A 72,089-nucleotide genomic window follows, 5' to 3' on the forward strand; every position below is an offset into this window, starting at 1 on the left:
TGGCATCTATCAATTCATTCAATTTTTCTTTTTTGTTGCATGTTTAAGTTGGCAAAAAGAGCAAGCAAATCATCCTCATCATCGCTAGAGCTACCCTCATCACTAGATGTTGTATATTTAGTGGAGGCTCTAGATTTTACCTTCTTCTTTTTGTCGTCCTTTGCCATGAGGCACTTATGGCCGACGTTGGGGAAGAGGAGGCCTTTGGTGACGACAATTTTGGCGGCGTCCTCGTCGGAGGAGGAGTCAGTGGTGCTTTCATCGGAATCCCATTCTCGACACACGTGGGCATCGCCGCCCTTCTTCTTGTAGTACTTCTTCTTTTCCTTCTTACCTCTCTTGTCGTCGCCCGTGTCACTAGAAATAGAACATTTTGCTATAAAGTGACCGGGCTTACCACATTTGTAGCACACTTTCTTGGAGCGGGGCTTGTAATCCTTCCCCCTCCTTTGCTTGAGGATTTGGCGAAAGCTTTTGATTATGAGTGTCATTTTCTCGTTGTCGAGCTTGGAGGCGTCGATGGGGATCCTACTTGACGTAGACTCTTCTTTCTTCTCCTCCGTTGCTTTGAATGCGATGGGTTGCACCTCGGGTGTGGAGGTGCTGCCTTGCTCGACGATTTGTTTGGAGCCTTTGATCATCAACTCAAAGCTCACAAACTTTCCTATAACCTCCTCGAGAGACATTAGCTTATATCTAGGATCACCATGAATTAATTGAACTTGTGTAGGATCACGAAAAACAAGTGATCTTAGAATAACCTTGACCATTTCATGGTCATCCCATTTGGTGCTCCCGAGGTTGCGCACTTGGTTCACCAAGGTCTTGAGCCGGTTGTACATTGCTTGTGGCTCCTCTCCTTGGTTGAGGATGAATCGACCGAGCTCCCCCTCGATCTTTTCCCGCTTGGTGATCTTGGTCACCTCATCCCCTTCGTGCGCAGTTTTTAACACGTCCCAAATCTCCTTGGCACTCTTCAACCCTTGCACCTTATTATACTCCTCTCGACATAGAGAGGCAAGGAGTATAGTGGTGGCTTGTGAGTTGAAGTGCCGGATTTGGGCGACCTCGTCCGAGTCATAGCCTTCATCCCCCACGGATGGTACCTGTGCTCCAAACTCAACAATGTCCCAAATGCTAGCGTGGAGTGAAGTTAGGTGATGCCTCATTTTATCACTCAACATATAATAATCTTCACCGTCAAAAATCGGTGGTTTGCCTAATGGGACGGAAAGTAAAGGAGTACATTTAGAAATGTGAGGGTAGCGTAGGGGGATCTTACTAAACTTCTTGCGCTCATGGCGCTTAGAAGTGACATACGGAGTGTCGGAGCCGGAGGTGGATGATGATGAGGAATCGGTCTCGTAGTAGACCACTTTCTTCATCTTCTTTTTCTTGTCGCCGCTCCGATGTGACTTGGCATGTGAAGGGGATCCCTTCATTTTGTTGTCAGACTCTCCCGATGGAGCCTTCCCGTGGCTTGTAGACTTGTCACCACCGGTCACGATCTCCTTCTTACTTTAAGCACAACTACAAGTCGGGGTTAGCGTTAGAAATAAAATCGAGTCCAAAAAGAGAGGCGGAAACAAATCACAAGCAAATGAAGAGATGACACGGTGATTTGTTTTACCGAGGTTCGGTTCTTGCAAATCTAGTCCCCGTTGAGGTGGTCACAAAGACCGGGTCTCTTTCAACCCTTTCCCTCTCTCAAACGGTCACTTGGACCGAGTGAGCTTTCTCCTCAATCAAACGGGTCACTTAGACCCCTCACAAGGACCACCACAACTTGGTGTCTCTTGCTTTGATTACAAGTGTTTGAAGAACAAGAATGGGGAAGAAGAAAGCGATCCAAGAACAAGAGCTTAAAGAACACGAGCAAAACTCTCTCTCTAGTCACTATTTGGTTGGAGTGGATTTGGGACTTGGAGAGGCTTTGATTCTATTGAATTATGTCTTATATTGATTGCACTAGCTCTTGTATTGAATGTGAAGTATGAAAAACTTGGATGCTTGGAGTGGTGGTGGTTGGGGGTATTTATAGCCCCAACCACCAAACCAACCATTAGGGAGGCTGCCTGTCGATGGGCACACTAGACAGTCTGGTGCGCCACCGGACACTGTCCGGTGCGCCAGCCACGTCACTCAACCGTTAGGGTTCTGACGGTTTTGACCATTGGAGCTCTGACAGCTTGGGGCACCGGACAGTCCGGTGTCGCACTGGACATGCACTGTTCACTGTCTGGTGCGCCTTCTAGCGCTGCTCTGACTCTGCGCGAACTGTCTGCGCACTGTAGCGCTTTTGCAGGTGTCCGTTGGAGTCGACCGTTGCGCTGGAGACGTTGCTTCGCTGGCACACCGGACAGTCCGGTGAATTATAGCGGAGCGGCTCTCTAGAAACCCGAAGGTGAAGAGTTCAGCCTGTACGGTCCCTGGGGCACCAGACACTGTCCGGTGCGCCAAACCAGGGTTCTCTTCGGTTTCTTTTGCTCCTTTCTTTTAAACCCTAACTTGGATCTTTTTATTGATTTGTGTTGAACCTTTAGCACCTGTAGAATATATAATCTAGAGCAAACTAGTTAGTCCAATTATTTGTGTTGGGCATTTCAACCACCAAAATAATTTAGGAAAAGGTTTGACCCTATTTCCCTTTTAGGATCACTGTGTTTGTTTTTACTAGGTTGTTTGAGGACTTGTACAGCTGAAATCCGTTAGCTTGTGGATTGTCTGACTGAATTTCAATATAGCTCGACCGACTGAATCCCGATGTAGCTTCGTCGACTGAATCTCACTTGGTGTGAGGACCTTTTGCTAAATAGGAAATTCGACCAATATGACGTGGTGTACCGGTCCATTTTTTTGACAGCATGATGTAGTGCACCCACCTAATGGGTGCCACCAATGGGTGTGTTGTCATGTGTAGTTAATAGTTCCCTGATTTGACGTGGAGTCATGATATGCACATCTGTTAGTCCTTTAATTTGGTTGTCATCCAAACCAACGAAACCTACAAGGGAGCTTTCAAGAGGTATCAACCTATTTTTACCTATTTGTAGATTTTTCACCTATTTGTAGAGACACATTTTTAGACGAGCTATTAACCATTAGGTGTAGTCCAGATTCGACTCACATCTCCTCTCGTGTCATTGTTCTGTGTGACGCAATAGCTGATGTAAATTTGTAGATTAGTCGTAGAAGCATGAGTTGTATTATTTGTTAGGATTAGATCTCATGATAATGGTTTGGAACTTCAACTTTGAGGAAAAAGCTCAAATTCATGGTCGTATTGGTTATTTGTTAGTAACTGCGAGGAACCAGTATTTTGTCATCAACGCACTTTTAAACAGTTGTCTTAAGATGTGAGCATGCCTATATCTTTATGCCCCTTTGTTAGATTGAAGAATTTATGGCAACAACTGATGAATATATTGAAGAGCCTGTTTCAAAACATTCATCCAAGTCTGGAGAAATCCTTTACAAACACAAGGGTAAATGTTTTGATCATTTTGCCCATGGACTTTGTAAAAAATGCTTCAATAAGGTAGATCTCATATACAATGCACACAACACATTAACTGACAAACTAAACTACATTTGCTTTTGACACTTGGTCTGATTGCCTAGTTCACTAAACTATCGGGTGAACTAGAAGGTGTTGCTAACGCTCCAACATTCCAATGAGCTGAAAACAAGACTTGTTAAAAGGGCTGAAGAAGATGCTGCAGTTGAGGAGGCAATATTTTTGGTTCAATGGATGGACACGAGTACCTATTTCTCTACCAATTTTGTCTTATTGACTATGCTTTCACAATATTATTTGCTTCTTGGTATATCGCACCAATCAATTACTTTTATGATCACAGGTACACACAACAGATTTATGGTTTTGTGACTTAAAGTGGTGGCCTTGTTGGTGATACTAATGTAAGGTTGTAATCCTAAGTTCGTTTGCATCTTTGTAACTGGCTAGCTGCTTCAAGTGGACTATTGATTCTTCTCGTTTACATACAAACCTTCCATTCCTCATCTTCTAATTATGTACCATTTTGGTGACATTTTGACATGAATGAAAACGGTATTTGGTTGTTATTAAAAAAATAAAACATGGACCTGCTATGTTTCCTTGATTTCATTTGTGAGGGCTTTTAAGCATGCATTGCACTTTCTTATTATCGGGACCTGCTATTGTATGTTATTTCCAACCTGATAGATTTAATCACTCCTTAAGCGTTGAGAATGGTCCATTGTCTTCATTGTTTTCATGAATTTTTTGGATCCATGCTTTATCGCTATCTGTCAATCAATTCGAAAGTTAAAGTTATATGGCAAGCTTCATACAATTTGAGAAACTTGAGAGTGGTTTAAAAAGACAACCCAACATCAATTCATGAATGCATCATTTCTGTTGTTCTACTTGCCAAGGCTATCAAAGGACATGCTATCTACTAACCTAGAAGTTCAAACAGGGACAATGGATTTGATCTTTCATTTCATGTCACCTGATGCATATATTTGTGCTCTACTTCAAACTTCGGTCGATGGAAATGTCCATGGTTATGCATTATCTATACCACTATATAATCCACCGGTTTAAACTTTGTAAAAACCACCCAACTAAATCACCCAAACCCATGGCCTCCGCTAAATCCTCCAAAGAATTTGCACCCAAACTTAAAACATCATCAAAACTAACAGTTCAGATCACTGGATAACCATCTCTCTATTACTTAAATTTAATGGACAATATTAGTTAGATCATCCCTCATTTCTCCCTCTTCCCCCTCATGGCCCTACAACCTCCTCCCTCGTCCCCACAACCCCTCCCCTTCACTCGCGCTGTCGTCGTCAATCCCTCCTCTCGTCGTCGACTTCTCTCCCTCCCCTCTCCAGGATCGTAGCGTTAGCACCAGCTATATGTTAGTTATGATCAAGGATCATGTTAAAGTTGCACTCGTGTTATACATCTTTAGGAAAAATGATCTGCTTGTCATTTTCTCTACCTGAGTATTGTTACTTTTTGTGAGATCAGTGGGAAATTCAAAGAAAAGCTTGCCATTGGATTTTACACTCTTCTTACTATTCTTCACTATGTTGTAGAGCCAGAGATACTATTTCACCCAGTTTAGTCCCATGTTTTACAACTTGTTTGTATTTGCATGGTCAAATGTTCTTGTATCCTCTCACTGCGCAAGAAGAATAGGTAGCATGTAATTTGACTGCAATCTTGAGAAGAAATGTCAATGTTGAACTTGACATGATTCTGAAACTTTTATTCTGGTTTTGATATTAATAGAGTTTCTGAAGTCACCTCGTGCTCATGATATTGAGAAGCTACCATCATTTATTGAAGAAGCACCAAAATATGTGATATTTTCTACATTGTCACATGGGTATGATTCTATGATACCTAGTCTTAATTCTCTTCCGAGAACTAGAACACGAAGCTCGTGCGGACGCTTCCCTGCGTACAACGGTTGTAACTCATTCTTCACTGCAGGCGCACTGTCGTTCGGCACTAAGGTGTTCAAGGTCACCCTCCATGTAGGCTACGATCAAAGGTATGTAAACTCTGATTCTCCCCTGTTGGCCGGTACGGAGATGCAAATGTGATACAAATGTTAAATGAATTGTGCATGATGGACATGAAGTACAAGGTGGTGATCAATCATGCCACACAGATGAACCTGCGGCAGCCGAGGATGTTATTAGCGGGCTACCCACTAACATCCTGGTCCTCAGGACGTGTTGCATGACGCAATAGCTAATGTAAATTTGGAGAGTAACAATATATTGGTTGTTCGGAAAGAATATATGAGATATTAGGTCTCGTTTTTATGTAATCTTTATGCGCTAACATTTTACTGAATAATTATGCGGCGTCGTAATGCAAGGACATTATACTAGTATATTAATACTAGGTGAGTGCCCGTGCGTTGCAACGGGACCATATAATATCATGATAACTTATATATAAAATAGTCGGTTGCCCATGTGTTGCAACGACACACAATTATGAAATCAGGGCGCTGAATATTTTTCAAAAACTGCAAGAAAACATCTGGGCTTTCACCAAAGTTGTTGAGTGACTCACTGGATACATCATAAACAACCACTGGAAGAACAAACAAGTCTATATTATCTGTATGCTCAAGGCTGCATGTATCACACATGGTTAAACCAACCTTAGTCAATACTCAAACAATGCCTCACATAATGTCATGAAAAGGCAGTGGTGCTTTCAGTCAGCTCAAGAAAACCTGGGGGCGACATTGGCGGCATCGCTGCTCCTTCCTGGGCATCAACCATTTCTAGGATCTTTTTGACGCTTGCCTGCACCTTCCCGTGACCGCCTTCCAATCTGGACTGACCAGCAGTTCAGTTTAGCCGGATGTGGTCCTTGTTTCCGAGACCCATGTTTGATGACTTTGTTTTTGATTGTGCTTTCGCTGATGTTATTGCATTGATAAATACGCCAGATTCCTTGAGGCCACCGATGAATGCCCACAAAGGTTAGGCATAAAAATTTAGCAGCAATAAGAAACAACCCCACCCCCCGAGCTAAAAGCCTATAAGATTGAGATCAGGACTAACCATGGGCACATATATGTGTTAATACATCCTTCCTTAAAAGTTTCAAGTTGGTGTCTCTGTCGGTCCATGCAACATGTTCCTGGTACCTGAAAAAATATAGTCAGGCAAATGTTACCTTTCTTAATTCAGGTAGGATATGGAGGAATAGTACAAATGTATAATGATAGGTGTCGAGGATCAGCATAAATTTATATTAACACATCAACGGAAGGTGGTCGAGGAATATTACAAATTTATATTTATGCAACATGTTCTCCGTTGTTCCACTTAACTACCTATGCATAATGATAGCTAATAACTAATAAGAGCCACATCAGTTTTTTTGGGGGGGGACAAATGTATAGCCGAGAACTTTGGTATAGTGACCATATTGGTCCTTAATCTAAATAAATCGGTGAAATTACAGTAAGGAAGGGGTGCATTCAATAGGCAGTTGTATGGTTCTCTGGCATGTATGGTTGTACTTGTAAAGTGGAGAATGTACCATGCGAAACATTTCTGTGTTTTGTATAAGGCACACAATAGCTACAACCAGTCATCCACTTACAGTTAAAAAATATACTACATGCACACTGTAAAAAATGAAATTGGCTCCACTCGTGACAGTTTCCTGTATCCACATGAAAACAATAGATGATATACAGATACAACAAAAGAAAGAAAAGCTAGCTCACCAAACAGTCAAATTCCAAGATAAAACATTGCTTCACATCTTCTTTAGTTGGTTTGCAGCCACATCTATCCCTTCTTGAGGTTAGGTTTGAGAATTTTTTGTAGGTGTAATGCAGAATTGCAGCCTCCTCCAGTTTGATTTCACAGTACTAAGTACATCAACGCGCTCATCTCGTGCTCCTGGGTGACCAGTGTCAGCTATCAATAAATAGGCAGAGCACAGTATCTCATATGAATGAGAGTGAATTATCGATAACCAAACAAAAATTCTCGGCTAGATGTCAAAGAATTGCACTGATCAACTCATTTCAGTATATTATCAATGGCACACTTCATTCCAAAACTATTGTATGAAGTTTATAGTCACGTATTAGATGATGAATTGCGGTTGTCATCTACCTGCTCTTGGACTATTGTATGAAGCATTTTTTGTACATATGTAGCCATTCCCTTGGCATCACCGCAAACATATAAGTAACCACCATTTGAGATGATGTTCCAAATTTCTATGGCCTGGTAACAAAAAGAAGTAAATCTAGTTGAGCACATCTTCTAGTGGACATTGAATACTCGAAACACTTGAAAAGTGACAGTATATTAAGGAAGGGTGTATGTTGTATCTGACCTTTTCCACCATCTTATGCTGCACATATTCTTTCGTTGGCCCTTCCCGAGAGAATGCAACAATTAGCTCAGAAAGCGCCCCCTCCTCAAGGAAAGTTTGCAACTCATCTTCATATATGTAGTCCTAAAGGGTGGTAATTCAGAACGATTTCCATCAATTTTTGCTGATAAACACAACAATAACACAATCAAATGTGCCCATAACCAGCGACCCTTACCATATTATGGTTCCTGCATCCAAAGAAAAGGATGGAAGTGCCCAATTCTGCCCCAGATTGTTTCAATGCTAACCTTTCCTGCCAGGAGGGAGGGAGTGCAAGAATAAGTTAAACTACTCTCAAGCAGCCTTGCAAATACACACCCATTGGATTCTTGGAAAACAAACCTGCAAGAAGCCTCTAAAAGGAGCCAGCTCTGTCCCAGGACCAATCATGATAATAGGAGTGGACGGATCATCAGGTAACTTGAAATTTGACTGCCTCACAAAGATGGGAGCCCGGCTGCATTCTTCGCTATATTCCAGAAGAATTGTATTATGTCAAGCATATGATCAAATCAAAGAATAACAAATCAGACTATTAGGAACTTCGTTATTGCTGGAAATTCAGGAGCTCAATGACCAAAAAGGAATTTTTACAAGAGCCTACCTTCATCCATGTTGAACAAACTCCTTGGTGGATCCTTCCTGTTGGTGAAGGCCCATAAACTAATGCACATGTTACATGAATTTTTACAAGAGCCATCCTGCTGAGACATAAGTTGTCAAGAGGCCTCTCTAGATTACTAATTTTTATGTTCACAAATATAGCCATTCCTAATAGAAAACGGAAAATCCATTAGCACTAATTGAAGCAACTAACGCAAACATACTATGTTAGATAAGGTATTACCAGCTGTCACTGACCCTCTTGGCGAATTCACATACATAATGATATCCTACTGGAAAGTTAACAAGAATCAAGCACGAGATGGAAGAAAGAAACCATGTTTTGAATATATATCTGAAATGTAGTCGAGTCCCTAGCTAGATAAAATGTCTACATTGGCTAAACCTACAAGTTCAGTAGTTACAATTGTATAACCCATCCAATCACATCTAGTTCAAAGTAATAGATTACCTCCATCCAATCACATCTAGTACCCTTGCGCTGATTAATCCAACCACATAACAAATAGTAAAGTTATGTTTCCATATCAGAAGGTTTCAACTTATAAGGTGAAATAGAAAAGCCTAGCAAAATCCTTATAAACAAAGAAGCAAAATCCTAACTGTTCCTTGTGTAGTACCCTTGCGCTGATTAATCCGACCACAGAATCAACTTATCCTCATCCATTTTGCTAAATTTTAACTGGAAGAAGACAGATCGAATCAATGAAACGAGTATAAACCCTCTGGGGCTCTTACCTATGAAGAGCCACTGGAATCAGAAAAGCTCAGGAGCTCGTTGCACGCCTTCTCTTCGTCGAAAATCAATTTTTGTCGATGTAATCTTTCTGGATCAGAACAATTAGTAAAATTATGTTTCCATAGCAGAAGGTTTCAACTTATAAGGTGAAATAGAAAAAACCTAGCAAAAGCCCAGATGTTTTCTTGCAGTTTTTGAAAAATATAGTTAGCAAAGTTCGACCATGGCTGGCTGGTAATGGTTATGCATGCTCAAGAACTGAGAGGATTTCTGCAGCATTATAAATAAAAGAATACATTATGCAGAGAACAGATCAGGTAATCTTGAATGTATTTCAACATCATTATAAAAGAACACAATATGAATGCAAAGCAGATTTGAGCAGCTACAATTTTTCAGTTAGCAATAAGAACTAAGTAATTGTATTAGCAGCAACAAGGTTCGACCATGGCTGGCTGTTCATGGTTATGCATGCTCAAGAACTGAGAGGATTTCTGCAACATTATAAATAAAAAACACATTATGCAGAGAATAGATCACATACTTTTGAGTGTATTTCAACAGCATTATAAAAGAACACAATATGAACGCAAAGCAGATTTGAGCAGCTACAATTTTTCAGTTAGCAATAGGAACTAAGTAATTGTATTAGCAGCAGCACGGTTCGACCATGGTTGGCTGGTCATGGTTATGCATGCTCAAGAACTGAGAGGATTTCTGCAACATTATAAATAAAAACACATTATGCAGAGAACAGATCACATACTTTTGAGTGTATTTCAACAGCATTATAAAAGAACACAATATGAACGCAAAGCAGATTTGAGCAGCTACAATTTTTCAGTTAGCAATAGGAACTAAGTAATTGTATTAGCAGCAGCACGGTTCGACCATGGTTGGCTGGTCATGGTTATGCATGCTCAAGAACTGAGAGGATTTCTGCAACATTATAAATAAAAACACATTATGCAGAGAACAGATCACATACTTTTGAGTGTATTTCTACAACATTATAAAAGAACACAATATGACCGCAAAGTAGATTTGAGCAGCTATAATTTTTCAGTTAGGAACAGGAACTAACTAATTGTATCAACAACAAGGTTCGACTATGGCTGTGTGGTCATGGTTATGTATGCTCAAGAAATGAGAGGATCTCCCCACCATTATAAATAAAAGAACACAATATACAAAGAATGGATCACATACTTTTGAGTGTATTTCTGCAGCATTATAAAAGAACACAATATGACCGCAAATTAGATTTGAGCGGCTACAATTTTTCAGTTAGGAACAGGAACTAACTAATTGTATCAACAGCAAGGTTCGACCATGGCTGTGTGGTCATGGTTATGCATGCTCAAGAAATGAGAGGATTTCCCTACCATTATAATACCCGAACATATTATGCAGAGAACATATCAGGAACTTTTTAGTGTATTTCTACAGCATTATAAAAGAACACAATATGAATGCAACTTGTCTTTCAGAGAACATTGGATAGGTGGGCACTTTAAAGATTACATTAACTTCCAAAACAATGGAAGCGCAGGAAGATCAATTCATCATTGCGCTTTCCATGGTCAGATCGGTTGGATACTTTATGAAATCCTACAACAACTTGTGGGCAGCAACAACACAGGAACAGGAGATGTATGGCAAAGCTGTACTTTTTAGACTACTGCTCCCAGTGACAGCCGGTAGGAGGCGATTCTTCTACAGGAGCATTATAAAAGAACACAATATAAATGCAAAGCAGATTTGAGCAGCTACAATTTTGCAGATAGCAACATGAACTAACTAATTGTATCAACAACAAGGTTCGACCATTGCACAAGAACTGCTACAACACAAGAGAAATGGTAAACATAATGCAAACTCATCTGGATGAGGGTGAGCGCAGAAAATAGACAGGAAATTGGAAATTTAACAAGCTATGCCACATTTCTAGCATTAGAAATAGACAATGCTATAGGCTTAAGTTCACAGGCCTAGCAAAACTGAAGTGGTTACATATTTAAAAAATTTCCATGCCAAAGCCTCTAAGTCCACAATCATTGTTTGACGCCACGAAGTGCAAAGAACTACTACAAAATAAATGGGAAAGAAACATCATTACGTTGAGATTCATGCATTGCAATTTTTCACCATAAAAACAGTTAATAAAATGATTCAGCACAGTTATGCCCTGCAGGAACAATACAAACAGTTAATAAAACGATGTAAGTTCTCCATTACAGATGACAAAATAAGGCAATATCTGATTTGGAATCTTCATCATATATAAGTCTATATGTGATAGCTAAAAATAGCAGGAAAGCTCAGCTTTGAGCCATTCATCCCACCTTGAAGTTCTGTTTGTATTGATTGGTAGCATGACATATAAGAACCAAGGTAATCTGATATTGTAAGACTATAACCATCTTGAGTACCATGTAGAGCATCGGTGTTTGCCTGAGGGTTCATCAAGCCATCCATGCTAGAATATACCATTTCACCTCTGATTGACAACAGATTGTATTAGTACACAGAAATGAATCAATTTTAACATATGTTGCCAGATGCCTCAGGGGATAAAAAATCATGTCCAGTAAATAATGACAGATAACAAATGCACAGGCTAACAAGGGCAAATATGGGGCTGAGCAGCAGTTTAGCATGGGCCTGAGCAGACTAACAAATGCACAGACTAACATGGGCCTGAGCAGCAGTTTCAAGGACAACGCGAAAGATATTCTCTAGGGATTCATGATGTTCAATGTTTTGACGAGCTTCATGGAGATCAATTTGGCCATGGAATACAAAAATGTGAGCTACCAGCAATAGAACAGACTTGATAGACCTAACTCAAATTCACACAGGAAGAATTAAAGAAGCATATAATAATTGCCATGAACCAATAATAATTAGAATAGATGGAAAGACACCAATCCATCCTCAACACTACTATGATATATTTTCTATAATAAAAATGCATGCTAGCCAGAAATTTGTAATAAGTCTAATCAATGTTCTTAAGGATAAAAATTAATTGCCACTATAGCCCAAAGCCCCAAATTAATTCGATTTGGGGCTTTGGGCTATAGTCCCTGCTTACATTTTGAAGAGATTTGATTATACCTTAAACACCTTTGGCGAGTTCACCCTTGCAGCCTTAATATAGTAGTATAGGTCCTCCGACGTTCTCTGAAGAATAAAAAATTGTTTATTGAAAATAATTGAACTAAGATACTATAGATAATAAATTACTAAATCACTATCAATAGCATTACATTTGCCTTACTTTCCTTTACAGCTAGAAGCATTTCTGTTTCCTTCTTTAACATGTCGAGAAGATCAAAAGCATGCATATAAAAATAAAAATATATACATTAATGCATCAAATGTTATTATGAATGCAAGTATTATGATTTTTGAAATAGAAAGAAACTCAACAATCAGTGTTATATAATGGACAGGAGGGTGGGAGGCAAGGATGGGGCTCGACGACGCGGTCTCGGAGGTGGTGTCGAGGAAGGTCCGGTGTGCGATGGGCTCTGCTACATGTTTCCATCCTTAGGATGATTCTAACCATTCCCCCTATCATCTCCCCCTATTCGTACTTTCTATTCATTTTTTAATATCCCCCTCTTTCATTCATCACCCTATTTCTCCTCTTCTCCAAACATTCTCCCTTTACTTCACCCTATACCAACCACCATACATATAATGCATATTTAAACTCCACTTAAAATTTTTCTATGAATTTCGCAAGCTGCATATCTTTACATGTAGCTACTAATCATGCATTTTACCACCAAGTAATTCAAAGATACTCAAAAATTCACAAATAAATAGGTTCATACAACTTGCCAGTTAGAGATTACACATTGGATTTGACTATGTAGATCGGGGTACTGTAGGATAAATTAGGATACTATCAATCCAAAATCAGAGGGGTTTTTGTTACACTTCATATTGAACTCGACGTGGACATTTGTTTAGCACATGGAAGCAATAATTGAGAGTTTTATCGGCGAGGTCGGAAGTGCTCCTGTCGGATCGACGAGTTGGAGAATGGAGAACGAGCCCAACATGCTTTGTCCTCTTCCAGCTTTACAATGAACATATGTAGTACCACCTTGTGATGCATTCCCTGAAAAGGCAGCTATATGTTGAATGTACCAATTCGAGAGTATGTATTCAGAATTTCAAAGGGCATCCACTCAAAATGCCCCTGATCTGCAAGGCATAAAAATTGAAATAGTTAGCTTGTTTAAATACCTAGCACATTCTGCTACAATAAATTATAGTAAAGTGCGGTAGACACAACTTTTAAGGTGAAAAAACCAGACACCACAATGGCACAATCAAAATGTGATTGGCTAGAAAATGTGTCTATCACAGATGAATTAGGTGCTCAAAAACTGTGGCATCGCCCAAATTATTGGTGTGAAATGATATGGCAAGAGAAAAATATTGCCCAAGAAGTCATATCTTACCTAAAATATTTTTCATACAGACATCTTAATATTTTTTCTAGATAACCACTCAAATCATCAGAATTTGTTGAGCTATGCAAACCCCTCTGGCAGTACATCTTGTAAATATCTACCAACCTCTCCATGGTATAGCACTTCATAGCCTGCTGCAATTTTTTAACAAGAATACACATCAGTCATTTACTATTTAACCATTACTTGGGCTAAACAGAAACATCTTATCGTTGTGCATGACACCACATTTATATATAATGTCAATATTCTTAAAGGTACTGGCAGTTTGTATTTTCACTATATTATTCTTCCCACCTTACGTGCATCACAGTTATTCACCAAATTAATTAAGGACCATCACAACATTATTCTCTAAATTAAGGAACATCACTATGTCGTTAAGAAATTCAGCATTATATTATTGTTGGCATAATTACAGAAAATGAAAAAAAAATTGCCTTCACTGTGACGGTTATGATCAAAGTGCAAGCCTAGAATGACATGACATTTGGCATGGACAATGCTAAGGTGGATCTCCTCCAACTCGGTGATCACCCTCATGACCACAGCCTTGCCATCCACGCAATGGATCCTCACCATCATGTTCTTGGTCGAGAACCGGGCTTCTATCTCCAGCAGCGGATTCCTCGATGGCGATGTCCCCGACGAATCCCATGATGGGGAACCAGCATCCTCACCGAGCCCTACGATGCACGGCTTCTTGACAAGCACCTAGGATTTGATGCCCTGGTCATTACCATTGCCACCGTCTTCAAGCACCTTGAGCTTTTCTTGGAGCTCCTTCACGAATTAATTTTATTTTCGTCAGGAACAGAGAACAAAATAACAGATGATGTAGGTCGCAGTGGATAGTGATAAAGTTGGTTGGATCAGCACCTTCTTGAGGTGGGGGATGACAGTGGAGAGCTCGATGAAGTGCTGATTGATCTTCTCCCGCCGCTTGTTTAATGCTTCCATATATAGCTATGATCCAGCATAAATATATATATATATATATATCATTGTGTTGTTTTTCATATAAAGCAAATCAAACATAAAAAAGATAAACATAATCACAATATTACCTCGTACAAGGTAATACATGGTAATTGACATCTAGATGGACGGTCCATAGTTATTTATGGATCCTGTAGCAAAGCAAAGCCTGAACCGTGATTCAACAAAAACACACACACAAGGAATGGAGGAATTCTGATTCCCCAGCTGAAATAACAGGGCAAAATCCGACAAGTTTTAGAGAACTCACCCATAGCCGATCGGCGACGGCTGGTGAGCGTGCGAACTAAAAATTTTATATGCGTTCAATTCTACTTTTTGTACGCATTCGAATTGAAAAAAATACATGAACACGGTAAGTTGTACCATTGGACGCTTGGAGCTCAACTTTGAGCAGGTTGCAGTCGCAGCCTAGGACTGATGATTCACCCAAATCTGTTTGCAAACCACTGCATGTTTTGTTTACCTGCGAGTGCGACCACGGGTGGCTCATGAAGTCGGTCGTTTTGCGGCCTCACAAAGCAACTGCAGCTGATCACCAGCTCTGCCGCGGGATTCAGACACCTCTGAATTATGCTCCCAAACCTAATCAAGTTCGCTTGGCTGGCCTCATGTTCAGTTGGATTTGCATCGACCGTTGATCACCATTAGGTCTTTATTCTCGTCGTTGCCACGTTCGTTGAGTTCTGTATCAGGAGTGTTCTTTGCGTTCGACTGTCATCAGTTCGTCATGGAAGTTGGTTAGCCACTCGTTGTTGGTGGTGGTGGTGGCGCAACATGGCGGCCCTCCCGCGACGAAGGGGTGGCCTATAAGTTCGTCCACCGTGGCTCTCCTCCTCCAGTCTTTCTCTAGGCACCGCCGCACCCTCCTCTTTCCTCTCCCATAAACCCTAAACCGCCCTATTCCCCACTCAATTTCGCCATGGAAGGCGACGAGGCCTCGGCGCCGCCTCCCCCGCCGTGGATGCAGAACAAGTCGGCTGTGGCCATCAAGGCCTCGTCGGGCCCGCTTTCCGCCGCGGCCCCCCGCCTCTCCGCCTGCTCCCGTGCGCTGCCCTCGTCCCGCGACTTCCACTTCTACAACAACTTCCCGGCATTCAAATCCCCAGTCGGCGCTGCAGCCACCAAGGTCGACGCGTCCCTCGGCGTGCTCGGCGGGGCTTCGATTCTCCCGACGCGGCAGCAGCTGTTCCCCATGGGCGGCGACCTCGACGACGCGCACGACTGGCTCGTCGCCCTCAACAACGACCTGCTCGAGCGGTTCGGCGCCTCCACGGACGAGTTCAAGGCCCTACGGCAGAAGGAGGAGACTTCCTGGCGGAGGGCGGCGCCGCAGGCTGGGGACGGGTTCCAAGTGGATTGCGAGCGTGCGGCTGGTGGCGAACGCGTGCAGGTCTGCGTCGAGGGACGGCGATGCATGGACGGTTTCGGGGCGCAATGGCTTCGGGCTGGTGGGCAGGATCGGAGAGTGGGAATTTTGTGTGAGATCGAATGGCTTAGATCAGAGAAGGATAGAACAGGCGGCTGAGATCGTCCAACGGCAGAACGCAAGGAGGCAGGCTACCCTTGCGTTCTTAATAAGTAGTATAGATTATAAAGCACCAGTTTTTCTCGTTTCCACCATTGTATCTTTTGCAAAAAAACCACTATACTATTTTTAATCTAACCGACGGTGGAAACATCAACTTCAACGACCACGTCCATCAATTTCTACTACTATGTATAAATAAGGTGACATTGTGTATAACTAGGGTTTAAATCTTGGTTGGTGGCTCTACAATCACACTCATATAACCAACAAAAACACATATTTTTATGTTTTATTAAAACAAAGGCATATGACAGATAGTAGTCATATGGCTAGTATCCATATATTTCTGTGATCCGTACCTAAATGGTAGGATTATTTTGCAATCTGTTACCTATTCAGAACTTGTTTTGTTACATCTGGATCGAGAGAGATTGAATGAGATCGCTTCATATATCTCTGATCCATAGCCAAATATGAGTATTTTCCAATCCATAACCCATTATATATTTATATGTCATTAACCCATGCTCTTGTCTTCAACCATGAAACGGTTCTCTTTCCCGTTCCAACTCCCATCCAAACGCCACCATACAGTGCTCCGTTCAGCGCCTACCTTTTCTTCTGCCCGTCCACCGTGCGCGAGGCGCTCTCTCGTGTAGCTACTAGACGACCGCCACCGCCGTCTGGTCTTCGTCGGGTCCTTCGCCGATCAACACCCACCATGTATGTGCATCCGTTCTCTCCCCTTCCTGCTGTGCGAAACTGACCACCGAACCCTAAGTTTGTCTATTTGTATTCGGATCTGATCTAATTAGAAGTTTATATGTATACCTAATAAATTCGATTTTTCCTGTTCTTTTTGCAAAAAGTTATCGGGTGTACATGTGTACACCCATGTCCTACACTGGGTCCGCCCCCGAGCCTTCTGATCCTAACAGGAAACCTGGTTCGTTTTTGCAAACTATTTTTTTTGTATTTTTTCCAGACTCCCTGTTTATGACAGTTCTGGGTTTTGCCTGATAGCTTTTGCTCTGTGTCTGATTTCATAGCAAAAAAGCAGACTCGACAATGGGCTGCGTGGACACACCAAGAGGAGGAGATTTTTTTCAATGCGCTGCGGCAAGTAGGAAAAGTAAGAGGCAGTAAATTCTGGATGCAATGCTCTTCTTCTATTTGTAATCTAATTAGCAAATAATAATCGATTGATGGATAATCCCATATTGTTTTCCCAGAACTTTGACAAGATTACACACCGTGTTCAGAGTAAAAACAAGGATCAGGTATTTATTTCTCAACCAAGATGTTTGGATGAACAAATACACATTAGGTCGTGAGCCTGTGAATTTTAGTTGTGTATGAGTTATCCAAAGGAGTTTATGTTTCTATTGTGATTAGAGTTTATATTTTATATTACTATTAAGATGTTTAATCTTTTCTTGCAACGTTAGCCTACCTTATTAAAGTTTAATTCTGTTGTATATCAATCTAATATAAAATGATTTAATGCTTTATGTGCCATACAGGTCAGGCATTACTATTATCGTCTTGTTCGGCGCATGAAGAAGCTACTGGGTCCTAGGTTCTCACTTGATGCAAAAAACTCCAAGGATACCATTGCTGCTATGCTTCGCTGGTAATTGAATATATTTTATCTCTGTAAATTGCCTGAGAAAATATAGTTCATTGTTGATTTTATTCATGAACCATAGGACCAGAAACTAGTTGATAGGATTGCGGATCCTACCAAGAATGTGGCGTAGGCTGTAGGGAATAGGGGTGAGGCGCAGGTGACCGACGACGATCACGGCGCTGGGGCGCTGTGGCTGGGCTCGGGTGAAGGAGAGCAAGAGAACAGAGGGTGCTACAACACCCACACTACAGTACCGCGCTGCTACAGTACCCGCACTGCTGTTGGATTAGGGCTGCAAGCGCGAGGAGGAAGAAGGGGGTGATGGCTAGGGCTCCCAGCTCCCCGAGGGAAGCCGGCAACAAATAAGTTGCTTCTGCTTGATTCCAAATAGAGGTGTACAAAGTTGTTTTATAGTCCCTCCTCTCATATTATCTTATCTAACTAACTCCTATCTAATAGTTTCCTAACTTATCCTATCTAATAGTTCTAAGAGCTATCTCCTTATCTAATGATAACTTGGCCCTTAAGCCTCCTGATTCTGATCCTAACATCTCTTATAGCTGATGTCGGTCATAACATCTCTCCCCGCCTGTGTAAACAGCTCGTCCTCGAGTTGGAAGTCGAGGTAGAGGTCTCGAAAATTCATCCACCCAAATCAGTCCCTGCCACAACGTCGTGGTCATGAGGACGTGTTGCAACTAAGACGTTGGCCAAGATGTTTTCGTTAATGAAGTCGTCCGATTCCAAGTAGAAAAGGCGTTCACAGACGTGGCCGTGGATGTATGGTTCGTCGCAGTTGTAGCAGAGTCCTTGACGGCGCCACTCTTGCTGTTCGGCAGGGGAAAGACAATGGAACTGGCGAGCAGCCCCCCTGATTTCTGTCGGGACTGGCGCGCCGCCTAGGTGCTGGGGGGGGTGCTGCAGCGGTGCGTCCAGCGGGGCTCGGGTTGGCGCAGGCTGGTCTTGGCACGACGGGGGTTTGGCGCCCGCGCTGTCAGGGCCGGTGGCGATGCAGCTGCAAGGGTCTCAAAGGCCTGGGCTAAGTACATGGTCGACTGGAGGTCTCACGGCTCGTGAAGCTCGACGTCGATGTGAATGTGGTCTGGAGCCTGCCCACGAACAACTTGGCCTTCTGGGGGTGCCGAGAGGTTGCGGGAGTGGCACTACACTGCGTTAAGTGGTCAGCGTAGTCCTGCACCATGGAGGTGAACGGAAGGTGCGCCATCTCAGAGAGGCGTGTACCCCGCATGGTTGGCCCAAAGCGGAGGGAGCACAACTCACGAAAGCGCTCCCATGAGGGCATACCCTCATCCTGCTCAAGGGCATAGTACCATGTTTGGGCTGTGCCTGTGAGGTGGTAGGAGGCCAGCCATGTGCGATCCAAGGCCATTGTTCGCTGTCCTTGGAAGAATGGCTCGCACTGATTGAGCCAGTGGAGGGGATCTGTAGCGCTGTCGTAGGTGGGGAACTCCAGCTTGTAGAAGCGTGGTGGGGCGAGCCCGAGGTTTGGATCCGGAGCGACGCTGTGGGTATGCGTGGCCGGAATGCCGTGGTCACCGGACGACCCATCGTACACCAGGGTGTCGTCCACCCCACCATAGAATACCCTGTTGGTGCTAGGGTTGGGTGGCGTGGATGGGGCTAGGAGCGCCGCCATCGTGAATTGGGGGGCGTGTGTCGGGGCGAGGGCATATGATGGGATGGGCGAGGACGATGGCTGCATGGATAGGAGGTGGATGGGGACAAGGGGTGTTAGGTGGGCGAATCGAGCCTGGAAGGGGGAGCGGGGCCGATGAAGGTGGCGTCGACAATGCATGCAGCGACGACGGAAGGGTGGTATGGGACGTGTGCTCTGCCGGTGGAAAATTGGTGGGGAGGAAAGCGGTGTTGACCGCCACGGAACGACCGAGATCGGCAACCGCCTGGGCTACGACTTCCAGGTTGAGGGTCGGCGCCATCACCGGTGACGCGAGGGCAGGGGCGCAGAGGACACCGGAGACAAGGTGGTGGTGGGTGGAGGGCCTGACATCACCGCTACCAGATTGATAGGATTGCGGATCCTACCGGGAATGTGGCGTAGGGAATAGGGGAGGCGCAGGGGACCAACGATGATCACGACGCTGGGCCTAGGCTCGGCTCGGCTGAAGGAGAGCAAGAGAACAGAGGTGCTACAGTACCCGCGCTGCTGTTGGATTAGGGCTGCAAGCATGAGGAGGAAGGAGGTGGTGGCTAGGGCTCCCAGCTCCCTAAGGGAAGCCGACAACAAATAAGTTGCTTCTGCTTGATTCCAAATAGAGGTGTACAAAGTTGTTTTATAGTCCCTCCTTTCATCTTATCTAACTAACTCCTATCTAATAGTTTCTTATCCTATCCTATCTATAACTCCTATCTAATAGCTTCTAAGAGCTATCTCCTTATCTAATGATAACTTGGCCCTTAAGCCTCCTGATCCTGATCCTGATCCCGACGTCTCTTATAGCTGACGCCAGTCATATAACACTAGTGGTTACTTTGTAATGTTTTCTGAGTTATCTCTTCGGCATATGATGTTTATAGGAATTTGGACATCTTGTCTTTCAGTCTTTCTATTATAGATCATGATGGTAGATTGTATCTGAAGGCTGTGACTACCACTCAATATAGTTCCGTTATGTAGTGGATATCTTGTCATATTTATTGATCTGTTGTGGACCTTTCTATTGATTTTGACGTGCTTGGCTTACTGCCTCACTCTTATGTTACATACTCAATCTAAATTCAATTTCTTGTTGTTTAGCTTCATATAATCGTGCAATGCTTCTGCATTATTTCCTTTGGATTAAGCCACCATCCATTATAACCGTGCTTTCAATTTATTTTAAAAAATCCATTCCAAATTGTACATGAGGTTTCATCTCATATGGCCTCCCTTCTTAGAGAACTATTTTCTTAATAATTCTTAAAAACGGGCAACTTAGCTTTTGTAGAAAGCGAATAAATAATGACAACTTCGTTTAAGGATGTGCTTGCTCGACTGCTGGCAGTTCAATATTAGTTGGTTTTGATGTAGGTGGTCTCTGCTTGAGAAATTTAGCTGCACTGCATCAAAGTTGCATCTCAAACCTCGGAGGTTCAAAACATTTGTAGAAGCACTGGTGAGTTGCTTTGTCCCCATGTTCCTTTTCTCGTTATAAAACGTCGACAGTTTATTTCTTCTTTCTCATGCTATGTGTCTCCTTTTGTTTGCTAGGGGAAACAACTGCTAAAGGACAGAAATAAGTCCAGGAGAAAGCGTTCACGAGTGGATATGTGCCTACCTTCTCCATCTCCAATTATCAGCAAAGCTCCTGGGAATGAGAATCCTCCTGTAAAGTTCCTGTCAGTAGATGCTCAGAATGGTAGCAGAGTAGCATCTCCTAAAGGGTCAATTTTCAAGCAGGTTGCAGAACCGATTTCTAACAAGCCAGGGACAACTAAAGGGGAACTCTCTGCCACAAGAACCGTGAAACAAAAAAGGAAGGCAGGTGGGCACATATTCTCTTTCCCTTTGTTATGACCTAGCCTTGCCTATCTTTTGTCAAAATCTGTGTGGTTAGAGTTTTGGTGAAATTGTTTTTGATTAATTATCATGTAGAGGACCCTCTCTAGTGGTGAATCTTTGTTGCATTAATGTGGATAGCTGGTGAGCTATGTTTTAGGTGGCGCTGTTGCATCTGCTGCATATAAGAAATGGGAGAGAGCAGCCATGGCTGGTGTTTCTTTAGTTGCTGATGCAGCTGAGGAGCTCGAGCGCAACACGATTAACCCAGGCATTTTTTGTAATGTTGATGCAAGAACACTGACTTCATTATCAGAAAGACTTTCTAGCATTGATGGTATGGCTTCTAGCAACTGGATTTTAGTTTTTGTATTTGTGGAACTTTGTTCAACACAGTCGTTGAAGTTAACAGTAGCAAATACAGGTCTATTATCCTGATGTTTTTATTCTGCACTTGCAGGCATTAGCACAAATCATATGAAGGAAGCAGATTCACAGGCACCTGTGAAGCTGAAGCTACAGTTATTTCCAATAAATGAAGCTACTCGGAAGGCATTGGAGAAGGTAAAGCATGGTTTCTTGCTACTAGCAAGCTGCATATGAATCACAATTTTCCTCAGTCGCTGTATTTTTAACTTGTCAGTTATTACTGGTGAATTATTGACCAAGCACTCGGGTTCTTGTTGTTGAATTCATGCATGTTATAGATGAATGATGATGAATAGATTACTTGATTAGTGTCCCTTTGCATTTTGCTCAAACTTTTCTTTGTATCTGGTTTGGGTCTGAGTTGTTTTGTTCTGTTCTCCAATCTTTGAGCAATTTGAACATTACATGGTGCTTTTTCTCCTCTTATCAGGATGACCATAATCCTCATCTAGAGCTCACATTAAGCTCTAGAAAGAAAATATCATCTGTGCTAGAACATCTAAACCGAAAATGGGGTAACTCAAACATCGCATCTGGAGAGCTTATTCTTTTTCCATATTGTGCTAATCAAGAGGATTTGGCTACATATCAGAGGTGGACAACAAGAGATACTGTTGCAGTAGCTGATGTGTTTCTTTCTGTGAATAGCCCGTCTGTTTTCCGTTTAAGGTATATAATTTCTCTAATTGATAGGAAGTCACAACCTTTTTTTTTCGTGAACGCACAGGAGAGCTGCACATCATTAAATTAAGAGAAGAAAACAGTCCAAAATGGACCAAAGTACAATGCTAAAATAGGCAAAACACAAGACCACCAAATCCTGCTACGCACAGAACTGCAGCCTCCTTCTGCGCATGAAAACAGCAGCACGCAAAAGAAGAACAACAGCAAAAGTGCCAGCAGGCCACACACCCACACAACTGCTCCTCACTAAGCACCCAATAGAACCCTTGATCTGAAAATTGCAGCACCAGGACCCAAAGCCTCAAGATGTCTAGCACCGGCAAGCCTCCAGCATTCAAATTCATCCAAAAAACTGATTTTATTCCATGAATGGAAGGTCTGACACCATCAAAAACCACCTTATTACGATGAAGCCATAAACACCAAGCCCCCAAGATGATGATACTGTTAAAGCCTTTTCTTTTGGATTTGTGCACTTGCTTACACACCTCCCACCAGTCAGCAAAAGCAGACTCATTAGAGGCAGGGGAAAGATTAGCCAGTCCCAATGAAGAAAGAATGTAGTATCAAAATTGCCGCGCAAAAATGCAAGTGCGAAGGAAGTCACAACCTAACGAGTCACTTCTAGCGCATAATGCTTGCTAATTGTTGTCAACATTTTGTTGTTCAGGTATGGTTGGGTTTCCCTTGTTGAGCTTGGAGCAGGAGTAAGTGAAATATCTTTAACCCATTTTGAGGATTGCATGATACCAGAAGTCATCCAAGTCAAATCGCCATCAGGAGATAAGGCTTGTGTTCAAAGTGATGGTACTTTCCTCAGTAACTGCATTCATGATCAATATCCTTGTAGTTCGATGTTATTGCATATTGTTAGATGTTGTATTGTGTGCATAATGATGTATTGTGTGATTGTCCCTGTATTGAGCCTAGGCCCACTTACCGCTATTATTAATACATCACCCGACACTGATTTAGGGTTAGAGTTTCAATTTCTATCATGATATCTAGCTAGGTTAGTGTTCCTTCTTCCCCACCCCAACCCCAACCACCACTGTAGCAGTGCCACCGGCGTCGCTCCCGCGCCGACCGCCTTCTCTCCCCTCCCTCCATCTCGTTGCGCGGCTCGGTGCGGCCCCACGTAGCTCCTCCTGCGACTCCTTCCCTCGGCTCGGCTCCGCCTCGCGCCTGCAACCTTTTGAGCTCTGCCTTCTCCAACACCGTCGCCTCCTTTTTCGGTGCGGGCTTCCTCGGCTCAATGGGCGCGCCCATTGCGCCGCCGCGCGGGCGTGCTGGCAGGCCGCCGCCTCGCGGGCGTGTCTTCGTCTTCTTCGCCGCGGGCGACGCATTGCTCGAGCTCGAGGCCTCCGTCGGCGCCTTTCCCCCGGGAACCTGCTGCGCCATGGACGACAACGACTTTCCTCCGTGCCGCGCGGTGCTGTGGACCCGCGCTCCCTGGCCGATGTCGTCGTCGCCTCCCTAGCCGATGCAGCCGCTGCCTCTCTAGCCGATGCAGCCGCTGCCGCAGTTCTCCGGAAGCCGCAACTGTCAGCCGCCACCACCATCTCTGCTCACGATGGCGTGGCGCCCCGCACCCAGCATCTCCACGTGCGGCGGCCTCACTCCCTCTCCAGCGGAGGTGATCTTCACCGAGCTCGCCGCCCCTCCCTCACCGACCCAGGTGGCGCGGTCGCCTCCTCCCTCGGAGACGCAGCCGTCCTCCCCAGCGGCTCCACCACCAGTGGCGCATCCTTCGACACCAGCGGCGCGGCTTGGCTGCCTCCTTCCCCAGCGCTGCGCCGGTCCTGCCCAGCAGCTCCACCGACGCCCCCTCAGTGTTTCCCTCATTGTCACGGCCATTCTCGGCACCGGTGCCCTCGCTGTCGCGCGTCCCAGCCGACATCGCGTCCGTTCTCGGCCCGCACCTCCTCTTGGTCGTGTCGCCCCGCCCCGTTGTCGACACTCTCCATGGTCGGTGTTCCCTCCCTCATGGCCCGCCTCCCATGCAGTGCCTCGTCTGTGCCTCCCTGCGTGCCCGCGCTCTCCTTCCCCAGTATCGCCACCCGTGTCGCCTTGGCTCCCTTCCCCGCCACGTCGACCCCCTACGCCGCCGCGCCGAACCCTACCTCCACCGTGGTTTATGTGCCTCCCTATCGTTTGCGCTTCTCACTTCACACCGGACATCTTCCCCGGGGCACTTTTGTGGCCTTGAATCGGGTCATGAACCCTGTTCTCCGTGATTGCGTCGAGCTCCACCCTTAGGCGGGTCGCCACGCTACTGGGTCATTTGTGTTCCCTAGCGTCACGATTGTCTCCATGATGATCGAGATCTTACCTTCTTCCCCACCCATGATTGTCGTCAGCATGCTCACCACTACCGGCCCTAGCACCCCTTCCTGTGGTTCTATGGGGGTGCCCCCGATGTCTCTCTCATCTTTCCCCATATCATCGCCACCACCACCTCCCACTAATTGGGTTGCTGACTCCGACGTCTCTTTCCACACCATTCGTGACCCCAGAGCGGTCTCTTTACCTCATCCTCCCAGCCCCATCTTCCCTTTCTTCTTCACTATTGGTAATGGACCGACTATGCCTGTCACCTCAGTAGGTGACATGATCCTTCTTGGCCCTTTGTACCTCAACAACATCCTTGTTGCCCTCAACATCTTCCAGAACCTTCTCTCGGCGTCATCTTCTTCGGCGCTCTTCCCCGAGCCGTCCTCTGTCCATAGTGCGCTCGCCGACCCCAACTGGAGTGTGCTACGCAGGAGTACGTGGCCTTACAGGCGAACCACATCTGAGATCTGGTGCCACGACTCTCTGGCACCAATGTGGTCACCGGAAATGGATCTTCAAGCATAAGTTGAAGGCAGATGGCTCTTTGGATCAAAACAGGGCTCGCTGGGTCTTGTGGAGCTTCACCCAGTGTCTCGGGGTGGAGTATGACTGTAACACCCTGTCCATTCCCGGACTGACGGTACTTACTCCTGACAGCTCTCTAGGATCATATATTGTCCCCACAGACCAACACGATTCTTTTGTGCGCACTTTGTCCTCACTCATGCGCACCCGAGAAAACTACCTGACATGGTTTTTAAAGCGGTAAGGCGCTCCAAGGCGTTGGACCACCGCCTAGACGCCTAGGCGGCGCCTAGGCGACGCCTAGGCGAGGTAGGCGGGCAAGGCGCCTAGGCGTCAGACCACCGCCCGGACGCCTAGGCGTCGCCTAGGCGACGCCTTAAAAACAGTGCTACCTGGTCGGTCACCCATCCCAAATTGCTCCAAGCCAAACACACTTAACTTGAAGGTTGTTTCGAGATAGGCTTACGAAAAAGAAGATGCACCTTGTTGATATGAGTACTCTATTAAGTCTTAGGCCAGGATATCACCATCCCCTGGGGCTAGGATATCATAATCCACTCCCTTAGAAGACTGATGTCCTCGTCGGTCAACCCCAATCCATTAACCTTCCCTCTTAGGCACATCTGTGTATCTAGTGTCGTCATATGCCATGCCATGTGACCACTCCGGGCCCACATGCGCCATGCGCCATATACTCGAACCCCTAACTCACACATGCCCGTGAAACTCGCGAGGGTCGGCTCTGATACCACTTGTAACACCCCGTCCATTCCCGGACCGGTGGTACTTACTCCTGACAGCTCTCTAGGATCATATATTGTCTCCACAGACCAACACGAGTCTTTTGTGCGCACTTTGTCCTCACTCATGCGCACCCGAGAAAACTTCCTGGCCGGTCACCCATCCCAAATTGCTCTAAGCCAAGCACGCTTAACTTGAAGGTTGTTTCGATATAGGCCCGAAAAAGAAGATGCACCTTGTTGATGAGTACTCTATTAATTCTATTAAGCCTTGGGCCAGGATATCACCATCCCCTAGGGCCAGAATATCACAATGACGAGACCTTCAACCCCGTGGTGAAGCCTGGTACCATCCAAACTGTTCTGACTCTGGCTCTCTCACGGGCCTAGCCAATGCATCAGCTCGATGTCAAGAATGCCTTCCTCCATGGCACTCCGATGGAAACGGTGTATTGCACTCATTCGGTCGGCTTTATGGACTAGGCGCACCCCGACATGGTCTGCAAGCTCGATCGGTCCCTCTATAGCCTCAAGCAGCCGTCCCGAGCTTGGTACAATCGCTTTTCTCTCACAGGGCTTCGTGTAGGCCATGGCGGACACCTCCCTATTCGTCTTCCGTCGCGGCCTGGACATGGCGTACCTCCTCCTCTACGTCGACGACATCGTCCTCACGACCTCCTCCCACGACCTCCTGCGGCGCATCATTTCCTCCCTCCAGCAGGAGTTCGCGATGAAAGACCTGGGTGAGCTGCACCACTTCTCGGGGATCACCGTGGAGCGTCGGTCCCAGGGCCTGTTTCTGCACCAGCGCCAGTACACCGTCGACATCCTCGAGCACGCTGGCATGGCTGACTGTAAGCCCTGCATGACTCCAATATACACTTAAGGCAAGGCCTCCTCCTCCGATGGTTCCCGGTGGTTGATCCCACTAGCTACCATAGTCTTGCCGGGGCGCTGCAGTACCTCGTCTTCACACGGCTTGACATCGCCTACGCCGTCCAGCATGTGTGCCTCCATATGCATGCCCAGCGGGAGCCTCATCTCACTGCTATGAAGCGGATCCTGTGGTACCTCTAGGGCTCTACCGACTTTGGCCTCCTTCGCCACTTCTCGACCATCGAACTTGTCATCTACACTGACTCCGGGTGGGCTGGTTGTCCCGAGTCTCGACGCGCTGGTCCACTTCTGGCTATGTCGTGTTCCTTGCGACAACCTTGTCTCTTGGTACTCGAAGCGGTAGCCTGTCGTCTCCCGCTCTAGTGCCGAGGCCGAGTACCGCGTTGTGGCTAACGGCGTGGCTGAGGCGGACTGGCTTCGTTAGCTGCTCCAGGAACTTCACAGTCCGCAGACGAGGAGCACACTGGTCTACTGCGACAACATCAGCGCCGTCTATCTCTCCACCAGCCCCATCCAGCATCAGCGCACGAAGCTTGTTGAGCTCGACCTCCACTTCGTGTGTGAGTGTGTCGCCGTCGGAGATGTGCGTTTTCTTCATGCCCCGACTACGTCTCAGTTCGCCGACATCTTCATCAAGGGCCTCCCTACATCGGTGTTTGAAGAGTTTCGGTCCAGTATCAACATTTACCGTGGCTAGAGTTTCGACTGTGTGTGTGTGTGGGGGGGGGGGGTGTTAGATGTATTGTGTGTGTACTAGTGTATTGTGTGTGATTGTCTCTATATTAGCCTAGGCCCACTTACCACTATTATTAATATATCACCTAACCTTGGTTTAGGGTTAGGGTTTCAATTTCTATCGCATATGACACCATCTAGTACAGGCAAGAACTCGGAGCTTCCAGATGAGCCAGCTAATGTGCCCCCCTCTCAGTTTGGCAGCCAAAAGCAAGCTCATGTTCCTATAACTCAAGCTTTTGAGGTTATATTTTCTGTCTCTTGCAGCTTTGTGAAAACTAAATGTTTCTATGGCCGATCTTCCCTTCTCTTATTATAACTTAGTATGCATTTATACATCAGGATGATCAGGGAATGAATTGTGTGGCAATATCTGCAGTAGAGTGGGCAGATACCCTTACAAATATCAGTTTTGGGCACTTACTGACAGAAGCATCTAAAGGCACTCATTTGGACTGCGGAGGAACTAGTGTAAAAAATCCTTTGTTTTTTGAGAATCCATGCAGCTATGACTCGTTTGATGCTGCTGTTGCCCTTCATGCTTCTCGTTATCAAGCATCAGAGCAGTCAGCCCATGCTCCCCATTCAACCATATGGGGAGCAGAAGAGACATGTGATGAGTTCATCTTTAATTTGTCAGCCTCCAGGAAGCAAGAAGGTTCAAACACTCTTAGCAGCTCTCCTGATACTAACAATGGAGTTCATCCCTCAAATTCTGAAGGATTTAAAGGTTTTCTTGAGGTCTGCTGACATCTTTTGGATTCTCCTAGAAGCAAAATAAGTTTATATGTTTGAGGTTTTTTTTACCTTGTTTATTTATGTGTTATCTCATGTATTAGGACTTGGCTGGAGAGGCTGATGCTGATAATCATTATAATAATGATGATGCCAAAGACGAGGAGTTTTATGCCAAATCACCACCTCGAAATGATGAAACTAATGAGTTGAAGGATCAATCTTTAGCTGACATATATTGGGTACTTGAAGAAATCATAATGTTCTTTTGTACTAGCATTATCTTAGCTGAGCTTACCCTTTTTTTATTAATTGGCAGCCTGATTCACTCGGACCACTGGACTTGGACATACCGTCTGTGAGATACGAAGCCGATGACATACTTATAGGGGACAGTCAAAATAGTTGGAACCGTCTAATGGCAAATAGCCTCGACGCATTTCGAAACCTGTCATTCTTCTCAGATAAAAATGACTCTATTCCATCGATCATGTAGAACTGGGGATGTTAGGGCTTCCACGATTTGTTTTGGTAAGGAAGGAACCTCCAATCTGCCATTCCCGGAAGAGGGAGCTTTATATTGCCCAAGTGAGCTGTTTGCTGCTGATACGGGTATCCAACAGATGCGGATTTGATGCATATGAGAGGGGCTCGTGCTGTTGTAAGATAACATAACGGATGTGCTAACCTGTACTCCATGTAAATGTGTTGCCCTTGTACATAAAGCACATACAAGCACTTGGGTACAGGTAAAGCTTCCTGGGGCCGAGTATAAGATAAGTTTGCCTAATGACCATCAAATGATTGTGCACTTCATTCTTCCGGTTTACATCTAATATGTCCACGTGGGTTATCTCAAGGCAATCAGATCGGAGAATTGTGACAATGGAGGACTTCTGTTGAGTAGTTTAGTTACTTTGACACGAAGGATTTCTGTAAGATTCAGTTTTTTTTTACGAGAGCCTTTAGAACATAGGATTGCAAAGGGAAGGATCCAATGTAATCCTTTCTTAGAATATAGGGTTGCAAAGGGTCCAATGCTCTTTCCTATGCCTCACGGAAAGAAATCCTACGTCGAGAGTAAGCACCCTCGCATGCAGGAGGCTTATGTATACCGAGACTTTCGTGTTCTATCATGCACGGTTTTTAGGTGAGATCAATCGATACATACTCTTTACATTCTAGATTGTGCTTCATTTTAGATCTTTTAGACATGTAACTGTTGTTATACATCTCTAGATAAAAGTAAAAAAAAACTTATAGTTCAAATTGAGTAAGTAGCATCTTGTTTTCGGAGTGTCTAGTTTTTATCAAGTATGAAAGTATCTAGGTCACTAATTAGGTCTCGATGGTTAATAACAACACTAGATTATTATAACTAACACTAGTTAGATGTCCATGCTAATGCTATGATAAATCTAAATGTTTATACCTTTTAAGTTTGGAGCTTGGCCAAATGTTTGTGACCATATATTGCAACAGAAGCACACACTTTGCCTTGAACAAAGTCTGGAACCTAAACAAGAGTATCCATCTAGCATTTCGAATATAACAGTGACGACGAATGACGTGAGTGCCCTGACGACGAACAAACGTGAGTGCAATGGTGATGGGAACCCTCATGGATAACAGTGTCAGGTTGTAGAGGAGCGTGAGCTCGAGCACACCACCACTCGATGCCACAAGTTAATCGTCCTATTGTGGGACTGCCATTGCCACGAGCTCCATATATAAAATGGGTTGTTCAGATCATAATAACTAGAACAATGGTGTGCCAAGTCTTTTGCTGCTACGCTCAAAGATTCAAACAATATTGACAAAGCATATATCCTTATTTAATTGCATCATTCTTGATAGACCCACACATGAATAGAAGAGCAGGGAAAAAATATATCAAGCAAGCATATTAAGGATATAGTATTTTTTAGACAAAATACATAATAAGTTTTGTGTAGCAGTTCTAGGCATGCCAAATACAATGGTAATGCATTGAAAGTCTAGGCATGCCTATGGAAATCCAGCAAACAGTACCCATTCTTCACATGTTTGTTGAATACATGTTGTGCCTTCTAATGCGGCTACGATGGTCCCATTGGGGCAAGGTATCACTGATAACTTGTAATCCAAACAGGGGGGGGGGGGAATTCAGCAAACGCAACATATGCATACTTTGGCCATCAGTCCAAAGCACAAGGGTTAAATCGTTCCAGGCTCGAGAGAGTTGACTTACAAATTTTGAAAACAACAAACAGTGGTACCATACTGCTACATTAGCATCTCTTATTCTACCTATCGCCCATGGACAACTCAATTTTGTGGGACACACAAGGCAATTACATGACATATAAGATAATCCAGTTCATGTAAATATCTTCACATGTTTGTGTGAATCACGTACTTAACACAATCAGAAGCACATACTTGGGGTTGGTGCATGAGAACCCCTAGCGATTGAGTCTGCTATCTTTGTTGCAAGAGGGTCCCATGCCTTGCCTTCAGTGTTGCTCCAATGCCAATTCTTGTTTGGATAAATAGTAGTATTTGTTAAAGAATCGTCAGTACCCTTTGTCACTTGATTCCTTGAAACCGCACTCAGCCCTTGACCCAACTATCTGGCCAACAATGGAAGCTGCAATGGAGAATGTCACCGAGTCTTGGCCTTCTGGACATCACAACAGACTTGAAGTTTTAGAACTATGAAGGCACAATTGAAGCTTTAGAACTCTGTACTCACAATTGCAAATTGTTTTGAGTAGTCTAAGAAGGAAAGTTGCCTGACAGCTGGTTGTAAGAAAAATCTCTACAAAAAAGATAAAAGGGAAATGTTGTAGATAAAAGCCTCCTTGCTTTTATTGCATAAATAAAATTGGACCTCGATGACATACAAATTTTAAAGATGAGTTCCAATGTAGAGTTTAGCAGGCTTCCTAAAAGACAATTGTTACCAAGAAATATGGTAGGAAAAAATTCCTAGCATTAGCAACATGAACAATGACTATCTTCAAAATAAAGAAATATTAAAGGCGGTAAAAACTAGACAACAAGTCAAGCTGTTCCTAGTTTTGCAGATCATCCCCTATAGCTATGTGTACAAACATTATATTCACATTGTACATATCACATCTCTGTTTTAAAAAAATCACTCTGTAAGAGAACCTAGTTTGAGCTTTTATTCTTCACATCATTTTCAAAAATTATTAATGCCAATTTTCAAGAATTATTTATGCTACCAAATCTAGTTCCATTCCAATCCCCTTCTTCCCCAGCAGCAGCCTCCGACCGCAGCCATGGCCGAGCCACAGCCGCGCACCTCCACCTCCGACCCTCGTTCCCACGACCACCATCTTGACCTCAAGTACCGACTGCCCCCCGTGGTGCTCTTTGACCCGCTCGCTGCCTCCGGGTACTCCTTCCTTGCATCCACACGACGCTCTCGGTCGCCACGCTTGTGTCATCTTCTTCCTCCTCGCGCTTTTCATGTACGACGAGGACACTCGCACCATCATCGAGCTCTCCATCGATGACTACATCTACCCAAACACCAACCTCTACAACGTCTCCGGCCTGCCACCCCTTCCAAATCTCGCCCAAGATCTGTGCCGCCTCAAGTGCCTCAAGCACAAGACCGGCGAGGTGTTCACCGCGCTTCTCACTACAACCTCATGCGACAGTGACACCAAGGAGGATGAGCAGGCCTCAATGGTCATGTCGCTTTGAGGGTGTGGAGTGCGAGCTATAGGCGAAGGGAGAGTGTAGTAATGAAGGATGATCTAATGACCACCAGTCATTAGATGTGAGCGAGTAAGGTAAATGCGGTTGGCATGGAAAACCGCAGGCCAAACACTCGGGAGCAAAGAGACAGGTGGCATGATAAAAACAGCAGGATGGGAGCGCAAATGTCTTGCCAAGCATGTCCTATGTGAAAGTCGCCTAGAGGGGGGGGGGGGTGAATAGGCGAAACCTGAAATTTATAAACTTAAACTTGCACTAGGGTCGGGGTTAGCGTTAGAATTAAATCGTAGTTCAAAAGATGGTTCTCCTTGCTTGGAGTTGCTCAATCAATGCGGATGTTGTTTGGGAGCAAACTCAAATCAATATGAGCAAGGGAACCTATTGAGAGAGAAAAACAAATCAAGTGAAAATCAACAAGTGAACACGATGATTTGTTTTACCGAGGTTCGGTTCCAAAGAACCTGGTCCCCGTTGAGGAGGCCACAAAGTCCAGGTCTATTCCAACCCTTTCCCTCTCTCAAACAGTCACTTAGACCGAGTGAGCCTTTTCCTTAATCACACGGGTCACTAAGACCCCGCAAGGACCACCACACACTTGGTGTATCTTGCTTAGCTTTACAAAGAGCTTGAGAAATAGAATGAGAAAGGAAGAAAGCAATCCAAGCGACAAGAGCAACAAAAGAACACAAGTGATCCTCTCACAAGCCCTAAAACACTAGCGTTGATTTTGGGACTTTGAGTGGATTGATTGCTTTGATTGTGTCTTGGAGTGTAGCACTTTGCTCTTGCAATGAATGAGAAACTCAGAATACTTAGATGCCAATGAATGTGGTGGTTGGGGGTATTTATAGCCCCCAACCACTTCCTAGCCGTTGGCAAGGGCTGCTGGCGATGGGCGCACCGGACAGTCCGGTGCGCCACCGGACAGTCACTGTGCACTGTCCGGTGCGCGCCACGTCAGCGCAACCATTAGGGTTCGGAGCAGTTGACCGTTGGAGACATTTGTCTTCTAGTTGCACCGGACAGTCCGGTGCCCTCTGACTTCTGCGCTCTGACTTCTGCCGAGACACTATTCACCACTGTAGCTCTGCACGGTCGACCGTTGGCGCGCAGGGAGCCGTTGCTCCGCTGGCTCACCGGACAGTCCGGTGAATTATAGCGGAGCGCGTCTCTGAATTCCCGAGAGTGGCAGGTTTGCTGGCTGCCTTGGCTGGCGCACCAGACACTGTTCGGTGCGCCAAATTTCAGCATACTCTAAGTTCTTGCTCCAATTTTTGATTGTGTACCTAACTCAATTTCTTTCTTGGTTTGTGTTGAACCTTATGCACCTGATATAATTCACATCTAGCCAAACTAGTTAGTCCATATGGTTTGTGTTGGTCGTCAACCACCAAAATCTATTTATAGGAAATGGTTAACCCTATTTCCCTTTCAATCTCCCCCTTTTTGGTGATTGATGCTAACACTAACCAAAGCAAATATGAAGTGTAGTGAAAGGGAAATAGGGTTAACCTTTTTACCGATATTAATTTTGGTGGTTGAATGCCCAACACAAATATTGGACTAACTAGTTTGCTCTAGATTATATGTTCTACAGGTGCATAAAGGTTCAAGACAAACTAATAAAAAGATTGAAGTTAGGTATTAAATTCAAAGGAGCAAAGAAACTGAGTGTGCTCTGATCTGGAGCACTGGACTGTCCCGTGTGCCACCGGACAATGTTCGGTGCACCAGGACCGTACAAGAATCAACTGGCCACTCTCGGGTTTCTCTAGGCGCACTCCGCTAAAGATCACCGGACTGTCCGGTGTCCCAGCGGAGTAATGGCTACCAGCGCAACGGTCGACTGCAACAGTGCCTTTGACAGCGCTACAGTGTGCGGCAGAAGTCAGAACAGAGGTCAGAGGCGCACTGGACAGTAAACAGTGCATGTTTGGTGCCACTAGATGTCAAAGCCTCCAACGGTCGACTGCTCCAATACCCTAACGGTTGGGTGACGTGGCTGACGCACCGGACAGTGTCCGGTGGCGCACCGAACTGTCCGGTGCGCCCATCGACAACAACCATCCCCAACGGCTTGTTGGTGGTTGAGGGCTATAAATACCCCCCAACCACCACCACTCCAAGCATCCAAGTTTTCTGAAGTTCTCATTCAATACAAGAGCTAGTGCATTCACTCCTAGACACAATTCAAGAATCAAAGCCTCTCCAAGTCCCAAATTCATTCCAACCAACTAGAGACTAGAGAGAGTGTTTTGTTCGTGTTCTTTGTGCTCTTGTTGCTTGGATCGCTTTCTTCCTTCCTCATTCTTGTTCCCAAGAGACTTGTAATCGAAGCAAGAGACACCAAGTGTGTGGTGGTCCTTGCGGGGTCTAAGTGACCCGTTTGATTAAGGAGAAAGCTCACTCGGTCTAAGTGACCGTTTGAGAGAGGGAAAGGTTTGAAAGAGACCTGGTCTTTGTGACCACCTCAACGGGGACTAGGTTCTTTAGAACCGAACGTCGGTAAAACAAATCACCGTGTTCATTCGCTTTATTTCTTGGTTGATTTGTTTTCCCCTCTCTTTCGGACTCGGATTTAATTCTAACGCTAACCCCGGCTTGTAGTGTGTGCTTAAGTTTGTAAATTTCAGATTCCGCCTATCCACCCCCCTCTAGGCGACTTTCATGTAGTAATGTAACTAGTTTGCAATTGAGATAGATGTGCATAGGTTACTTAGAATTTATACTAGTTGAAAGATTTTAGACATATGACTAAGAATGAATGGATTGCTTTTCCTTATTTAACATTTTGGACCACATTTGCACCACGTGTTTATTTTTGCAAATCTTTTGTAAAATTCTTTTCAAAATCTTTTGCAAATAGTCAAAGGTATCAAAATAAGATTGCAAGAAGCATTTTTAAGATTTGAAATTTCTCCCCCTATTTCAAATGTTTTTCCTTTGACTAAATAAAAGCTCCCCCTGAATGAAATCTCCCCTTAGCTTTCCAGAGGGTTTTTTGAAATAGATACCAAGTGAAATTATACCAATTGAAAATTTTCATATAAATATGAAGTTTTGAAGATACAAATTTGAAAAATAATTTTGAAATACCAAATGAGATATCAATTGAAATTTCACTTTCACATAGCAATTGAAAATTATAAATCATTTGAAAATTCACTTTGAGGCTAACTCAAATACCAATTGAGATAAACTTCAAATACTAGTTGAAATAAGCTTTTGTGAATTTTTTTGAAATGGTGGTGCGGTCCTTTTGCTTTGGGCTTAATTCTTTCTCCCCCTTTGGCATTAAGCGCCAAAAACGGAGAACTTGAGAGCCCTTTTTTTCATTTTCTCCCAAATGGTAGAATAAATATGAGTGAAGGGTCATAACAATTGAGAGTTGTAGGAGTAATGGCAAAGGGTAAATGATACCGTCAAAGTTGTAGTGGAAGCTTTGTCTTTGCCGAATATTCCATTTCCACTTTCAATCTAAGACTAAGTATATGTTGGGGGTCTGCTTCGTCACCGAAGGTCCCATAAGAATAAACACCTTCGGAAGATCGACACAGAAGCAAAGCCGAAGCTGCCAATCAAAGAGCTTCGTAGCGTATTTCCAGATGCACCGACTTAAAGATGAAATGACCAATCGACCCATGATAGCTTGTATTATGGTTGTAATCATTTGTAAAGGGCATGAATGTAATTTCTCACAGGCTGCGACCTGTGCCTATAAATAGATGAATAGTACCCCTGTACTGTTCACGCTATCTTGTATTCGCTCGTGCACCACGCTTGGATTTTTGCCTTTTATCAAGCCAAAGGTACAAATGTAATTAAATATTGTCTTTATTTATTCAAGTTTATATAATGAAGATATGTGAATGATGTTATACGATTATTCATGTTATCTTTCATGTTTCATATGCTATGTCTTTCATTAACGTATACTGTGATAATGAAGGTACGTCCTTCATGACCTTCGTCCGAAGATCGTTATATCCTAAGGGAAATAATGCTTCGAAGGATGAAGGACATTAACATTTAATATTTTGTGTTGCCTTGTTCTTAACTCATAGCATTTGAGAACAAGTCCCCAACATTGGCGCCCACCTCCGGTGAACTCACTTCCACTGTTGAGCTGATGGCTTCATTCAACAATCAAGCTGAACTTGCTTCAGCTACGAAGCTGGTGCTCCCGATAATAGGCAGTTCATGCTCAGAACCGGCCAACAAGAAGCAGAAGAAGGAGGCTCAGAGAAGGGTACAACATGTTGGGGTGCAGGGACCCTTCATCAAGTCAAAATGGTCCCACATCCCAATCACCTTCTCCCAGGAGGACCTTCAGCTCAAGGATTACCCTCATAATGATGCTATGGTCATATCTTGTGTCATCAAGGGATTTATGGTCCACAATGTTCTGGTTGATACAGGCGGTGCAGCGGATATTATATTTGCTAAGGCCTTCAGACAGATGCAAGAGCTAGAAGACAAGATTCATGATGCTACACACCCTCTTTGTGGCTCGGAGGAAGGCAAATTGCAGCACTCGGCAAAATCACGATGCTAGTGACCTTCGGCTTCGTCCACAACACAACGACTGAATAGGTTGTGTTTGGCATCGTTGATATGGAATACCCCTACAATGCAATCATTGGTCGTGGGACACTCAAAGCGATCCACAATATAGATGGAGCCGAAGCTTGTGAACAGTACAAGTACAGAAGAGAGAAGGCTGCTTCGGCTGATCAGCCGAAACCCATGCTTCTATGTGAAGACATAGCAGAGCAGAAGGTACTACTGGGGTCTCAGCTATCTGAAGAGCAGGAGAAAACTTTGATAAGGTTTTTATTCAACAACAAAGATGTTTTTGCTTGGTCGGCCAATGATCTTTGTGGTGTCAACAGAGACGTCATTGAACATTCACTCAATGTCGACCCATCCTTCAGGCCAAGAAAGCAAAGGCTTCAGAAAATGTCTGATGATAAAGCCGAAGGTGCTCGGAATGAAGTAAAAAGACTTCTCAGTGCTGGTGTTATCAGAGAGGTAAAATATACAGAGTGGCTAGCCAATACTGTTATGGTGAAGAAGGCCAATGGCAAATGGAGAATGTGTATTGACTTCACGGATCTCAACAAGGCATGTCCAAAGGATGAATTTCCATTACCAAGAATAGACTCTCTTGTAGATGCAGCAGCTTCTTCAGAACTTATGAGCCTACTAGATTGCTACTCAGGATATCATTAAATATGGATGAAGAAGGAGGATGAGCCGAAGACTAGCTTCATAATTCCCAGTGGCACCTATTGTTATCTTCGGATGCCTGAGGGGCTCAAGAATGCTGGAGGAAGCTTCATCAGAATGACAGCCAAGGTCCTTCATTCTCAGATAGGCAGAAATGTATTAACATACGTTGATGATATCATAGTAAAAAGCACGAAGCAAGAAAATCACATTACTGATCTGCAAGAAACATTTGCTAATTTCAGGCAAGCTGGCCTGAAATTAAATCTAAAAAATGTGTCTTTGGAGTGAATAAGGGTAAGTTCCTTGGCTGTCTAGTTTCAACGAAGGGGATTGAAGCTAACCAAATCAAGATCGAAGCTATCCTTCGGATGGAGCCGCCAAGCATAAAGAAGGGGGCCCAACGGTTGGCAGGAAGACTGGCTTCATTGAATAGATTCATATCTAGATCAGCAGAAAGAAAGTTTCTATTCTTTGAAATACTAAAGTCAGCCGAAGTCTTTCAATGGGGCCCAGCTCAACAGAAAGCCTTCGAAGAGCTGAAGCAATACTTGATTGATCTAACAACATTAACTCCACCTGCGCTAGGGGCTCCATTACTATTGTATGTGGCAGCTTCGCACTCTGCAGCGAGTGCGGCGCTTGTGCAGGAGAAGCTTGAAGGACAAATTAAAAGGCAAGCCCCAGTATACTTTGTCTCCGAAGTTCTAAGTTTATCAAAGAAAAACTATACAGAATTGGAGAAGGTGTTATATGCTGTCTTAATGGCCTCCAGGAAGCTTCGGCATTATTTCCAAGCATACCACATAATTGTTCCTTCATCACAGCCTCTGAAGGATATTATGAGGAACAGAGAAGCTACTGGAAGGATTGGAAAGTGGGTTGCGGAGCTTAATGAATTCAGTATTGACTATGTGCACAGATCCTCAATTCAGTCCCACGCGTTAGCAGACTTTATCGCTGACTGGACGCCAGGGGCTCAGGAAGAAGAAGCAAATAAAGATGCCGAAGCTTGGACATTGTTCTGCGACGGTTCCTGGGGAACCTTCGGTGCAGGTGTGGCTGCTGTCCTAGTTGCACCTTCCAAGGTCAGAACATGTTATGCAACAAGGCTTGACTTCAGCTGTACAAATAATATTGCTGAATACGAAGCTTTACTCTTGGGGCTTCGAAAGTTAAAAGCAATGGGAATAAGAAGGGCAATCCTTAAAACCGACTCTCAAGTTATTTCTGGTCATGTTGACAAGAGTTGCAAGGCAAGAGATCCGAAGCTTGAAAAGTACCTGGACACAGTTCGAAGGCTTGAAGCTTCTTTCGAGGGATTTTCTGTTAAGAATATTCCACGAGGAGAAAATGAGCATGTTGATCTGTTAGCCAAGTCAGCGGCACAGGGGCTTCCTCTACCTTCAGAAGTATTTTTTGAGACAATAAGAGCACCTTCGGTGGAACTTCTCGAAAGAGCAATGCTCACAATATCTCCTGTCCATAGTGAAGATTGGAGGACTGAGATTATATCTTTCCTCCAAGGTAACTGTTTCTCGGACGATGAGGTTTATAACAAAAGAATGGAAGCAAGAACAAGACCATATGTCATAGTAGAAGGGGAGTTATATAAACATGGAGTTTGTTCCCCACTTCTCAAGTGCTTATCCAGAACCGAAGGTATAGAACTGATGAAGGAGATACATGCAGGATTGTGTGGATCCCATATTGGGTCTAGACCTCTTCTGGGAAAGGTTTTCGACAAGGATTCTATTGGTCGAAGGCAACTTCGGACGCAACAGATTTGGTTCAAAAGTGCGAAAATTGCCAAAAAATGTGCAAGAGATCAGAAGTAACCTTCGTCATTAACTCGGCTGATACAACCAACCTGGCCGTTGCAAAGATGGGGCCTAGATCTACTAGGTCCACTCCCACCAGCGCAGGGCAACTTGAGATATGTCGTGGTGGCGGTAGAATATTTTTCCAAGTGGATCGAAGCAAAACCTTTGGCTACAATAACTTCGGCTACAATCCAAAAATTCTTCTGGCAGAATATAGTTTGTCGCTTCGGTGTGCCGAAGGCTATAACTGTAGACAATGGAACACAGTTTGATGCTGAAACCTTTAAAGATTTCTGCGATCAGATCGGCACAAAAATTCATTTTGCATCAGTGAGGCACCTGGAATCAAATGGACTAGTTGAAAGGGCAAATGGTATTGTAATGACGGGAATAATGAAGTTAATCTTCAACCAGCCTAGAGGAAAGTGGCCAGATGAGTTGGTTAAAGTGGTGTGGAGCCACAATACATCTATATCAAGGTCAACAGGTTTTACACCATTCAAGTTATTGTTCGGTGACGAAGCTATAACCCCCGAAGAGGCTAAAGCGGGGTCGATAAGAACAATAGCTTTGATAGAAGACGAAGATAATTATTCTGTGGCAAAAGATACTATAGAAGAGACCAGACTTCAGGCTGTGGAAAATATCAACAAATATCAAGCTGAAACAATAAAATGGTGTGATAGAAAAGTTCGGTTGAAAGACATTAAGCATGGACATTTGGTGCTTCGGAGAGTAGCCAACCCTGACACAGTAGGCAAGCTTCAGCTGAAGTGGGAAGGACCCTTTTTGGTAGTATTTCGTCAAGACCCGGTTCTTACAGATTAAAGGACATGGATGGCAACGACATTCCTAGATCTTGGAATGCGGATGAGCTTCGGCGATATTATGTATAAATTGATGTAATCGTTTTCATTTTTCCTATGGCACCCTTTTCCTTTCCAAAGGGGAAGAAAGGTTTTTAATGGGGCCATATTTTGTAATTTTTCCTTTCTTATTCAGCTCTACGAGAGCAAAATCCCCCAAAATATGTAAATGTAAAATCTGAGCATGCACCATCAAGTGCAGAGAAAAAGGAAAAAACAGGGAGAAGCTCGAAAGTCATCCCTAAGGGGATGCAGAGCACGACGAAGCTACAAAAAAGCCGTTCCTAAGGGAGCGCAGCGTAAGTTTTCTGCTCAAAAGTCGTTCCTAAGGGAATGCAGAGCCAAATACCGTCGAAATATAAGGCGAAGCATGAAAAGTCAATGCGAATACCGCCGAAATAGAAGGCGAAGAAGTTCAAAAGACGTTCCTAAGGGGATTTAGAACTTACACCGAAAAATAAGCGGTGCAGCCGAAAAATAAATGGCAAAGAGACTTCAGTCATTCCTAAGGGAATGAAGGTTATGGATGAAGCTTCATATGTGTGTGTTTGGGCATTCATTGGCACGATACATTACATCATACATTGCATTCATAAACATTCATTTAGACATACATAGGATCATCATCATCATTTCATATAGATACAGACACTTGCTTCGGCTCTAAGAATATGGCTTCGGAAGCAGATTTATTCTTCGTTGTGTACGAAAAGAAGGGAAGGTGTTTTTCGCCTTCGGCTCAAAAAATACAAGTTTCGTCCACATCAAAGCAGCTCATACATTGACGGAAAGGTAAAAATATATTACAAGGTATGGACAAATTTACAGAGTAGTATCTGATTCTCAAATTACAACATTCTTTACAAAGGATAATACAAGAGTTTTTCTAAGAGTTTTTTTCACAGCAAGGTTTTCGGCTTCATCATCATCATCTGCTAAGCTTCGGATCGTATGCTAAGCTTCGGCTCAATGCTCTTCGGCTTCGTCATCCTTTACATATCAAAGCATTATAAGGTAAATTCAAGTTTCAAGGAAAAGGTAAGCACAATGTATAAGTTTATTACCGGTTTAAGGTGACTTCGAGCTTCATCACCAGCCAGGTTTCGCCCGCCCTTTGCCCAGATTTGAGTAACGAATCTGTTTCCGATGCTTCGGGCCAGGCTGGGGATGTCATCCAAGTCTGCTCGTGACAGGCTGAATTTGGTCTGTTTACAATATTTCCATGTGTACAGCCAGCCTTCATGAAAGCGACAACTGTGCCTCGAGAAGCTAGCAAGGCACAAAAGTCACCATGTCCAGCTATAACTTCGTCGAGAGCATCAACTTCACCTTCAATATGATCAAACATGCCCGACAGGTTTTCAACCGAAGGTTTAAACTTTTCGGAGCTGGCTCCAACTGAATTAAAGACCTGCTTCAGCCATTGAATGCACTGGGTGCCGAAGCCTAAGCATTTTTCCTGTAGATCCTTGAGTAATTTCTGTAGATTTGAACTTTTTTCAGCTTCGGCTTCAAGTTTTGTTTTGAAATCTTTCTTCTCTTGCTCAAAGTTTTTTGACTGCAGGGAAAGTTCATTGTTCAATCTAGCGATCTCGGCTTGAGCTTCTGCCAGTGAACCTTCCATCGTTTGAAGCACGAAGTCTTTCTTTTCTAGGGCAGCTTCATGATCTTTAATCTTCTTCTCTAAGCCCTCAATTATAACTTCATTTTTCTTGTCCTCGAGGTCTTGTTGCATCCTCAAGGCTTTGCTTAGCAGTAAGCTCTGACAAAATAACCTTCATCAGAAAACATCTTCATATTAAAACAATAAAAAGTTAAGGGAAGAATTTTACCTTAAAGTTAGAATAAAACAAGCTACCGGCGATATGCTGTCGTCGGTATCTGCTGAGATCGGTTTCGAGCTTCGGAAAACCAACACTTTTCGATAAAGTGCTGACAACCTTCGCCCCAACTCGGTCCCGAAGGCATCCTAAACTCTCTTCGGCAACACAGCCGAAGAGCAGTGCCCCTGGCTGGTACCCGCAAGATATGGCATAGTTGAAAGGGAAATGTGCCCTTGGGCCATTTCTAAGTGTTTTGGTGATTTAGTGTCCAATACAAGTGCCTAAGTGTCAAAAGGTGGACAAAGTACAAATCAAGTATAAAGGTATGTTTCTCAGACTTAGTACATTGTTTTAGAGACTAATGTATTGTGTCTAAGTGCTGGAAACAGGAGAAAACGAACTGGAGAAGAGATGGCCTTGTTCAGCCAAAGCCAGCTCTGTCTGGGTGCACCGGACTGTCCGGTGCGCCAGACTGGCTCAGGCCAACTTGCTGCTCTCGGGAAGAAATTAACGGAGTACGGCTATAATTCACCGGACTGTCCGGTGTGCACCGGACAGTGTCCGGTGAACCAACGGTCGCCGAGCCAACGGTCGGCCGCTTAATCCGGGCACGACGCGTGGCCGAGCCAACGGCTAGAAGGGGGCACCAGACAGTGTCCGGTGCGCCAACGGCTCTAAGGCGCCAACGGCCGGCTTCGCCAAATAAGGAAAGAGATCCGCACCGGACAGTGTCCGGTGGTGCACCGGACTGTCCGGTGCGCCAGTCGACAGAAGGCAAGAAATGCCTTCCTGGAATGCACTCAACGGCTCCTAGCTACCTTGGGGCTATAAAAGGGACCCCTAGGCTCATGGAGGAGATAATCAAGCATTCTCTAAGCATTCCTAAGCACTAAGACATCGATTCCGCGCTTTTGATTCCTTGCAATAGCAATTAGAGCTCTAGTTGAGTTGTGAACTCGTTGAGTTGTGTTGTGAGCTCTTGTTGCAACTTGTGTGCGTGGTGTTGCTGTGATTTCTTGTCTTGAGTGTATTGCTCATCCCTCCCTTACTCCGTGCTTCTTTGTGAACTTCAAGTGTAAGGGCGAGAGGCTCCAAAGTGTGGAGATTCCTCGCAATCGGGATATAGTAAAGCAAGCAAAACACTGTGGTATTCAAGTGGGTCTTTGGACCGCTTGAAAGGGGTTGATTGCAACCCTCATCCGTTGGGACGCCACAACGTGGAGTAGGCAAGCGTTGGTCTTGGCCGAACCACGGGATAAACCACTGTGTCATCTCTGTGATTGATCTCTTGTGGTTGTTGTGTTTTGTTGAGACTCCTCTCTAAGCCACTTGGCATTATTGTGCTAACGCCTAATCAAGTTTTTGTGGATTAAGTTTCAAGTTTCACAGGATCACCTATTCACCCCCCCTCTAGGTGCTCTCAATTGGTATCAAAGTCGTTCTCTTCACAAAGGGACTAATCGCCCGAAGAGATGGATCCTAAGGGGAAGGGAATTGTGATCAATGATAAGAAGAAGGAGTCCTTTGTCAACGAGCCGAAGGATGACAAGCCTACCGACTCAGGCTTGGGCCACAAACGCAAAGATGGGAAGAAGAAGAAGACAAGACGCATCAAGGAGATCATCTACTACGATGACAACGATGAGTCCACTTCTTCCCATAAGGACAACGACGACAACGACTACGACAAAAGAAAGACGGTTAATTCAAACTTTTCTTTCGATTACTCTCGTATTCCGCATAGCTCAAATGCACATTTGCTTTCCATCCCTCTTGGCAAACCTCCACACTTTGATGGGGAGGACTACGGATTTTGGAGTCACAAAATGTGTAGTCACCTGTTCTCTCTCCATCCAAGTATATGGGAGATTGTTGAGAATGGAACGAAATTTGATAGCTCGGATAGTCCTATATTTATTAATGAACAGATTCATAAAAATGCACAAGCTACTACTGTGTTGTTAGCCTCTTTGTGCAGGGACGAGTACCATAAGGTGAGCGGCTTGGACAATGCCAAGCAGATCTGGGACACCCTCAAGATCTCTCATGAGGGGAACGACGTCACCTTGCTCACCAAGATGGAGTTGGTAGAGGGCGAGCTCGGGAGATTTGCAATGATAAGGGGCGAGGAGCCAACCCAAACATACAACCGGCTCAAGACCCTCATCAACAAAATAAGGAGCTACGGAAGCACACGATGGATGGACCACGACGTCGTTCGCCTAATGCTAAGGTCCTTTACTGTACTTGATCCACATCTGGTGAACAATATTCGTGAAAATCCTAGGTACACCAAGATGTCGCCTGAAGAAGTTCTTGGGAAGTTCGTGAGCGGGCGAATGATGATCAAGGAGGCGAGATACGTGGACGACGCATTGAATGGTCCAATCAATGAGCCTCAACCCTTTGCTCTTAAAGCAACAAGAAGCAAGGAGGCGCTACCTAGCAAGGTGGCACAAGTTGAGGCGGCAGGGCTAAGTGATGAAGAGATGGCTCTCATCATCAAGCGCTTCAAGACAGCGCTAAAGGGTCACAAGGGACAGCCAAGCAAGACCAAGACAAAGGGGAAGCACTCATGCTTCAAGTGTGGTAAGATTGGTCATTTTATCGCTAACTGTCCCGATAATGATAGTGACCAGGAACAGGGGAACAAGAGGGAGAAGAAGAAGACATACAAAAAGGCTAAAGGCGAGGCACACCTTGGCAAGGAGTGGGACTCGGATTGTTCGTCATCCGACTCCGACAATGAAGGACTCGCCGCCACCGCCTTCAACAAGTCATCCCTTTTTCCCAACGAGCGTCACACATGCCTCATGGCGAAGGAGAAGAAGGTTTATGCATCCGGGGGTTCAAGCTGGATTATCGACAGCGGATGCACAAACCATATGACGGGGGAGAAGAAGATGTTCACCTCCTATGTCAAAAACAAGGATTCCCAAGATTCAATAATATTCGGTGATGGGAACCAAGGCAAGGTAAAAGGGTTAGGTAAAATTGCTATTTCATCGGAGCACTCTATATCTAATGTGTTTTTAGTTGAGTCTCTTGGATATAATTTGTTATCAGTTAGTCAATTATGCAATATGGGATATAATTGTCTATTCACAAATATAGATGTGTCTGTTTTTAGAAGGTGTGATGGTTCACTAGCTTTTAAGGGTGTACTAGACGACAAACTGTATTTGGTTGATTTTGCAAAAGAAGAGGCCGGTCTAGATACATGCTTAATTGCTAAGACTTGCATGGGCTGGCTGTGGCATCGCCGTCTAGCACATGTGGGGATGAAGAACCTCCACAAGCTTCTAAAGGGAGAACACGTGATAGGTTTAACTAATGTGCATTTCAAAAAAGATGGACCTTGTGCAGCTTGTCAAGCAGGCAAACAAGTGGGAAGCTCTCATCACACCAAAAATGTGATGACCACATCAAGACCTTTGGAGATGCTTCACATGGACCTCTTCGGACCCGTCGCCTATCTAAGTATAGGAGGAAGTAAGTATGGTCTTGTTATAGTTGATGATTTTTCCCGCTTCACTTGGGTATTCTTTTTGCAGGATAAGTCTGAAACCCAAGGGACCCTCAAGCGCTTCCTAAGGAGAGCTCAAAACGAGTTTGAGCTCAAAGTGAAGAAGATAAGGAGCGACAATGGGTCCGAGTTCAAGAACTTCAAGTGGAGGAGTTCCTTGAGGAGAAGGGGATCAAGCACGAGTTCTCCGCTCCCTACACACCACAGCAAAATGGTGTGGTAGAGAGGAAGAACATGACGCACATCGATATGGCAAGGACGATGCTTGGAGAGTTCAAGACCCCCGAGCGGTTTTGGTCGGAAGCTGTGAACACAGCTTGCCACGCCATCAACCGGGTCTACCTTCACCGTCTCCTCAAGAAGACTTCGTATGAGCTGCTAACTGGTAACAAACCCAACGTGTCTTATTTTCGTGTATTTGGGAGCAAGTGCTATATTCTTGTGAAGAAAGGTAGAACTTCTAAATTTGCTCCCAAAGCTGTAGAAGGAGTTTTGTTAGGTTATGATTCAAATACAAAGGCGTATAGGGTCTTCAACAAATCATCGGGTTTGGTTGAAGTCTCTAGTGACATTGTATTTGATGAGACTAATGGCTCTCCAAGAGAGCAAGTTGTTGATCTTAATGATGTAGATGAAGAAGACGTTCCGACGGCCGCAATGCGCACCATGGCTATTGGAGATGTGAGGTCACTGGAGCAAAAGGAGCAAGATCAACCTTCTTCCTCAACAATGGTGCATCCCCCAACTCAAGATGATGAACAGGAGGCGTCTGATCAAGGGGGAGCACAAGATGATCATGTAATGGAGGAAGAAGCGCAACCGGCACCTCCAACCCAAGTTCGAGCGATGATTCAAAGGGATCATCCCGTCGACCAGATTTTGGGTGACATTAGCAAGGGAGTAACTACTCGGTCTCGATTGGTTAATTTTTGTGAGCATTACTCCTTTGTCTCTTCTATTGAGCCTTTCAGGGTAGAGGAGGCCTTGCTAGATCCGGACTGGGTGTTGGCCATGCAAGAGGAGCTCAATAACTTCAAGAGAAATGAAGTTTGGACACTGGTGCCTCGTCCCAAGCAAAATGTTGTAGAAACCAAGTGGGTGTTTCGCAACAAACAAGACGAGCACGGGGTGGTGACAAGGAACAAGGCTAGACTTGTGGCAAAAGGTTATGCCCAAGTCGCAGGTTTGGACTTTGAGGAGACTTTTGCTCCTGTGGCTAGGCTAGAGTCCATTCGCATTTTGCTAGCATATGCCGCTCACCATTCTTTCAGGTTGTTCCAAATGGATGTAAAGAGCGCTTTCCTCAACGGGCCAATCAAGGAGGAGGTGTACGTGGAGCAACCCCCTGGCTTTGAGGATGAACGGTACCTCGACCACATGTGTAAGCTCTCTAAGGCGCTCTATGGACTTAAGCAAGCCCCAAGAGCATGGTATGAATGCCTTAGAGACTTTTTAATTGCTAATGCTTTCAAGGTTGGGAAAGCCGATCCAACTCTTTTTACTAAGACTTGTGATGGTGATCTTTTTGTGTGCCAAATTTATGTCGATGACATAATATTTGGTTCTACTAACCAAAAGTCTTGTGAAGAGTTTAGCAGGGTGATGACTCAAAAGTCAAAAGTTTGAGATGTCAATGATGGGCGAGTTAAGCTACTTCCTTGGGTTCCAAGTGAGGCAACTCAAGGATGGGACCTTCATCTCCCAAACGAAGTACACGCAAGACTTGATCAAGCGGTTTGGGATGAAGGACGCCAAGCCCGCAAAGACTCCAATGGGAACTGACGGACACACCGACCTCAACAAAGGAGGTAAGTCCGTTGATCAAAAGGCATACCGGTCTATGATAGGGTCTTTACTTTATTTATGTGCTAGTAGACCGGATATTATGCTTAGCGTACGCATGTGTGCTAGATTTCAATCTGATCCAAGGGAATGTCACTTAGTGGCGGTGAAGCGAATTCTTAGATATTTAGTCGCTACGCCTTGTTTCGGGATCTGGTATCCAAAGGGGTCTACCTTTGACTTGATTGGATATTCAGACTCCGACTATGCTGGATGTAAGGTCGATAGGAAGAGTACATCGGGGACATGCCAATTCTTAGGAAGGTCCCTGGTGTCGTGGAGCTCTAAGAAACAAACCTCTGTTGCCCTATCCACCGCTGAGGCCGAGTACGTTGTCGCAGGACAGTGTTGCACGCAACTACTTTGGATGAGGCAAACCCTCAGGGACTTTGGCTACAATCTGAGCAAAGTCCCACTCCTATGTGATAATGAGAGTGCTATCCGCATGGCGAATAATCCTGTTGAACACAGCCGCACAAAGCACATAGACATCCGACATCACTTTTTGAGAGACCACCAGCAAAAGGGGGATATCGAAGTGTTTCATGTTAGCTCCGAGAACCAGCTAGCCGATATCTTTACCAAGCCTTTAGATGAGCAGACCTTTTGCAAGTTGCGTAGTGAGCTAAATGTCTTAGATTCGCGGAACTTGGATTGATTTATAGCATACATGTGTCTATGCCTTTGATCATGTTCCTTATGCATTGTGTTGTTTATTAATGGTGCTCAAGTTGTACAAGCACTCCCCGGACCTTACAAGTCCATTTGCAAGTGATGCATATATTTAGGGGGAGGTGTGTTACAACTTGACTCTTTGGGACTAACCATGTGCTTGAGTGCTTGATTTAGTCTCAAAGGTGAATTGAAAGGGAAAAGGTGGACTTGGACCATGCAAGACTTCCACTGCACTCCGATGAAAGAGTAACTATTTACCAAGTTCATCTTTGTACTCTTATTGCCTTTTTACTCTTAGTTGAAGATTTTGGTGAGGCAATGGGGCTATAGGGCCAAAATTGATCCCGTTTTGGTGTTTGATGCCAAAGGGGGAGAAAATAAGGCCAAAGCAAGAAATGGATCAGCTACCACTTGAGAAATTTTGAAAAAAAGTTAGTTTTTGTTTGTCAAAATACTCTTGTTTGCCTCTTATTATCAAAAGTTAGTCTCTTGTGGGGAGAAGGATTAATTATGGGAAAAAGGGGGAGTTTTTGAAATCTTTGATCAATTTCTCTTGGAACAACTCTTGTTATGTCTCAACAAGTTTTTTAACTTAGAGATAGGAATTTGAGGTTGATTTGCAAAAAACAAACCAAGTGGTGGCAAAGAATGATCCATATATGCCAAATTTGATTCAAAACAAATTTGAGTTCTTATTTGAATTGATATTGTACTTGTTCTACTTGCTTTATGTTGTGTTGGCATAAATCACCAAAAAGGGGGAGATTGAAAGGGAAATGTGCCCTTGGGCCATTTCTAAGTGTTTTGGTGATTTAGTGTCCAATACAAGTGCCTAAGTGTCAAAAGGTGGACAAAGTACAAATCAAGTATAAAGGTATGTTTCTCAGACTTAGTACATTGTTTTAGAGACTAATGTATTGTGTCTAAGTGCTGGAAACAGGAGAAAACGAACTGGAGAAGAGATGGCCTTGTTCAGCCAAAGCCAGCTCTGTCTAGGTGCACCGGACTGTCCGGTGGTGCACCGGACAGTGTCCGGTGCGCCAGACTGGCTCAGGCGAACTTGCTGCTCTCGAGAAGAAATTAACGGAGTACGGCTATAATTCACCGGACTGTCTGGTGTGCACCGGACAGTGTCTGGTGAACCAACGGTCGCCGAGCCAACGGTCGGCCGCTTAATCCGGGCGCGGCGCGTGGCCGAGCCAACGGCTAGAAGGGGGCACCGGACTGTCCGGTGTGCACCGGACAGTGTCCGGTGCGCCAACGGCTCCAAGGCACCAACGGTCGGCTTCGCCAAATAAGGAAAGAGATCCACATCGGACAGTGTCCGGTGGTGCACCGGACTGTCCGGTGCGCCAGTCGACAGAAGGCAAGAAATGCCTTCCTGGAATGCACTCAACGGCTCCTAGCTGCCTTGGGGCTATAAAAGGGACCCCTAGGCGCATGGAGGAGATAATCAAGCATTCTCTAAGCATTCCTAAGCACTAAGACATCGATTCCGCGCTTTTGATTCCTTGCAATAGCAATTAGAGCTCTAGTTGAGTTGTGAACTCGTTGAGTTGTGTTGTGAGCTCTTGTTGCGACTTGTGTGCGTGGTGTTGCTGTGATTTCTTGTCTTGAGTGTATTGCTCATCCCTCCCTTACTCCGTGCTTCTTTGTGAACTTCAAGTGTAAGGGCGAGAGGCTCCAAAGTGTGGAGATTCCTCGCAAACGGGATATAGTAAAGCAAGCAAAACACCGTGGTATTCAAGTGGGTCTTTGGACCGCTTGAAAGGGGTTGATTGTAACCCTCGTCCGTTGGGACACCACAACGTGGAGTAGGCAAGCGTTGGTCTTGGCCGAACCACGGGATAAACCACTGTGTCATCTCTGTGATTGATCTCTTGTGGTTGTTGTGTTTTGTTGAGACTCCTCTCTAAGCCACTTGGCATTATTGTGCTAACGCCTAATCAAGTTTTTGTGGATTAAGTTTCAAGTTTCACAGGATCACCTATTCACCCCCCCTCTAGGTGCTCTCAATAGTCCTTCAGCTCTTCTTTTTTAGCCTCTAACAATTCTTGCCCAATTATGTTTTGAAAGTTGAAATTTTCTTCTTCCGAAGTATCTTCGGCAGGCTCCTTCTCTTTTCCAGGCATCTTCTCCCCTTTTTTCAGGCACTGCGGCCGGGGTTTCCTCAGCAGCTGCAGCAGTTTCTTACTCAGCCATATTCAAAATCATTTCATCAATATCAATGAGTATGTTTTACAAATATGTGGCTTCGGCTGCTGCAGCTTCGGAAGTAGAAGCTTCGGCAGGAGCAGCTTTGGCTGCTGCTATTTTCGACGCTGAGGCCGATGGCGGTGTTTCTTCAATAGCCTCAATGACAGTAATAATTCTTCGCTTTTTTGGTTCAACAGGCTTCTCGGCAGCCGAAGGCTCCTTCTTCTGTAAAAGCTTCATCAGTTCCGGTCCCAGCGGACTTAGCTTATTAGGTAGAGATTCAGTCATTACCTTTAAAATTTCTTCTATGTCAGTGGCAGAAGGTGTTGAGGGAACTTCTTCTTCTAAATCAGCTTTTGGCTTCAGAGCTGGAGCCTTTCTTTTCTTCGACACGGCCACCTTCGGCTCAGGACTGGTGTCGGGGACCATAATTAGGGGTACCCACAAGTCTCCTAATTCTCAGCTGGCAACCCCCATCAGCATAAAGCTGCAAAGGCCTGATGGGTGCGATTAAGTCAGGGATCGGTCCATTCGAGGGACTCGATCACGCCTCGCCCGAGCCTAGCCTCGGACACAGGCAGCCGACCCCAGAGGATCTCCGTCTCGCCCGAGGCCCCCCTCCAGCGACGAACGTACTTCCGGCTCGCCCGAGGCCCTGTCTTTGCCAAGAAGCAACCCTGACCAAATCGCCACGCCAACCGACCAGATCGCAGGAGCATTTAATGCAAAGGTGGCCTGACACCTTTATCCTGACACGCGTCCTCCAGTCGACAGAGCCGAAGTGACCGCAGTCACTTCGCCGCTCCACTGACCGGCCTGACAGAAGGACAGCGCCGCCTGCGCCGCTCCGACTGCTGTGCCGCTCGACAGAGTGAGGCTGACAGGCAGTCAGGCCCGACCTCAGGCACCATAGGAAGCTCCGCTCCGCCCGACCCAGGGCTCGGACTCGAGCTCAGCCCCGGAAGACGGCGAACTCCGCTCCACCCGACCCAAGGCTCGGACTCGGGCTCAGCCCCGGAAGACGACGAACTCCGCTCCGCCCGACCCAGGGCTCGGACTCGGGCTCAGCCCCGGAAGACGACGAACTCCGCTCCGCCCGACCCAGGGCTCAGACTTGGGCTTAGCCCCGGAAGACGACGAACTCCGCTCCGCCCAACCCAGGGCTCGGACTTGGGGTCAGCCCCAGAAGACGACGAACTCTGCTTCGCCCGACCCCAGGGCTCGGACTCAGCCCTGACCTCAGCCGACGGTCTCCGCCTCGCCCGACCCAGGGGCTCGGACTCGACCACGGCCACGGAAGACAGACTCAACCTCGACCTCGGAGGAGCCTCCACATTGCCCAACCTAGGGCGCGGACCGACCACGTCGACAGGAGGCGCCATCATTACCCTACCCCAAGCTGACTCAGGCTACAGGGAACAAGACCGGCGTCCCATCTGGCTCGCTCCGCTAGATAGGCAATGATGGCGCCCCGTGCGCTCTGTGACGACGGCGGCTCTCGGCCCCCTTATGGAAGCAAGAGGACGTCAGCAAGGACTCGACAACCCCGACAGCTGTCCTTCCGCCAGGCTCCAGCGCTCCTCCGACGGCCACGACACCACACGCACCGGGTGCCAAAACCTCTCCGGCTGCCACGACGGCATGTACTTAGGGCGCTAGCTCTCCTCCGCTAGACACGTAGCACTCTGCTACACCCCCCATTGTACACCTGGATCCTCTCCTTACGCCTATAAAAGGAAGGACCAGGGCCCTCTTACAGAGGGTTGGCCGCGCGGGGACGAGGACGGGACAGGCGCTCGCGTGTGGCCGCTCGCTCCCTCTCCCGCGTGGACGCTTGTAACCCCCTACTGCAAGCGCACCCGACCTGGGCGTGGGACGAACACGAAGGCCGCGGGATTTCCACCCCTCTCATGCCGCCTCCGGCTGCCTTTCCTTCCCCCCTTCGCGCTCGGCCTCGCGTCGACCCATCTGGGCTGGGGCACGCGACGACATTTCACTCGTCGGCCCAGGGACCCCCTGGTCTCGAAACGCCGACAGTTGGCGCGCCAGGTAGGGGCCTGCTGCGTGTTGACGAACAACTTCCCGTCAAGCTCCAGATGGGTAGTCTCCAGCAACCTCTCCAGCCCGGGACGGTGCTCCGTTTCGGGAGTCTTGAGTTCATGTCCCTCGACGGCAGCTACGACATGATACTCCTTCCCCCGCCGTGCGACAGCGGCAATGGTGGCCGACAGCCCGCCCGCCGGCGGCGGAATCGACGACGTCTTCCCCGCGTGGTGGAAGAACCACATTCGAGCTCACCCCGCCCTCTCCCCCACCGACGGAGGAGGATGTGGGGCAACCAAGGCCAAGCAGGAGACAGCCCCTCGTCGACTGTCGAGCAAGTTGACGGCGCCGGCGCCCCAACGGGGGGCGCGTCAGGCATCGACCTCGCATTTGAGACGAAGACGAGCGCCGTCTCCCCGCAACACGCCAGTTCCGAGCAAGCGGATGACGCCAGCACGCTCGCGAAAGGCTTGCTGGGCGTCACCCTCGTGCCTGAGACGACGGTGCGGTCAGTCCCTGACGTGACTTCATCACCGCCCGTCGACCAAGAGGTACCGACTGATTCCCATCTCACGCCCTTTGGATTCAGCCTCGACCCGCCAAGCGGCTTCGCTTCGGCGGACGCTCTCGTAGAGGCGAGTCCAAACCCTCTGGGGTATCGTATGCGGTCACCCTGGGACCGGCTGACGAACGTCTCGACCTACGGGCCCTCGTGGTCCGAGGAAGATGACGAGCCCGACTTCTGTTGGGATTTCTCCGGACTTGGTAACCCCAGTGCCATGCGGGACTTCATGACCGCATGCGACTACTGCCTTTCCGACCGTTCCGACGGTAGCCGCAGCCTCGGCGACGAGGACTGCGGCCCAAGTCGTGAATGTTTCCACGTCGATCTAGGGGGTCCCTCCGAAGGCAACCATCTCGGTATGCCGGAGAATGGTGATCTCCCTAGGCCTGCGCCTCGCGTTGACATCCTACGGGAGCTAGCTGTGGTCCCCGTTCAGGCGGGGGGTCATGACCCATAGCTCGAGCAAATCCGCGGGGTGCAGGCCAGTCTTGACGAGGGAGCAGGAGCACTTGAGCCGATCCGCCGGGACGTCGGGCAGGAATGGGCGGGCCAGCCTCCGGCCAGAGAAATGCGTCATCTACCCTAGGGTATCCAGCACCGCATCGCCGACGATGTCAGGGTAAGGCCGCCACCCGCTTCCAGTGGGGTCGGCCAGAACCTGGCTGCGGCGGCAATGCTTCTCCGCGTGATGCCGGAGCCATCGACCACCGAGGGGCGGCGAATCCAGGGAGAACTCAAGAATCTCCTGGAGGGCACCGCGGTCCGGCGGGCCGAAAGCTCTGCCTCCCGAAGGCAGGGGCACCCCTCGGAACATCACGCCGCGACTTCCCGATTCATGCGGGAAGCCTCGGTCTACACCGGGCGCACGCGCAACACAGCGCCTGCGGCCCCGGGACGCCTCGGCAACGAGCACCATCACCGCGACCGTCGGGCCCACCTCGACGAGAGGGTGCGCCGAGGCTACCACCCCAGGCGTGGGGGACGCTACGACAGCGGGGAGGATCGGAGTCCCTCGCCCGAACCACCCGGTCCGCAGGCCTTCAGCCGTGCCATACGACGGGTGCCGTTCCCGACCCGGTTCCGACCCCCGACTACTATCACAAAGTACTCGGGGGAGACGAGACCGGAACTGTGGCTCGCGGACTACGGCTGGCCTGCCAACTGGGTGGAACGGACGATGACAACCTCATCATCCGCAACCTCCCCCTGTTCCTCTCCGTCACCGCTCGCGCCTGGTTGGAGCACCTGCCTCCAGGGCAGATCTCCAACTGGGACGACCTGGTCCAAGCCTTCGCCGGCAATTTCCAGGGCACGTACGTACGCCCTGGAAACTCCTGGGACCTCCGAAGCTGCCGACAGCAGCCGGGAGAGTCTCTCCGGGACTACATCCGGCGATTCTCGAAGCAGCGCACCGAGCTGCCCAACATCACCGATTCGGATGTCATCGGCGCGTTCCTCGCCGGCACCACCTGCCGCGACCTGGTGAGCAAGCTGGGTCGCAAGACCCCCACCAGGGCGAGCGAGCTGATAGACATCGCCACCAAGTTCGCCTCTGGCCAGGAGGCGGTTGAGGCTATCTTCCGGAAGGACAAGCAGCCCCAGGGCCGCCCACCGGAAGATGCCCCCAAGGCGTCAACTCAGCGCGGCGCCAAGAAGAAGGGCAAGAAGAAGTCGCAAGCGAAACGCGACGCCACCGACGCGGACCTTGTCGCCGCCGCCGAGTACAAGAACCCTCGGAAACCCCCCGGAGGTGCCAACCTCTTCGACAAGATGCTCAAGGAGCCGTGCCCCTATCATCAGGGGCCCGTCAAGCACACCCTTGAGGAGTGCGCTATGCTTTGGCGCCACTTCCACAGGGTCGGGCCACCCGCGAAGGGTGGCAGGGGTCACGACGACGACAAGAAGGAAGATCACCAGGCAGGAGAGTTCCCCGAGGTCCGCGACAGCTTCATGATATACGGTGGGCAAGCGGCGAACGCCTCGGCTCGGCACCGAAAGCAAGAGCATCGGGAGGTCTGTTCGGTGAAGGTGGCGGAGCCAGTCTACCTTGACTGGTCCGACAAGCCCATCACCTTCGACCAAGCCGACCACCCCGACCACGTGCCTACCCCGGGGAAATACCCGCTCGTTGTCGACCCCGTCATCGGCGACGTCAGGCTCACCAAGGTCCTCATGGACGGAGGCAACAGCCTCAACATCATCTACGCCGAGACCCTCGGGCTCCTGCGTGTCGATCTGTCCTCTGTCCGGGCAGGCGCTGCGCCTTTCCACGGGATCATCCCCGGGAAGCGCGTCCAGCCCCTCGGACAACTCGACCTTCCCGTCTGCTTCGGAACGCTCTCCAACTTCCGAAGGGAGACCCTTACGTTCGAGGTGGTCGGGTTCCGAGGAACCTACCACGCGGTACTAGGGAGGCCATGCTACGCGAAGTTCATGGCCGTCCCCAACTACACCTACCTCAAGCTCAAGATGCCGGGCCCCAACGGGGTCATCACCGTCGGCCTCACGTACAAACACGCGTTCGAATGCGACGTGGAGTGCGTGGAGTACGCCGAGGCCCTCGCCGAGTCTGAGGCCCTCATCGCCGACCTGGAGAGCCTCTATAAAGAGGTGCCAGACGTGAAGCGTCACGCCGGCAACTTCGAGCCAGCGGAGACGGTTAAATCCGTCCCCCTCGACCCCAGCCGCGACGCCTCCAAGCAGATCCGGATCGGCTCCGAGCTCGATCCCAAATAGGAAGCAGTGCTCGTCGACTTTCTCCGCGTGAATGTCGACGTCTTCGCGTGGAGTCCCTCGGACATGCCCGACATACCGAGGGATGTCGCCGAGCACTCGATGGACATCCGAGCCAGAGCCCGACCCGTCAAGCAGCCTCTGCGCTGATTCGACGAAGAGAAGCACAGAGCCATAGGCGAGGAGATCCACAAGCTAATGGCGGCAGGGTTCATCAAAGAGGTATTCAATCCCGAATGGCTTGCCAACCCTGTGCTTGTGAGAAAGAAAGGAGGGAAATGGCGGATGTGTGTAGACTACACTGGTCTAAACAAAGCATGTCTGAAGGTTCCCTACCCTCTGCCTCGCATCGATCAAATCGTGGATTCCACTGCTGGGTGCGAAACCCTGTCTTTCCTCGATGCCTACTCCGGGTATCACCAAATCAGGATGAAGGAGTCCGACCAGCTCGCAACTTCTTTCATCACGCCCTTCGGCATGTACTGCTATGTCACCATGCCGTTCGGCTTGAGGAATGCGGGCGCGACGTACCAGCGGTGCATGAACCATGTGTTCGGCCAACACATTGGCCGGACGGTCGAGGCCTACGTCGATGACATCATAGTCAAGACGAGGAAAGCCTCCGACCTCCTTTCCGACCTTGAAGTGACATTCCGATGTCTCAAGGCGAAAGGCGTGAAGCTCAATCCCGAAAAGTGTGTCTTCGGGGTGCCCCGAGGCATGCTCTTGGGGTTCATCGTCTCCGAGCGGGGCATCGAAGCCAACCCGGAGAAGATCGCAGCCATCACCAGGATGGGGCCCATCAAGGACTTAAAAGGCGTACAGAGAGTCATGGGATGTCTTGCGGCTTTGAGTCGTTTCATCTCACGCCTCGGCGAAAGAGGCCTGCCTCTGTACCGCCTCTTAAGGAAGGCCGAGTGCTTCACTTGGACCCTCGAGGCCGAGGAAGCCCTCGGGAACCTGAAGGCGCTCCTCACGAATGCGCCCATCTTGGTGCCCCCCGCTGCCGGAGAAACCCTCTTGATCTACGTCGCCGCGACCACTCAGGTGGTTAGCGCCGCGATTGTGGTTGAGAGACGAGAAGAGGGGCATGCATTGCCCGTCCAGAGGCCAGTATACTTCATCAGCGAGGTACTGTCCGAGACCAAGATCCGCTACCTACAAGTTTAGAAGCTGTTGTACGCGGTGATCCTGACGCGGCGGAAGCTGCGACACTACTTCGAGTCTCATCCGGTAACTGTGGTGTCATCCTTCCCCCTGGGGGAGATCATCCAGTGCCGAGAGGCCTCGGGTAGAATCGCAAAGTGGGCGGTGGAAATCATGGGCGAAGCAATCTCGTTCGCCCCTCAGAAGGCCATCAAGTCCCAGGTCTTGGCGGACTTCGTGGCTGAATGGGTCGACACCCAGCTCCCAACAGCTCCGATCCAACCGGAGCTCTGGACCATGTTCTTCGACGGGTCATTGATGAAGACAGGAGCCGGCGCAGGCCTACTCTTCATCTCGCCCCTCGGGAAGCACCTACGCTATGTGCTACGCCTCCATTTCCCGGCGTCCAACAATGTGGCTGAGTACGAGGCTCTGGTCAACGGGTTGCGGATCGCCATCGAGCTAGGGGTCCGACGCCTCAACGCTCGCGGTGACTCGCGGCTCGTCATCGACCAAGTCATGAAGAACTCCCACTGCCGCGACCCGAAGATGGAGGCCTACTGCGATGAGGTTCGGCGCCTGGAAGACAAGTTCTACGAGCTCGAGCTCAACCACATCGCCCGACGCTACAACGAGACTGCGGATGAGCTGGCTAAAATAGCCTCGGGGCGAACAACGGTTCCCCCGGACGTCTTCTCCCGAGACCTGCATCAACCCTCCATCAAGATCGACGACACACCCGAGCCCGAGGCACCATCGGCTCAGCCCGAGGTACCCTTGGCTCAGTCCGAGGCATCCTCGGCACGACCCAAGGCACCCTCAGCTCGGTCCGAGGCACCCTCGGTTCAGCCCTCGGCACCCTCGGCACCCGAGGGTGAGGCACTGCGCGTCGAGGAGGAGCGAAGCGGGGTCACGCCTAATCAAAACTGGCAGACCCCGTACCTGAAATATCTCCATCGAGGAGAGCTATCCCTCGATCGAGCCGAGGCTCGGCGGTTGGCGCGACGCGCCAAGTCGTTCGTCTTGCTGGGAGATGGGAAGGAGCTCTACCACCGCAGCCCCTCGGGCATCCTCCAGCGATGCATTTCCATCGCCGAAGGTCAGGAACTCCTACAAGAGATACACTCGGGGGCTTGCGGCCATCACGCAACACCTCGAGCCTTTGTTGGAAACGCCTTCCGACAAGGTTTCTACTGGCCGACGGCGGTGGCTGACGCCACTAGAATTGTCCGCACCTGCGAAGGGTGTCAGTTCTACGCAAGGCAGACCCACCTGCCTGCCCAAGCTCTGCAGACGATACCCATCACTTGGCCTTTTGCCGTGTGGGGTCTGGACCTCGTCGGCCCCTTGCAGAAGGCACCCGGGGGCTACACGCACCTGTTGGTCGCCATCGACAAATTCTCCAAGTGGATCGAGGTCCGACCCCTAAACAGCATCAGGTCTGAGCAGGCAGTGGCGTTCTTCACCAACATCATCCACCGTTTCGGGGTCCCGAACTCCATCATCATCGACAACGGCACCCAGTTCACCGGCAGAAAGTTCCTGGACTTCTGCGAGGATCACCACATCCGGGTGGACTGGGCCGCCGTGGCTCACCCCATGACGAATGGGCAAGTAGAGCGTGCCAACGGCATGATTCTACAAGGACTCAAGCCTCAGATCTACAACGACCTCAACAAGTTCGGCAAGCGATGGATGAAGGAACTCCCCTCGGTGGTCTGGAGCCTGAGGACAACGCCGAGCCGAGCCACGGGCTTCACGCCGTTCTTTCTAGTCTATGGGGCCGAGGCCATCTTGCCCACAGACTTGGAATACGGTTCCCCGAGGACGAGGGCCTATGCTGACCAAAGCAACCAAGCTAATCGAGAAGACTTGCTGGACCAGCTAGAAGAGGCTCGGGACAAGGCCTTACTACACTCGGCGCGGTACCAGCAGTCCCTGCGACGCTACCACGCCCGAGGGGTCCGGTCCCGAGACCTCCAGACGGGAGACCTGGTGCTCCGGCTGCGACAAGACGCCCGAGGGCGGCACAAGCTCACGCCTCCCTGGGAAGGGCCGTTCGTCATCGCCAAAGTTCTGAAGCCCGGAACGTACAAGCTGGCCAACAGTCAAGGCGAGGTCTACAGCAACGCTTGGAACATCCAACAGCTACGTCGCTTCTACCCTTAAGATGTTTTCAAGTTGTTCATATACCTCGCTCCCACGCAAAGTTTAGTCATCAGGGAAGGGTCGGCCTCGCCTCGGCAAAGCCCGACCCTCCCTCGGGGGCTAAAAGGGGGGAACCCCCTCTGCATCGAATTTTTTCCTCGAAAAAAGATCCTTTCTGCCAGAATGTCTTTCGTGCTTTTCGACTACTTCGAAAGTGGATCCTGAAAACGACGGAGTACACGTAAGCAGCCAAGGCTGACCGAGCCGAGGGACTCCTACGCCTCCGGGATACGGATACCTCACTCATCACCTTCTGTGATAAGTAACTCACGTTCGGATAAGTGATTCCGCAGATCGAACAAGTCTTCACGTTCGAAAGCTCCTCTGCCGAAGCGATTCTTCGAGCCTTCTCGACTGCGTCGGTGACAGAACCCTATGGACGGGTAAGAGTGCGCGTAAGCGGCAAGGCCGACCGAGCCGAGGGATTCCTACGCCTCCGGGATACGGATACCTCACTCATCACCTTCCGTGAGAAGCAACTCTCGCTCGCACAGACAATTCTGTTACCGACAAAAAAGTCCAGATACTCGAAACAAGAGGAAAAGAGACGCAACTTTACAACACGGCGAGGGTGTGTTTGGGCCTCGGCGGCCGCAGAAAACACACGCTACAAGATAATCTGATCCTGCAGGCTCGGATCTTGACGGTTGAAGGGAGCAGCAGCACCCTCGGCGTCAACTACACCTCTGGCGAGGTCCGACCTAGCCTCCGACGGCGACACGGTCCGAGGGTCTCCACTCTGAAGGATGACTTCATCATCACGCCCGGGCCATCGCCGCCCGGGTCTCCTCCAAGAATCCGGCTCGAGCAGGCGGCTCGGCTGATCACCCTGAGGCCTCGGCCAGCTGTCCCCCAAAGACATCAGCCCGACCCGAGGCCTTGGCAGATCAACTCCGGCGTCGGTCCCGCTAACGGACGACCCGACCAGGCTCCGGCCGACCAGGTCTTCTTTTCGAGCCAACTCTGCCTCTGTTCGTGCTGACACCGCTACCCCTGGCTTCGGCTCATCGAAGAGCGGCCGAGGGGTTCCTTTAACTAAGCAAGAGAAGCCTCGGACAGCAAGGCCGACCGAGCCGAGGGACTCCTACGCCTCCGGGATACGGATACCTCACTCGTCACCTTTGCACAGGGCGACTCACGCTTGGTGAAGCGGTTCAGACAACCAACATGCGAGTCTTAGTGCTCGAAAATGAGGAAAAAACACGGCTCCGTGCCAAAAATACATACATGTTCAGGCCTCGACAGCCACAATGAACAAAAACACCGGCATTCAAAGTGCCATTACAAACGAACTCCGGTTCCACCTCCGCAGGTACGAACAACCCCACTCGCTGGGGGGGGGCTGCGGAGCAACAGAAGACCGACGAACGACACACCGTCACCCGCTCCAGCAGCGGCGACGACGACGACTTCTGCTCCGGGGGGCCGAACAGCAGCATCGATGACCTCAGGGCGGATGCTGCTGCCAGGAGGCCCCCGCCCGTGCCCAAACTCGTGAGGCAAGGCCGGGCAGAAGGCCGTAGAGTTGGAGGTCGGTCCGTAGGCGGCTCCGGCTATCTCGTCGGCGGAGGAACCTCTTCCAGCTGCCCTGGCGGAAGGCGGCGTCGGGAGCGGCTCCGAAGCCACTCGCGTCCGAGAGCCGAGCACGTGGCAGCTGCCAGCGCCATGGACGGCGAACGCCCTTCCCCCCGATCACTGAGGGAAGGAGCAGGCCACCGCCCACGCAGGGGCCGACCCCAACTCGGCACACTCCCCTCCCTAGCACTGGTGATGAAAATCCTTGAGGCTGAGGGAGGGGCAGAGGCCGCAGCCCGGCTTGCTTTCCCCCGCCATCGAACTGGAGGTCGCCGTCTTGGGTGACCGCCGGCGGAGGGGTGCAGCCGGGATGCATGATGAAAATCCTTGAAGCCGAACGATGGCTGAAAGGTACCGACTCCCACGGAGTTGCGTTCCTCCAACGACAAGGCGAAAGGACTGCGGGCATCCCCCATCCGGGGGCTTGGAAGGTGGAAAGACACGATGCATAAGGGAGTGTGAAGACATGGTCGCCTTTCAAGGGGGTCACCCTCCTTTTAAAGGCGACTCTCCCTACTTGCGTCCCCAGCCGTCGTGGGCTGAGTCTTCTCCAACACGCTCCAAGGTCCTTCCCCTACGGCGCGGGGGCTGGGTCCCACACGTCATGCAAGCCGGCCCAGAGCAGAAGAAGCCAAACCGCCGCGCGTGGTGCATGCAACCGCCCAGCGGTTACAAGCAATTCTCCACTTTCGCCCAGACCAGTGGGCGAAAGGGCGGGCAGCCATGCAGGCGGCATGCAACCGCGCCAAGTGGGCGCACCTCTCCGACTTCCAACGCGCCCAGCATGGAAGCCCACGCCCACGCGTCATGCAACCGGCGCGTCGGTCGCTACGTGCAAGCAACTGCACCGCCACTCACACCACTGCCACGCCTCCTCGACTGCGGAACCAGCACCGCGACTCGAGGCAACCCAGCGTACGACCCAGCAGTGCCAGCCAGGCGCGATGGTCAATGCGGCCAAAGATGGGCCGGCAGTGATGGCGGTGGCAGGCGGGCGGGAGCAGCGGTCACGTCGTCAGCCAAGCTTACGTCCCATCCTGGGGCAGTGAGAGAGCCCTCTCTCACAGCATGAAGACGACGCGCCCGCATTTCGTTCCTCGAACGGCTCGCGCATGCGCAACGGCCGCCCCGCGAACCACTCGCCCCGTCGCATTAACTCCGCGGCGGGACAGGCGGCGACTCTGGCAGGGGAAGCGAGCGACGCTTCGCCTTCGCCATAATGACCGCGTCAAAAAAGGTACGCCACGTCATTCGATTTTGTATCCTTTTCCTTTTCCTCTTTCTCTCTCTTACAACAGGGACCGGGAAAGGGGGATACCCCGAAAAGGACCCTTCTTCGTGAAGGAAACAGGCTTCGAGCCTCCCTACTGATCAGAGGTTCGAAGGCTGGCCCCTCGGAGGGGTTCAACAGCCGCCTCAGAGCACGTGGGCTCCACACCCACTACTGGTCAGAGGTTCGAAGGCCAGCCCCTCGGAAGGGTTCAACGGCTGCCTCAGGCCACTCGGGCTCCGCGCCCACTACTGATCAGAGGTTCGTAGGCTGGCCCTCGAAGGGTTCACAGCCGCCTCAGACACAGAGCGAGGGATGACCATGGGTACGTTCGATACATAACCAAGGCTCGGGCTACGCTCCCGAGGTACCCTAGGACATTTCCGAGACCAGCGGGAACAATCTTGTAACGGAATCCCATCAGAGGGAGGCATCGAGCCCTCGGACCCCGTCGACAGGGGACCGGGTCCGGCAGATCACCCGCAGGTACTTTTGGGCGCGCCTCTGGGCCTCTAGCCGACCCCTAACAAATGGGGCACGGACGTCCGCTCGGATTACCCGCCAGCAGCTCACCGGAGACACCATGTTCGGCGCCCACTGAGGGCAACATGGCGCTTTCCCCCCTCCTCCTTGCGGAAAGGCGACGCAAGGGCGTATGTAAAAAAGTCGAGTCTGTCCCTGATCGTCCTCTCGCCCTGTGCAGAGGCTCGGGGGCTGCTCTCGCAAACCCGGCTCCGGCCAAACCGTTGACAGCGTCAACATACCAGCCCGAGAACTTGGAACCCGACCGTGCACCCGGGCTACGACCAGCTCGCATGAGGGAACGACCAGACCAGCCGAAACATTACGTGAGGCATTAAGACCTCGGAGGAGTCAAACCACTCCTCCGAGGCCTTGGGGGCTACACCCGGCGGGTGCGCTCGCGCGCACCCACCGGAACAAAACGCAACCGAGAAAGGCTGGTCCCCTTGCAAAAAAGTGCGACGAAAGCCTCCAAGCGAGTGCTAACACTCCCTTCGAGGCTCGAGGGCTACTGTCGGGGACCATAATTAGGGGTACCCACAAGTCTCCTAATTCTCAGCTGGTAACCCCATCAGCATAAAGCTGCAAAGGCCTGATGGGTGCGATTAAGTCAGGGATCGGTCCATTCGAGGGACTCAATCACGCCTCGCTCGAGCCTAGCCTCGGACACGGGCAGCCGACCCCGGAGGATCTCCGTCTCGCCCGAGGCCCCCCTCCAGCGACGAATGTACTTCCGGCTCGCCCGAGGCCCTGTCTTCGCCAAGAAGCAACCCTGACCAAATCGCCACGCCAACCGACCAGATCGCAGGAGCATTTAATGCAAAGGTGGCCTGACACCTTTATTCTGACACGCGTCCTCCAGTCGACAGAGCCGAAGTGACCGCAGTCACTTCGCCGCTCCACTGACCGGCCTGACAGAAGGACAGCACCGCCTGCGCCGCTCCGACTGCTGTGCCGCTCGACAGAGTGAGGCTGACAGGCAGTCAGGCCCGACCTCAGGCACCATAGGAAGCTCCGCTCCGCCCGACCCAGGGCTCGGACTCGGGCTCAGCCCCGGAAGACGGCGAACTCCGCTCCGCCCGACCCAGGGCTCGGACTCGGGCTCAGCCCCGGAAGACGACGAACTCCGCTCCGCCCGACCCAGGGCTCGGACTTGGGCTCAGCCCCGGAAGACGACGAACTCCGCTCCGCCCGACCCAGGGCTCGGACTTGGGCTCAGCCCCAGAAGACGACGAACTCCGCTTCGCCCGACCCTAGGGCTCGGACTCAGCCCTGGCCTCAGTCGACAGTCTCCGCCTCGCCCGACCCAGGGGCTCAGACTCGACCACGGCCACGGAAGACAGACTCAACCTCGACCTCGGAGGAGCCTCCACATCGCCCAACCTAGGGCGCGGACCGACCACGTCGACAGGAGGCGCCATCATTACCCTACCCCAAGCTGACTCAGGCTACGGGGAACAAGACCGGCGTCCCATCTAGCTCGCTCCGCCAGATAGGCAATGATGGCGCCCCGCGCGCTCTGTGACGACGGCGGCTCTCAGCCCCCTTATGGAAGCAAGAGGACGTCAGCAAGGACTCGACAGCCCCGACAGCTGTCCTACCGCCAGGCTCCAGCGCTCCTTCGACGGCCACGACACCACACGCACCGGGTGCCAAAACCTCTCCGGCTGCCACGACGACATGTACTTAGGGCGCTAGCTCTCCTCCGCTAGACACGTAGCACTCTGCTACACCCCCATTGTACACCTGGATCCTCTCCTTACGCCTATAAAAGGAAGGACCAGGGCCCTCTTACAGAGGGTTGGCCGCGCGGGGACGAGGACGGGACAGGCACTCGCGTGAGGCCGCTCGCTCCCTCTCCCGCGTGGACGCTTGTAACCCCCTACTGCAAGCGCACCCGACCTGGGCGCGAGACGAACACGAAGGCCGCGGGATTTCCACCTCTCTCACGCCCGCCTCCGGCTGCCTTTCCTTCCCCCCTTCGCGCTCGGCCTCGCGCCGACCCATCTGGGCTGGGGCACGCGGCGACATTTCACTCGTCGGCCCAGGGACCCCCCGGTCTCGAAACGCCGACAACTGGATTTTTTCTTTTTTGCCAAATTCTCATCTTCTTTTATCATCCTGGTAGCTTGTCTTTGCATAACACTGACAGCCCTTTTCGTTTTGGCCCTTCGGCACCTTTGCTTAACCTTTCGTAGTCTGGGTATTCAAATTTCAAAGTGTCCATTACTCGGTTTAACCTTCGTTTCGGTCGGGTGCCGAAGGCTGCTGTCATCAGTTGATCTTCTTTTTTCGTATAATTGCCTAAGATTTCATTGCACATAACTTCAATTGTATCCAACCATTCTTGGCAGGGTTCTTTGAAGTGTTTCTTGAACTTAAAATGATAGGGCAACCGAACGAGTTCATTCTTTTTCTTCTCTCCTTTAAGCTTCAGCATACCCCATTCCTTTAACGTTGGGAATACCCTATTGGCTAAGTATTCCTGAACTAAATCCCTAGTACCAATATGCTCAGACACAACTCTAAATTCGCCCACAGCATCTGGGCATGATGCCCCCGTCGTCATGTTGCACTGAGGCCTAGTTAATCCGAGGGTAAGGACCAGCGGACTCTGAACTAGCTTCTCCTTTTTCTCATCAATCTTAACATAAAACCATTCGGTTTTCCAACCGGTTGGCCATTTGGTGCGGTAGCTAACCACCGGTGTCTTCATGTCTTTGCGGTACGCAAAATTATAAAAGCCGAAATTCTCGTGCAATCCATCTTCTCTAGCCTTCGTCTGATAGTGAAGTTCGTGCACCCGACAGAAGGCTTCGGCAAGTGGCTCCACTCCTTGGCTTCGAAGAGCCTAGATAAAGATGTTGAGCCTAACGATAGCGTTAGGAGTCAGCTGATGAAGATAAATTTCGAAATTTTCCAAAACACCCGCAATCATTCCGTGCAGAGGAAACCTCAACCCTGCTTTGAAGAAGCTCTTAAAAACTACCACTTTATCATTTTCTGGTTTCGGGATGGTCTCTTCCCCGCCAAAGCGAATCAGCTTCTTCTCGGTTTCCTCGAAGTAGCCTAGCGTCGTCATCATGGGCATATCAGCTTCGAAGACAGTCGACTTCCCAAAATCCAAATGGCTGGGTTTGGATGGCATAGTGGTGTTATAATCTATCTCTTCTTCACCAGCATCACCCTCTTCAATATCTGCCTGCTCGGCTTCGGTAGCAGGTGTACCTTCGTCACAGGCGCCCTCTGTCACAACCAGTCCTGACTGCCTCATAACTTCGGAGATCGGGGCAGTTTCAGCAGCTTCGGTTTCCTCTCTGTCGCGTGTAACCCTAGCTGTCGAACGCACCCTGGCCATTTGATGCTGAATTTCTTGCGTTTTGACGAAGTTGGTCACTTTTTAACTTTACCGAAGCTCCCTCTTGTGACGAAGCTAAAGCAAAATGATGCTTGGATTGAGAATACGGTGAATAAGCTTCGTCTGTGGTCAAATTTTTCGGTAGCACAACAGTGCAATAGAAGTAAATGTTGTGGTAACTTCACACCTACCCGTCTGTTTGTATAGTGCTGCAGGTGGGAAGGTAAATCGTCAAGCCGCTCGCACCCGCTGAACAGTCGCCCGCACTCTCTGAACGGTGGACCATAGCGCGCGAGAAGGCGAATCACCAGATCGCGCGTACCTGTCATATGGTGGGACCATCTTACACTCGGAATATTTAAATCGCTTCTCGATAACGAGCTCAGGGTTGGTGTTTTTCGGACCTTCGGCATTCCGAAGCCTAAGAGAATTTTTCACGGGTCGAGCTCGTTACGAAAAACGATCTGGCACCGTGAAGGGGCTACTGTTGGGGGTCTGCTTCATCGCCGAAGGTCCCATAAGAATAAACACCTTCGGAAGATCGACACAGAAGCAAAGCCGAAGCTGCCAATCAAAGAGCTTCGTAGCGTATTTCCAGATGCACCGACTTAAAGATGAAATGACCAATCGGCCCATGATAGCTTGTATTATGGTTGTAATCATTTGTAAAGGGCATGAATGTAATTTCTCACAGGCTGCGTCCTGTGCCTATAAATAGATGAACAGTACTCCTGTACTGTTCACACTATCTTGTATTTGCTCGTGCGCCACGCTTGGATTTTTGCCTTCTATCAAGCCGAAGGCACAAATGTAATTAAATATTGTCTTTATTTATTCAAGATTATATAATGAAGATATGTGAATGATGTTATACGATTATTCATGTTATCTTTCATGTTTCATATGCTCTGTCTTTCATTAACGTATACCGTGATAATGAAGGTACGTCCTTCATGACCTTCGTCCGAAGATCATTATATCCTAAGGGAAATAATGCTTCGAAGGACGAAGGACATTAACATTTAATATTTTGTGTTTCCTTGTTCTTAACTCATAGCATTTGAGAACAAGTCCCCAACAGTATAGAAATACACTTGAAAGCACATTAGTTTTAGCCTTGGCATAAGAAGAATAAGAAATATGCATTTGCACCAAATGAAATAGATATGATCAAAGGTATATACTTGAGCTATGTGTGCAATGTTTCAATCAAAATTCCTAGAATCAATTATATTTAGCTCATTCCTAAGTTTGCTAAAGGTTTTCTCATCTAGTGGCTTGGTAAAGATATTGGCTAATTGGTTGTGGATGCTCACATAAGCAATTTTGATATCCTCTTTTGTTGGTGATCTCTCAAAAAGTGATATCGGATGTCTAAGTGCTTAGTGCGGCTGTGTTTAACGGGATTATCCGCCATGCGGATTGCACTCTCATTATCACATAGGAGAGGGACTTTGCTCAATTTGTAGCCATAGTCCCTGAGGGTTTGCCTCATCCAAAGTAATTGTGCACAACAATGTCCTGCGGCAATGTACTCGGCTTCGGCGGTGGAAAGAGATACGAAGTTTTGTTTCTTTGAAGCCCATGACACTAGGGATCTCCCCAGAACCTGACAAGTCCCTGATGTGCTCTTTCTATCTATTTTACATCCGGCATAATCGGTATCGGAATACCCAATTAGATCAAAGGTAGATGCCTTGGGGCACCAAAGCCCAAACTTAGGAGTGTAAACTAAATATCTCATGATTCTTTTTACAGCTCTAAGGTGAACTTCCTTAGGATTTGTCTCGAACCTTGCACACATGCATACAGAAACCATAATATTCGGTCGAGATGCACATAAGTAGAGTAAGGAACCTATCATCGACCGATATACCTTTTGATCCACGGACTTACCTCCCGTGTCGAGGTCGAGATGCCCATTGGTTCCCATGGGTGTCTTGATGGGTTTGCCATTCTTCATCCCAATCTTCTTAAGTATGTCTTGAATGTACTTAGTTTGGCTGATGAAGGTGCCCTCTTAGAGTTGCTTGATTTGAAATCCTAGGAAATACTTCAGCTCCCCCATCATAGACATCTCGAATTTCTGTATCATGATCCTACTAAACTCTTCACAAGTTGACTTGTTAGTAGACCCAAATATAATATCATCAACATAAATTTGGCATAAGAACAAGTCTTTTGCAACAGTTTTAGTGAAGAGAGTAGGATCGGCTTTGCCGACTTTGAAGCCATTAGTGATAAGAAAGTCTCTTAGGCATTCATACCATGCTCTTGGGACTTGCTTGAGCCCATAAAGCGCCTTTGAGAGCTTATACACATGGTTAGGATACTCACTATCTTCAAATCCGGGAGGTTGCTCAACATAGACCTCTTCCTTGATAGGTCCATTGAGGAAGGCACTCTTTACGTCCATTTGATAAATCTTGAAGCCATGGTAAGTAGCATATGTCAGTAATATACGAATTGACTCAAGCCTAGCTACAGGTGCATAGGTTTCATCGAAAACCAAACCTTCGACTTGTGAGTATCCCTTTGCCACAAGTCGGGCTTTGTTCCTTGACACCACACCATGCTCATCTTGCTTGTTGCGAAATACCCACTTGGTACCTACAACATTTTGATTAGTACATGGAACTAAATGCTATACCTCATTCCTTGTGAAATTGTTGAGCTCCTCTTACATAGCCACCACCCAATCCGGATCTCTTAGTGCATCCTCTATCCTGTATGGCTCAATAGAGGACACGAAAGAGTAATGTTCACAAAAATGTGCAACTCAAGATCTAGTGGTTACCCTCTTATGAATGTCACCAAGTATGGAGTTGACGGGGTGATCTCTTTGAATTGCTTGGTGGACTCTTGGGTGTGGCGGTCTTTGATCCCTAATTTCTTGATCATCTTCCTTGTCTTCATTATCTTCATCTCCCCCTTGATCAATGTCCCTTTCTTGAGGTGGCTCATCCTCTTGATATTCATCTTCATCATCTTGAGCCTAATCCTCATCTTGAGTTGGTGGAGATGCTTGCATTGAAGATGATGGTTGATCTTGTGCTTATGTGGGCTCCTCGGATTCTTTTGGACACACATCACCAATGGACATGTTCCTTAGAGTGATGCATGGAGCCTCTTCATCATCTAATTCATCAAGATCAACTTGCTCCACTTGGGAGCCATTAGTCTCATCAAACACAATGTCACAAGAAACTTCAACTAATCCAGTGGATTTGTTGAAGACTCTATATGCCCTTGTGTTTGTGTCATAACCTAATAAAAAGCCTTCTACTGCTTTAGGAGCAAATTTAGAACTTCTACCTCTTTTAATAAGAATAAAATATTTGCTCCCAAAGACTCTAAAATATGAAACATTGGGCTTTTTACCAGTGAGGAATTCATATGATGTCTTCTTGAGGATTCGGTGAAGATATAACCGGTTGATGGAGTAGCAAGCGGTGTTAATCGCCTCCACCCAAAACTGGTCCGCTGTCTTGTACTCATCAAGCATGGTTCTTGCCATGTCCAATAGAGTTATATTCTTCCTCTCCACTACACAATTTTGCTAAGGTGTGTAGGGAGAAGAGAACTCATGCTTGATGCCCTCTTCCTGAAGAAATCCTTCAATTTGAGAGTTCTTGAACTCCGTCCCATTATCGCTTCTAATCTTTTTGATTCTCAATCCGAACTCATTTTGAGACCGTCTCAAGAATCCCTTTAAGGTATCTTGGGTTTGTGATTTTTCTTGCAAAAAGAATACCCAAGTGAAGCGAGAAGAATCATCCATAATAACTAGACACTATTTACTCCCGCTGATGCTTATATAAGCAATCAGGCCGAATAGGTCCATGTGGAGTAGCTCAAGTGGCCTATCAGTCGTCATGGTGTTCTTATGTGGATGATGGACTCCAACTTGCTTCCCTGCTTGACATGCGCTACAAATCATGTCTTTCTCAAAATGAACATTGGTTAGTCCTAAAATGTGTTCTCCTTTTAGAAGCTTATTGAAAGGGAAATAGGGTCAAACCTTTTCCTAAATGATTTTGGTGGTTGAAATGCCCAACACAAATAATTGGACTAACTAGTTTGCTCTAGATTATATGTTCTACAGATGCTAAAGGTTCAACACAAACCAATAAAAAGATCTAAGTTAGGGTTCAAAAGAAAGGAGCAAAAGAAACCGAAGAGAACCCTGGTCTGGCTCACCGGACTGTTCGGTGTGCCACCGGACAGTGTCCGGTGCACCAGGGGCCGTACAATCTGAACTCTTCACCTTCGGGTTTCTCAGACGGCACTCCGCTATAATTCACTGGACTGTCCGGTGTGCCACCGGACTGTCCAGTGTGCTAGCGGAGCAATGGCTAGGAAGCGCAACGGTCGACTCCAATGGTCGTCTGCAACGTGAACAGTGTGCGGACAGTTCGCGCAGAGTCAGAGCAGCGCCAGAAGGCGCACCGGACAGTGAACAATGCCTGTTCAGTGTGGCACCGGACTGTCCGGTGCCCCAAGATGTCAGAGCTCCAACGATCGAAACCGTTAGAACCCTAATGGTTGGGTGACGTGGCTGGCGCACCAGACAGTGTCCGGTGGCGCACCGTACTGTCCGGTGCGCCCATCGACAGACAGCCTCCCCAACGGTTGGTTTGGTGGTTGGGGCTATAAATACCCCCCAACCACCACCACTCCAAGCATCCAAGTTTTTCAGACATCTCATTCAATACAAGAGCTAGTGCAATCAATACAAGACACAATTCAAAAGAATCAAAGCCTCTCCAAGTCCCAAATACAATCCAAACACTTAGTGACTAGAGAGAGAGTTTTGCTCGTATTCTTTGAGCTCTTGTTCTTGGATCGCTTTCTTCTTCCTCATTCTTGTTCTTCAAGCACTTGTAATCAAAGCAAGAGACACCAATTGTGTGGTGGTCCTTGTCGAGTCTAAGTGACCCAATTGATTAAGGAGAAAGCTCACTCGGTCTAGGTGACCGTTTGAGAGAGGGAAAGGCTTGAAAGAGACCCGGTCTTTGTGACCACCTCAACGGGGACTAGGCTCTTTAGAACCGAACTTCGGTAAAAAAATCATCGTGTCATCCGCTTCATTTGCTTGTGATTTGTTTTCGCCCTCACTTTTGGACTCGAATTTATTTCTAACTCTAACCCCGGCTTGTAGTTGTGCTTAAAGTTTGTGAATTTTAGTTTCCGCCTATTCACCCCCCCTATAGGCGACTTTCAATTGGTATCAGAGCCCGGTACTTCATTAAGAGTCTAACCACTCGAAGTGATGTCGAGAGGATCCACCAAGAGGGAGATGGAAACAGCCACAAGACATGGGAAGGCTCCATCGAGGGAGTCCAGCGCAAAAGGAAGGTAGGAATCACCTCCCCGCGTCAAGTCGCATCGGAGTGGCGAAAAGAAGAAGAAAGTGGTCTACTACGAGACCGATTCTTCGTTGCCCTCCACCTCCGGCTCCGACGCTCCGTCTGTCACTTCTAAGCGCCATGAGTGCAAGAAGTTTAGTAAGATTCCCCTACGCTATCCCCGCATTTCTAAACGCACTCCTCTACTTTTCGTCCCATTAGGCAAACCACCGATTTTTTATGGTGAAGATTATTGTATGTGGAGTGATAAAATGAGGCATCATCTAACCTCACTCCACGCTAGCATTTGGGACATTGTTGAGTTTGGAGCGCAGGTAACATCCGTGGGGGATTAAGGATATGATTCGGACGAGGTCGCCCAAATCCGACATTTTGACTCCCAAGCCACCACTATAATCCTCGCCTCTCTATGTCGAGAGGAGTATAATAAGGTGCAAGGGCTTAAGAGTGCCAAAGAGATTTGGGACGTACTAAAGACCGTGCATGAAGGGGATGAGGTGACCAAGATCACCAAGCGGGAGACGATCGAGGGGGAGCTCAGTCGATTCATCCTCAACCAAGGAGAGGAGCCACAAGCAATGTACAACCGGCTCAAGACCTTGGTCAACCAAGTGCGCAACCTCGGGAGCACCAAATGGGAAGACCATGAAATGGTCAAGGTTATTCTAAGATCACTTGTTTTACGTAATCCTACACAAGTTCAATTAATTCGTGGTGATCCTAGATATAAGCTAATGTCTTCCAAGGAGGTTATAGGAAAGTTTGCGAGCTTTGAGTTGATGATCAAAGGCTCCAAACAAATCATCGAGCAAGGTGGCACCTCCACACCCGAGGTGCAACCCGTCGCATTCAAAGCGACGGAGGAAAAGAAAGAAGAGTCTACATCAAGTAGGCTCCCCATCGACGCCTCCAAACTCGACAACGAGGAAATGGCGCTCATCATCAAGAGCTTCCGCCAAATCCTCAAGCATAGGAGGGGGAAGGATTACAAGCTCAGTCACAAATGTGGTAAGCTCAGTCACTTTATTGCTAAATGTCCTATATCTAGT

The 72,089-nt window shown here is 48.0% G+C and overlaps 1 protein-coding gene and 1 pseudogene across 7 annotated transcripts; one reads left to right on the plus strand and one right to left on the minus strand.

Annotated features, from left to right (window-relative positions):
• Positions 1 to 7,623: 7,623 nt before the first annotated feature.
• Positions 7,624 to 15,706, minus strand: LOC103633390 (NADPH--cytochrome P450 reductase-like; annotated as a pseudogene).
• Positions 15,707 to 16,676: 970 nt separating this feature from the next.
• Positions 16,677 to 29,723, plus strand: LOC100192634 (TSL-kinase interacting protein 1). Of its 7 annotated transcripts, none has more exons than XM_008655091.3 (16): positions 16,677 to 17,036; positions 17,183 to 17,259; positions 17,363 to 17,445; positions 17,546 to 17,593; positions 17,837 to 17,946; positions 20,993 to 21,077; positions 21,173 to 21,289; positions 21,362 to 21,446; positions 21,621 to 21,797; positions 21,921 to 22,024; positions 22,320 to 22,558; positions 23,244 to 23,380; positions 27,906 to 28,048; positions 28,147 to 28,545; positions 28,644 to 28,781; positions 28,859 to 29,723. In XM_008655091.3, the coding sequence occupies exons 1-16, from the start codon at positions 16,825 to 16,827 to the stop codon at positions 29,033 to 29,035; spliced, it is 2,331 nt and encodes a 776-aa protein (XP_008653313.3). In that variant the 5' UTR covers positions 16,677 to 16,824; the 3' UTR covers positions 29,036 to 29,723. The 7 variants fall into 7 exon arrangements, with proteins under 7 accessions (XP_008653313.3, XP_020393068.2, XP_035814794.1 ...); XM_020537479.2 differs by having other exon boundaries at positions 27,951 to 28,048; XM_035958901.1 differs by having other exon boundaries at positions 23,244 to 23,374; positions 27,951 to 28,048.
• The last annotated feature ends 42,366 nt before the right edge of the window (positions 29,724 to 72,089 follow it).

This window comes from Zea mays, chromosome 1, assembly GCF_902167145.1.
Source record: "Zea mays cultivar B73 chromosome 1, Zm-B73-REFERENCE-NAM-5.0, whole genome shotgun sequence".
Lineage (NCBI taxonomy): Eukaryota > Viridiplantae > Streptophyta > Magnoliopsida > Poales > Poaceae > Zea > Zea mays.

What these genes read in the sequence shown, in the direction of transcription:
- LOC100192634 (XM_020553472.2), top strand. Translation starts at nt 16,825, where the DNA reads ATGTCATTAACCCATGCTCTTGTCTTCAACCATGAAACGGTTCTCTTT. An exon ending in TGATCCTAACAGGAAACCTG is followed by an intron (nt 17,260 to 17,362) that starts GTTCGTTTTTGC and finishes CTGATTTCATAG; the next exon opens with CAAAAAAGCAGACTCGACAA. An exon ending in CTTTAGCTGACATATATTGG is followed by an intron (nt 28,782 to 28,858) that starts GTACTTGAAGAA and finishes ATTAATTGGCAG; the next exon opens with CCTGATTCACTCGGACCACT.